At 33.0% G+C, this 72,089-nt stretch overlaps 5 protein-coding genes and 2 long non-coding RNA genes across 7 annotated transcripts in view; 2 read left to right on the top strand and 5 right to left on the bottom strand.

The window, feature by feature from the left end:
• Positions 1-2,124, bottom strand: part of LOC143051387 (heavy metal-binding protein HIP-like) — a 2,225-nt gene extending 101 nt beyond the window's left edge. The window contains exons 1-3 of the mRNA XM_076224309.1: positions 1,984-2,124; positions 1,534-1,605; positions 1-328 (exon numbers count right to left, since the gene is read on the bottom strand). The exon at positions 1-328 is cut by the window's left edge and continues 101 nt beyond it. Of these exons, the coding sequence (XP_076080424.1) occupies positions 1-328; positions 1,534-1,605; positions 1,984-2,071 (488 nt within the window). The 5' untranslated portion in view covers positions 2,072-2,124. The remainder of the gene's footprint in view (positions 329-1,533; positions 1,606-1,983) is intronic.
• An 8,166-nt stretch (positions 2,125-10,290) lies between these two features.
• On the bottom strand, positions 10,291-12,682 carry LOC143051386 (heavy metal-binding protein HIP-like). Its single transcript, XM_076224308.1, has 3 exons — positions 12,550-12,682; positions 11,947-12,015; positions 10,291-10,713 (listed from the first exon to the last, which is right to left on the bottom strand). Exons 1-3 carry the CDS (start codon positions 12,635-12,637, stop codon positions 10,313-10,315), a joined length of 558 nt encoding a protein of 185 aa, XP_076080423.1. The 5' UTR covers positions 12,638-12,682; the 3' UTR covers positions 10,291-10,312.
• A 9,072-nt stretch (positions 12,683-21,754) lies between these two features.
• Positions 21,755-23,663, bottom strand: LOC143052787 (complement C1q tumor necrosis factor-related protein 3-like). Its single transcript, XM_076225886.1, has 3 exons — positions 23,489-23,663; positions 22,610-22,678; positions 21,755-22,190 (listed from the first exon to the last, which is right to left on the bottom strand). The coding sequence occupies exons 1-3, from the start codon at positions 23,580-23,582 to the stop codon at positions 21,784-21,786; spliced, it is 570 nt and encodes a 189-aa protein (XP_076082001.1). The 5' UTR covers positions 23,583-23,663; the 3' UTR covers positions 21,755-21,783.
• Positions 23,664-29,712: 6,049 nt separating this feature from the next.
• Positions 29,713-30,919, bottom strand: LOC143051385 (complement C1q tumor necrosis factor-related protein 3-like). Its single transcript, XM_076224307.1, has 3 exons — positions 30,775-30,919; positions 30,357-30,425; positions 29,713-30,148 (listed from the first exon to the last, which is right to left on the bottom strand). Exons 1-3 carry the CDS (start codon positions 30,851-30,853, stop codon positions 29,742-29,744), a joined length of 555 nt encoding a protein of 184 aa, XP_076080422.1. The 5' UTR covers positions 30,854-30,919; the 3' UTR covers positions 29,713-29,741.
• Positions 30,920-33,917: 2,998 nt separating this feature from the next.
• LOC143051384 (uncharacterized) lies at positions 33,918-47,448 on the bottom strand. Its single transcript, XR_012970736.1, has 3 exons — positions 46,867-47,448; positions 35,365-35,458; positions 33,918-34,598 (listed from the first exon to the last, which is right to left on the bottom strand). It is a non-coding gene; the product is annotated as an uncharacterized LOC143051384 (long non-coding RNA).
• A 6,428-nt stretch (positions 47,449-53,876) lies between these two features.
• On the top strand, positions 53,877-58,682 carry LOC143052786 (uncharacterized). The gene is made up of 3 exons (XR_012971244.1): positions 53,877-54,002; positions 56,693-56,780; positions 57,885-58,682. It is a non-coding gene; the product is annotated as an uncharacterized LOC143052786 (long non-coding RNA).
• Positions 58,683-61,500: 2,818 nt separating this feature from the next.
• LOC143052785 (S-adenosylmethionine-dependent methyltransferase Rv2258c-like) lies at positions 61,501-66,055 on the top strand. Its single transcript, XM_076225885.1, has 5 exons — positions 61,501-61,601; positions 62,443-62,636; positions 63,126-63,319; positions 64,177-64,290; positions 65,766-66,055. The coding sequence occupies exons 1-5, from the start codon at positions 61,515-61,517 to the stop codon at positions 65,921-65,923; spliced, it is 747 nt and encodes a 248-aa protein (XP_076082000.1). The 5' UTR covers positions 61,501-61,514; the 3' UTR covers positions 65,924-66,055.
• Positions 66,056-72,089: the final 6,034 nt, after the last annotated feature.

Raw genomic sequence — 72,089 nt, 5'->3', positions numbered from 1 at the left:
CGCACTTTGACAACATCTCCCTTGTTCAGATATATTACTGCGCTCATCGATCCTGACGCTGCGTCACCACGTTGTGCATACCCTTTTGATATTTCGCTGCTGTTCTGAACCATTTGAAGATGTAGACGTACTCCGTACTGTAGAAATGTACAGGCAAAGAAGTATATTCCATTAGAGGGTGCTGTGAAATGACCTGTGTGTTGGTTGTATGCTTTACCAATATTGGTTATAACGTGGTCAAAAATAACAGTCTGTGTCGAACCAAGGGTTATAGAATTTGTCAATCTTGCATGAAATGCAACTTTACTGGAAGGGATCGGTGAACCTGCTATTGAAAAAAAACAATAATATAGTGTTACAATGTATCAACTGGCTGTTTCTGTATTGGCCCTGTTATACATGTAGATTCGAGGTTAGCTGTGATGGACCCGCTACTCGAAGAATCGATGATAGACAATACAGTGACAATACAGAAACAGCCTGTTCATAACACTTTTAATAAATAATTTTAATTCTTCAATTAAATGAAGCAACATACCTTGAAGTTGAAGAAAATACAGAAATTCCATTTTGAACTTGTCTTTTCGCATTTATGATAGATTTAAATTGTCAGATGTAATTTCTGATTTCTCGTTCAAGTACTTTATCTTGTTATATTACAATTAATTTTTAAAGTAACTTGGAAGAATAAATCAGACAGTTTAACTATTTTTGCTCTAGAATCGTCTGCATTCTGATGATTGATCAACGGAAAAGAAACAGTAAAAATAATCGGAAGTTGTACTCGAAAAGTTCAAAAATATGAATACCAATGTATTTTATGTATAACGATACATCCAAAGTTAACTGTTAAGTAAGCGTAGGCGTAAGCAAATTGAAACCAAAATTGAACTCGTCCCGTATTAACCAATGAGCCAATACGGGGGCAAATTCGGCTTTTTAACTTAGTATTGTACATGCTGATTTATCCGTATTAGGGCTGATTTGCTAATATCATTTAATAAGCGATTGTATTTACTTCTGATACATAACTTATTTTTTCACATCAAGTGTTAATTAGTTGTGTTATATAAGTTTTACTAGCATGAGCAACACGAATAGGGCAACGTGTAGAGCTTTCTGGTGGGGTTCTTGTTGCCCATTCTTTAACTTTGTATGTATGTTTTTTATATTGTTATTTGTCTTTGCCTGTTTTGCCATGGCATGACTTCTGGAGTTTGAATACCCCTTTGATTTCGCTCCTTTTTCTTTTAAATGATGTTCCTTTTATACAATTTCAAATCAATAACTACTTAAGGATCTCTACTCAATTATTGTAAAGTTTTCATATATTTCCGTCATTGATGTTTATCCTACATTGTCCTATATTTTCAATAACACATGCTCAATTAAAAATTGTATTCTTTTTCAGAAATAATAAATAAAAGTACCACTGAAAAAAATATCAATTCACATTTTCTATAGCGGCTAGTGACTAAAAACCGTATGCACGCCAATTGTTTCACTTACGTGTACCAAAAAATTAAAACTTACTTTCACCAAGAAATTCTTTCTTGGTATTCTGCAGAGTATGTATTGCTTCTGACAATGCCGCCTTTGCTTTACCTACAATAAGATGATTAGGAATACAATATTTAGAGTATATATGTACCATTTAAAATTGAGAGACACTGAAAAAACATCACAATGTTTCAGAGCTATAATCTACAAAGGTGAATGTTGTAGCTGTATAAAACTCCAATCGAAAAGATTGGCAAAACATAGTAAAACATCAAGATGTTCAAACAGTGATTAGATAATTAATCATTGACGAGACAACAATCTTGCAAAACATATTTTATGATATGGAAGACTGCGATTATCAGCTTTATCATTTGAGAAGACCCCCAGAAGTTATCATGCTCAGTGGCATCATATCAACATGAAAAATTAAGCACGTAACTATATTATTTTATGTAGTGTCCTGCCGCTTGAACTACTTACCAATTTTTCGGCTACAGTCCTGTCCACCGTAAACAGATGCAAAAATTATGCATGTTATGAATAACATGCTAATAAATATGTTTTTCATTTTTGCTGTTTTAGTATGTCCGTTTTTTCAAACTGGTCGTTTTAACATGAACCTTTAACTATTTTGTTCTGAGTTATTTCGGTACTTATCATATTATCATGAAGTTATTAGATACCATAATGATCCTATTGCATGCTAAAACATAAGTATAACACCTAATGCAATACAAAAGTGTTCACTTAATTTTCAGATTGCAATTGTCAACCTATATATTTGTTGAAGAGATTTTTCATGCTGTACATTTCAGATGGTAAAATGAAGGAGAAGTATTATTGAATAATTAAGAAATATTTGATAAACATCCAGCGGCCCAAATTACACTGCTTCTCATATTTTGGCTGAGGAAAACTATTGATCCATGCAGCACACCTCAGTTTGGTGAATTGTTTCACATTTTGACCCCAAAACATTTCTTAAATGAAATACAAACCCTGTGAAATGTGTATATATGTTCCATAGCTGAATAATAATATAGCTTGCAAGTGAGTTTAGATGAATATCATTAGTATGCAATATTTGTAGTATGGGCTGTTTTTGTATTACAGTTTATTTTTGTCATATACAGTATATACAAGACATAGAAGGTTGTACGGTTACCTATAGTCGTTGACTTCCATGTCATTTGGTCTCTGGTGGAGAATCGGCTCTCTGACAATCATACCACATCTTCTTAATTGCATATTGGTCCAGCAGTGATTGTTATTTTTTCCCCACCCTTTTGTTGCACGAACTTTGCGGTTCAGTTTTATGGAAGAATGAGACGAAAGGCACCCATATTGTATGTACTCATCATGTAGATGAATATAAATTATTTCAGGAAAAGTATGACGCAAAATCTTTGCCAGAGAAACATTTTCATGCCCATATATGAAACGCAGAATGTTATCATCTACACGCAAAAAAAACTAACGAAAACAGTATATTTTACCATTTTAACTGCTAAAAATGATATGTATGGTCAATAATAAGTACTTACATAAACATATGACATTGTATGATTAAACATATAGGTGACTTTATAAAATTGATAAAGAAAGAAGATGACTAAAAGTTTTAAGAGTCAATTCTATTTTTTTTTATTCAATAGTAACAATTGTATATGATAGTATAACAACAGTGATACTTTAGACAATAAATCATTAAAAAAAATTAAATATAAAACAAAAAAGACAATAGAACCACCAATAAATAAGGAGCGGTGCCACGAGCACATGATACGCCCGTCTTCTTGTGAAAATAACATAATAAATGTTTTTAAGAATAGCAAGGGGGTTGTACGGGAAGTCATGCTTAGTATATCCTGTCTCATTCATTATTCCTGCTCAATAGGAAGTTTATATAAGAGACAGACAAAAATTGCTCACAACATGTTATATATGCTTTTTTACCAAAAAGCTCGATACAAATTCAATAACTCAAAAATAATATAAAGAATCATTATGAAAAAGTATATAGATCTTCAGATTAATATAACTTACAAGTGTGTGAAATTTGATGCAACAATCATAAATAATTTTTGAGACACGGCACGACATGTGAAAAAAAACACAACCCCTGTTTAAGTTACAAAGTCCATCAATTTCAATAAATCTTCTCCCGACATATTTCGTAAGATAACACATCAATGGAATATGTTTGTTAAACAAAAATAAACATTAAAAAGTTATCAAAGGTACCAGGATTGTAATTTAGTACACCAAATTTTGCGTTTCGTCTACATAAGACTCATCAGTGACGCTCATATCAAAATAGTTATAAAGCCTAACGAGTACAAAGTTGAGGAGCATTGAGGATCCATAATTCCAAAAAGTTGTGCCAAATACGGCTAAGGTTATCTATTTTGGGATAAGAAAATCCTTAGTTTTCGAAAAATTAAACGTTTTGTAAACAGAAAACTTATAAAAATGACCATTGATTTGATATTCATGTCAACAACGAAATGCTGACTACTGGGCTGGTGATACCCTCGGGGACGAAACGTCCACCAGTAAAACATGTTAAAAAGTCTGACAAATACACGGAAATTATAAAATACATCCTGTGTATCGATTATAATAAAATCAATACACATGAACCTGTAACATCTGTTGTCATGATTATCTTTCAAAAATATTAAAATCAAATTTCCTGGTATTCTAAAAAATACATTTGACATCTTTTTCATCGATCTCAAAGTTTTCTCGTAGCATACATTTTCTAGGCGATATCGTTTTGAGCCAAAATAAACTCATTTGCGGCTCAATTTATTTGCACCAACGCTACTTCTGCGCCATTTCATTTTAAAAACTATTGGTTTTATTTGCGCCCATAAAAAAGCATATAACTGCGCCAAATTTATTAAATTATTTGTTTTTACTTATTATATATCAACTAAATGATTGACTCCTCAACTTTCCGGGTTTGGTACTGGTAGTTTACTGACTAGCGGTGTTAAAGTAATTTAAATACAAAAAGTATGCTGAATTAAAACGTTCAAACATATATAGACAATATCAGCTGTATTTGTACGAGGATAGGAAACAAGGTGTATATGTGAGCTTTAAGCGAGCTACTACACCTGTTTCGAGCCGAGCCGAGTACAAATACAGCTGATATTTAAAGACACTAAACAGTTATTGTCTTTATCCTGCTATTAATTCTCTACATTATTTGTGTTTTGAAAGACACAAAAACACATGTTTTGCATTTATTTTCGATTTGCAATCCCTTGAGACCCATGTAGTAGTACGATACAGTAATCACACATTCAGCTGAACGGACGGGTTCGCAAAAAAGAATCTCGAATGGTCAACAATAATACATCGCTCAAGGTGAATATTTATCTATTTTAACAAAACAAATAATTTCAACAGTAAATACAAATAACAAAATAGTGTCAAATTTGAAACAGGAGTGTACGAGTTGTCCTACACTTCAGAAAGAGACATTCACTACACATACATGCTGAAATAGACATGAATGTTTTTGTTACACAATCATTCACATTCAAGTTTTAAAATCGATAGTTGTCATCGTAGAAAAGACTGCTGTTCATGTGTGTATGTTATATTAATGTAAAGAAATGTTTGAAAACAAACAGAACGTATAGAAGTTATCGTTAATTCGTAATTAACACGTCCTTGCAATGCGACTACAATACACATTTTGAGGTCACGCAGGTTCATACAATTCTCAATCCGGCAGTGGTTTTTCCAGCTTACTTGTTTTTTTGTATAGACATCCTTATTTGCTTAATATCCACATCGTAATGCCCCATATAATCGTATTACATTCTCAATATATGTTGAAGACCATGTATTAAAATGCATCCACTGACGATACTGTCCTATTATTTCAACTAAAATTAACATTTATCAAATAAATATAAGATGTAGAAATGTTAAAAGTTTTATTGTTAATTTGGCGATGATATCATTCATGATCATTTTAATTTGCTGAAGAGTTGAACAGCAAGACAAATATTTCTTGACATCATCTACATGTATTCTAACCAAAATTTAAACCGTAAAAATTTGCATTTGTGTTTAATCCATCAGGTAATGAAAACATGCAAACTTCACACCAAAATTATGACCAAATAAACAATAAAACTTCATATATTTCTATATCTTATTGTGTCTTTTTTACATGTAAAAATCGTTCGTAAAGTTACTGGGTAATAATTTTTGGAAATGATTGGACATATTTTTTTAATCGGAACTCATTTTTTTCATATGCCAGGAAATACAGCAACTGAACGTCATATTTCAAACGTTGACGTCATTCGAATTATGACGTCATGCCAGGTATGCGATACGGGTTTTACCATGCGATACGGGGGTATGCCATACGGGTTTAGCCATGCGATACGGGGTATGCGATACAGGGTATGTGATACAGACTGGAAAAAAGAACCTTTATTAGATATACAAAATTGCTATATTTTGTACTAAACATATGATAAATATGTATAGTCAACACTATATTATGTCTCTGTTCAACATTAAAGCACAGGCTGGTATTGGTAACCGAAAATAGACACATATTCCCTTCTGCTCACTTCCCCTATCACTAGTTTGGGGTACTTTTCTTGAACAAAGTTTCTTTTTCGTATCAACTTCTTGCAGCTTCTGAGCCAGCACTCGGAATTTAATGTGTATGTCGTCGACTGAACCACTGTCAGAGTATCTAGATTCAAGTTCGTACTCGCAGTTACTGATAGCTAGTTTGAAGCATATAACAACTAATAAAAAACATTGTGCATCTAAGACAAAATTATCAATCAGTAAACATCCAACATCCTATGGATTTAGTGTAAAAACGTCATAAACAGGCGGAGAAAAGTAGGACCTAGTGCAATGCCAAGGTACAGGTATTGACAGATTGTAGATCCATGAAAGTGTTTATGTATATAACAATAATATATAGTTCGCTTTTAATTTATTGATAACAAAATCAATATCAATTCCAATAAAAACAATTTTCTTCGAGAACCTCTTTTAAGTGTACATAAAAACGAATGTTCGATTATGTATAAATGTTTTTTTTTCTTTATTTACAGCGTCACCACCTATCACAGGGAGATCCAAGAAATTCGAGGTCAAACATAACATGCCTAAAATAAAGAATCCAGAATGTGACAGGGACCGTGACTGTCAGCTGAAACTTAAAGCTGCTAAATGTTACCCACCGATATTTTCTATGTCTGCTGCACCCGTTGATACTATTTATAACTGTCGCATATGAAACATTCCTCCAATTCTATACCATTACAATCACAAGCAGTAACATATCAGTATATCGAATTGTTTTTCAAACTTCAAAATTTTCTAAAGATATTCTGAATTTTAACAACAAATGATATGTGCTGTTTAAGTTAACGATATAATAAGGTAACGGCTAAATAACGTAACGACTTATAATAAAAAAAAAAAAAAAGAAATATCATATTACAGTTTTGTTGTACGGTGTATTCATGCATGGAACAATAGATTTACTCTGAATGAGTTTTGTTTGACATGTTAATTTTACTGTATGTGAAGGGCTAGCTGGACTACTTATTTTCCTAACATATACAAAATCTATATCATTTATATGACTAGCAGAAAAATACTAAACATGCGTTTCCCAAATGTCATTGATACGTTTAAATGTCACATATATTTGTAATATGAGAGAAACACGAATGTTCTTGGAAACCGAGTGGTTATAACAAAAAAATGTGTTTTCGGTTTTGTTTTTACATAATGTAATATGTATGATTGTGTTAAATAAAGATGCAGAAAACTATATACATAATATGTATAACCAAGATTGGTAGAAATTCCGAACAAATATTTGTCATTGGATCACATGTTATGTCATGACGATTGAGTCTTAATGTAATATCGATTTCACAAAATAAAAGGAATCTTCTACATGTTCTATGAAACACATAATTTCATAACATGATTTCAGGGCCATTTATATAACTGACTATGCAGCAGGACTATTCTCATTGTTGAAGATCATACGGTGATCTATAATAGTTATTTTTTGTGTCACTCGGTCTATTGTGGAAAGTTGTCTCATTGGCAATCAAACTTCATCTTCTTTTTATACCAAACGATATGAGACGTAAGGAACGCGTGATTTCTCATGACCTGGAAATCATTTAAATTGGGATAAAACGAGATATGTAATATTATTGAATAATTTAACAGCAATTAATACTCAATTATGTAACATGTATAATGATGGAAAATATCAAGAAATGATTAGCGACAACTAATGGTAATGTTCTAAGTATCAATGGAGGTACTCTCGCCATTTTGGCGTCCCCCATCGTTAAGAGAGGGACAAAAAACATCAGAGGAACAGTCAAACTCATAAATCGAAAATAAGCTGACAACGCCTGGCTAAAAATGAAAGAAGACAAACAGACAAACAATAGAACACATGACACACAATTGAAAACTAAAGAATAAGCAACAAGAACACGACAGAAAACTAGGGGTGATCTCAGGTGCTCCGGAAGGGTAAGCACTGTTATCTGTTGATCGTTGACATTAACATAAGTTGTCTCCTTCGACACTACTTCATGTTAACTCTGCTAGACTATCTCATGGCTGAAAAAAAAAAGATATAAACTGAACACTGATTAGAAACGTTTTTTTTTAATTTAGACATGATTTTCACACATTAAAAAACATGAAATCGTGCAATTTCATTGTTGAAAGCACTTTCATATACACATACGATCTGTACCGATTGCAGCGGCTTTGTCAGTCAGTGAATTATAATGTAACTACACAAGACAAGCCATCACTTCAAATTGTAACAATGAGAAACTTGAAGAACTACAATTCAGAAAGATTACATTGTCTTTATATATCTTTGAGAGACTTGGTTTAAGAGAACAGATAAACAATTCGTTTTATTGTATAGAAACAACATATTTTAAACAAAAAGTAAACAACTCAAAAATGTACTTGAAATCATATTGACTAGTGGACGTAAAGCTTTAAATAAGCGACATCTTTATTTTCACAGAACAGTTTTATAGGTACGGGTTTTTGCTCATTGTTGAAAGCCGTACGGTGATATATAGTTATCAAAGGCTTTCAACAATGAGCAAAAACCCGTACCGCATAGTCGGATATAAACGACCCCGAAATGATAAGTGTAAAATTCTTTTTTTTTTAAATGCCTGATTTATGTAAAAAGCTAGGAACGAAATTTTAATTTAATAACAGCAAGAATCACAATTATAGTATAAATAAAACATTATAATTTTGTACGCCAGACGCACGTTTTGTCTACATAAGACTCATCAGTGACGCTCATATCAAAATATTTATAAAACCAAACAAGTACAAAGTTGAAGAGCATTGGGGATCCAAAATTCCCAAAAAATGTATCAAATACGGCTAAGGTAATCTGTGCCTAGGATAAGAAAATCCATAGTTGTTTAAAAAGTCTATGTGATTTGGTCTCTGGTGAGAATGTCATTCGCAAGTATACCACATCTTCTTATTTTTTCTATTAACTCATCAGACCGATGCAAAAACAACTTTTCACAAAATCACACCGGAACATGACAGGGTTCTCCTTCCTCCCTTACAACAACAGAAACACAAAGTACAGATATAATAGTACCCGCAGCTAAATCAACACCTAAATAGCTAATAAAATACCATTCATCTAAGACTAAAAAAAGCAATAAGTGTTATTTTTGTCATTTGAACTCTTAAGTGTAGTTGTCTCATCGACAATCTTATTACATCTCAGTTTTTAATACCCAGTTTACAAAATCAGGTTACATGTAGCGTCTTACAAATATTCAATACTAGAAATTTACAATGAAAAACGTAGTCTTTATAACCATATGTTATGTTATGCTGTGTTTTCTATAGCAGGGGTATCATTATTTAGGTTCTCAGATTTGATTGTACCCGTTTAATAAGATCGTTTGTACTTTTCTGTATTGTAGTGATTGATTTTATCCTTTTTTATGTATAATTCAATGTCAGAGACAAATAACTTTTTTTAACTGTTGTGTTTATTTATATTATGCATTGAAGTGACGTACATTTCTTAAACATCGATATGTTTTTGCCAGAAAACTTTTTATAAGAGGGAAATGAAATATCTAATAAGCTCTTTATTTGTCATTCTCTCAAATGTTTTCTTTATTCTGTTTTGAAAATATTTGATTAGTTGACCGTTTAAGAGGGAACACTACTATAATTATAACTATTTTGATCTAAGCGTCCATGGTGAGTCTAATTAAAATGAAACGTGCGTCTGGCGTATTAAATTATAAGCCTTGTACCTTTGATAACTATTCAAACCACTAGGTCGCCAGTGTTGGTTGACGTTTCGTCCCCGGGGGTATCACCTGCCCAGTAGTAAGCACTTCGGTGTTGACATGGAAATCAATTATATGGTCAGTATTTATAAATTTCCTGTTTACAAAATTATGAATTTTTCGAAATACTAAGGATGTTCTTTTCCCGGGTATAGATTACCTAAGCCGTAGTTTGCATCTTTTTTTTTTTGTTTGAATTTTTGATCCTCAATGCTCTTCAACTTTGTACTTGTTTGGCTTTATAACTATTTTGATCTGAGTGTCAATGATGAATCTTATGTAGACGAAAAGCGCGTCTGGCGTATTAAATTATAAGCCTGGTACCTTTGATAACTATATAAACAGATATATGTCGGTTCTCAATCTATTAAAAATGCAAAAACGATTTATGTAAAAACTTTAATAATGATATATTAGAGAATGTAACCCGTAAAATAGCTCCAATTGCCATGTATAGTTTGCGATCCATAGCCCGGGTAATGCCGCACTTTGACCACATCTCCCTTTTTCAGATATATTACAGCGTTCATCGACCCTGTCACTCCTGCACCATTTGCTCCATGCCCGCTTGATATTTCGCTGCTGTTATTAACCATTTGAAGATTGACAGATGTACCTTCTCTCTGTAGAAATGTACATGCGAACACATATATTCCGTTGAAGGGCGCTGTGAAATGACCCGTGTGTTGGTTATATGCTTTACCAATATTTGTTATCACGTGATCAAAAATAACAGTTTGTTCCGAACCAAGAGTTACATCTTGAGTCAATCTTACATGAAAGGCAACTTTATTGGAAGGAATCGCTGAACCTGCTATTTAAAAAAAAATAGTTAACGGTGTTGGCATGACACGGGTTATGTTCTTCTCATATATGTTATATTTTCTTTGGTTACATCTTCTGACATCAGACTCGGACTTCTCTTGAACTGAATTTTAATGTGCGTAATCAATTTTATGATTGTATGATACTAAACCCCTAACGGGAAGGATTGTGCCTGATGTTCATATGATGAAATCATAATCTTTCAGTCAGTTTAATTGAAGTCTGGAGCTGGCATGTCAGTTAACTGCTAGTAGTCTGTTGTTATTTATGTATTATTGTCATTTTGTTAATTTTCTTTGGATACATCTTCTGACATCAGACTCGGACTTCTCTTGGACTGAATTTTAATGTGCGTATTGTTATGCGTTTACTTTTCTACATTGGCTAGATGTATAGGGGGAGGGTTGAGATTTCACAAACATGTTTAACCCCGCCGCATTTTTGCGCCTGTCCCAAGTCAGGAGCCTCTGGCCTTTGTTAGTCTTGTATAATTTTACTTTTAGTTTCTTGTGTACAATTTGGAAATAAGTATGGCGTTCATTATAACTGAACTAGTATATATTTGTTTAGGGGCCAGCTGAAGGATGCCTCCGGGTGCGGGAATTTCTCGCTACATTGAAGACCTGTTGGTGACCTTCTGCTGTTGTTTTTTCAATTGTCGGGTTGTTGTCTCTTTGGCACATTCCCCATTTCCATTCTCAATTTTATGTATCAAATTCTGATGCATACATTTCTTATTTAGACGAAATTAAAAAAATAAAAGGTGCATAATTGTAAATGTATTACGATGTAAGTCTCCTTTTATGAATTTTAAAAAAAATATAAAAATAATGGCTTAACGATTTTATTCATTTCTGATGCATACATTTCTTATTCACATCAAGTCTAAATTTAAAAAAGGTGCATACTTGTAAATGTACTTGGATGTAAGTCTTCTTTTATGAATTACAATTATATGATGTTTACTCTACTCTTGAATTGTTTTTTTTATATATATTTCAGTTTCATTGAAACGTATCCTATATCTTAATTTATATTTGGTCATTTAAACAATAGATTATTTTGTTAAACATTATTTAACATGTTTAAAAAAACATAATTTAGAAATTTTATTGTAAAAACTTAAACTTAGTCAGTCTCTCAATAATCACATTCTCAACATGGTTTAGTGACTGAAAACCGTATGCATGTCTATTATTTTTTTTTTAAATGTATAACTTACTCTCTCCAAGCAGTCTGTTGGTTCTCTGCAGAGTATCAATTGCTTCTAATAATGCTGCCTTTGCTTTACCTACAAAATATACAATAAACTCACAATAGATACCAGGATTTATATTTTGTATTTGCGCCAGACACGCGTTTCGTCTACAAAAAACTCATCAGTGCCATTGGAATCAACAAAAGTTAGAAAGGTCAAATTAAGTACAAAGTTAAAGGGCATTAAGGACCAACAGTTCCTTCAAATTTTGCCATATTCAGCTAAGATAAGATTGGGAATATATGAAAAGAAGTCTTTATCTGTAGCATTTATAATTGAGACCTATTCGAACAAATTACAATGTTTCAGAGTTATGGCTATTGTAGCAGTATGGAATTCCAATCGAACAGGTTTGTTTAACAAAGTGAAAAATCATTATGTTCAAACAGTAAGTAAATAATTAATCTTTCACGAGACAAAAATATTGCAAAACACATAATTATATAATATGGAAAACTTTCAGATGTATAATTTATTAGTTATAAGTCATGGCCATTGTCGTCATATGTTAAACATGCTAAACCTGTATATCGCTGTATGTAGGGACCTGTCGATTGAACTACTTACCAATTTTTCGGCTACAGTTCTCTCCAGCGTAAACAGATGCAAAAAATATGCATGTTATGAATAACATACTAATAAATATGTACTTCATTTTTGCTCTCACAGTATTTCCGTATTACCAAACTGATCGTTTTAACATGAATCCTTACCTTACATATTATCATGAAATTATTAGATACCATAATGATAATATTGCATGCTAATAAATGAAAATACACATAATACAAGACAAAAGTGCACGCTAGTTTTTTTTAAATTGCAACATTTGTTGAACAGATTTTGTATGCTTTATATATCAGATGGTCAAAAGTAATATCACAAAAATACTGAACTCCGAGGAAAATTCATTAGTTATTATTACTGAGTAGTTATCCAGTGACACCACTTACAATCATATGGTGCCCTATATCTGCCATTGAGATAAATCTGAGTTGACAAAATTAATCACGATAAGTCAACAAAAATCCGACATTTTGCCGACTTATCAGGATTCTATCTCCACAAGTCATACCTTTTTTTCACAATTTATCTCGATAATTTGTAATGATAATCAGTTATCGTATACTTTGTTATGCTAAATAAAGAATAGTCATGATAGAAGTTTAATGTAATCTGCGTATTTGGCTGATTGACATCAGGTCGTATCGATTTCAAATACTTTTTCAGGTGTACATGTACAAATGATGTATCTTCATTAAAATCAGGTGTACCTCAAGGGTCAGTTTTAGGTCCTATATTATTCTTAATATTTATTAATGATGTGCCTTTATGTAAATATAAACATAATATAGATCTCTTTGTTAATGATAGCACTATCTAAGTTATTGGAAAAGCCAAAAGATATAGAAGTTGGACACTCAATGTGGTGTTAGAAAATATTTGTCATTGGGTTGATAAAAACAAAATGTTAGTTAATGTGTAAAAAACTAAGACAATATGAATATTTTCAGAACAAAAACTTTCTGTCATGTGCAATGATACATTAAATACATCCATTAATAGCCAACAAATTAATGAAAGTCACTGTGAACAGGTCTTTGTTTACTGTTGTTGATATCACTCTTTCTTGGTATGATCAAAATAATCATATAATCAAAAAAGTTAATTCTTCAAATTAAGCTTTATTAAAAAGGAATGAAGAAATACTTAAATCATAATGCACGAATTTTATTTAACAAGGCGTACATTTTTCCACATTTGGATTACTGTTGTTCAGTATGGGGGAATTGTAACAAGATAGTAGTTGACAGTTTACTAAATTTGCAAAAAGGGCAGCTAGAATGATTTCAAACGAACACGATATTCGTAAACCATTTATTGAACTACTTTAGGATTCTGCATAATTTTATTGTCCCTTATTCAAATACAGAATTATACAAATCAAGTTTTTCTTTTGGTGGTCCAAAAGTGTAGAATTCAATATCAAGTGAAATTCAACAATCAAAAAGTATGTCTGCATTCAAATACTTTTACAAGTCGTTATATTTTGAAAAGTGTGAAATGTATAAGTAAAGGTATTCCAAAGATTTTTTTTTTAATAATTTGTCAAAATATAGTTTATATCATAATTTTGTTTATTAATTATCATTATTTAATAAAATAAAAATTATTATTGGCATAAGAAAAAACCGGATAATCATCAAGACCAGTTAGGAAAAAAAACAAGAAAATTTCTGATAAGAGTTAATGAGATAAAACAATAGAAGTCGTCAAAATACCTATTTTATGTTAACCTATCGAGAAATATAATGTTAACTCAATAACATCTCGATGGCAGAAATTGACTACCATAACACTCATATTGTGACTTGGAAAAGAGTAATTTTTGTTGTTTCGCATTTTTGGCCCGACACATCTACTTATATGAAAATTCATGTTCGATACGGAATATTATATAGCCTTAATAGTGGGTTTAGGTGAACATCCTTATTTGTGCAATGTGTGTCTTGTGGCTTATTTCTGTATTACAGTCTGCCTTTTCATATTCATACAAGACATTGCAGGCCGTTCGGTAACCAACACATGTCAACTTCTATGATATTTGGTCTTTGATGGATAATTTCCAAATTGGCAATCACAACTCACCTTCTTATTCTTATATATATTGGTTCAGCAATTATTGTAATGTTTACAACTCGTTTGTCCCACCACGATTGTGATTCAGTTTTATGAAAGAATGATGCTACAGGCATCGAATTTGTATTTAATCTCAAGATACATAAATGTCAATTGCTTCAGAAAAAGTATGTCGCAAACAATTCAGTTTCGTCTTTGTAACATAATATTTTATGAACATTTGCATGCCCATATGTCCACACATGACTAACCAGTGACGCTCAGATGAAAAAAGTTCGAAAGCAAAAACAAGTACAAAGTTGAAGAGCACTGAAAACCAAAATTTCAAAAAGGTTTTGACCAATACGGTTAAGGTTTTCTGCCTGGGATCAGAACATCCTAATTATTTGGAATAATTGATACTTTTGAAAACAGTTCACTTTATAAAATGACTATATAATAGATACATATGGTAAAACCGAAGTGGTGACTAACTACAGAATAACAACGGATGCATTACATGAAACAACTTAATCACACATCAGTCTAGTTTGTCAAAGTCATCAAGGCACTTGGTGACGTCACATTTGTATTTCTAAAAAGATTTCCCCAAAATAAGATAAAATTAGGATAGAATTCAAGATTAAAGTAAGCCTTATTAAACGTTAATTAATAACTATAAAAATACTCATTAATATCAAATTGTGTTAGTAATTAGATAAATAATTATATAATCTTGCGATGTTGGTGTTTCTACTGAATCAAACTGTAAACCTAATATATTGTATAAATTTCGTTGATCCAAAAAATAAAAGAATTGGATGATTTATTATATTTACAAAAACAAACGAATACAACAGAAAAAAAGTAAGATTTAAAACTGCAAACGTTAAGACATTTGACAAAATCCGATAAGAATAACAAATATAACATCAAAACTAAATACAAGAATTTGGGATGGAAAAAACAGTGATACGTCTTTAAGCAATCCGCATTTACACTCAGTTACCAGTTACAATCGGGAATAAGTCACGTTCGGAAATTTAAAGATTAGACGACGTAATTACAAACCACAATCTAACACGTGGTGAAAATGTCTTTAGTTAGTTTGGACAAAGACACCTCGTTTGGTTTAACCGTCCGTATAGTGTGGATATGCTCAAGAATTAACGTATTAATTGAGATATGTAAACACCATACGAAGGGGAAGAGGGTATGTTACTATATAGAAATGGAAAATGGATAATTGGGAAGTTGAAATCGTCCCGTTTATCATAGATTTTCATGTGAAGTCGTCCATCCGTGTCAATATAGAGGAAAAGATCAAGGTATGCATCAGTAGTATCCTTAATTTAAAGTTCACTGAGATATATGAGATGTAAGTATAGGCTGAAATATGGGTTATTCAATGTAAGGACATCATCAATATATAGGAAAGTAAAATTAAAGAATTTCACAAGGTGCTTTTTCTTTTTGTCTTTTACAAAGTACCAAATCAGGAATATAACAGTTGTTGTCCATTCGTCTGAAGTGTTTTTTTATTTGATTTTGCCATTTGAGTTTAACCGCTTTGAATTTTCCACGGGAGTTCAGTAATTGTGTGCTTTTACTTTCTTTAAATGTATGGACTGAAACTAGTGGTAACTTCTACAAAAGAATGATTGAAACAAATAGGTTTCTATATTAGAATGCTAGAAACAGAAATGATTCAAGCTTTCAATAATCAATTCTAACTTCATTTCCTTATGTTGAAGTGCTACCTCATAGTTAATCCATTTTAAATGATAGTATAAAAACAACGGTGCTTATAAAATTAAAATATCAGCGATTAAGATATAGCAAAATAAACATGATAAATTAGAAAAAAAAACAAGAAATAAGACCAAGTACAAAAATTACAAAAAGAAAATAAAAAATAATGAAAAAGTCTTAACTTCACAATTCTCTTTGAGTGTATAATCGGTGTTTTAATCAAAGATATGTCATACCGTAGAATTACTACCTTGGATGGTAAATTATGTGTAGTTCACAAAATCATGTTAATGTCATGTGGTTAATTTTGCACATATTCATTACGACCGACTAGTAAGGTTTATAAAAGCTTGCAATGTTGAATATAGGATTTTGTATACCACTAGACAACATGGTATACTATTCTATTTATATTTTAAACGGTTTTTTTTAACACGAGCTCGCCTGACGAGACTTTTGAAGACGAAAAGCTATTTTGGCGTACTAAATTATGAGCGTGTTTAAATGAGTTGTTTTACATCAACTCACGTGATGCAATCGCTTGTTGATGAAGATCGCCAACCACCAACAAGAAGTCAGCATTACCGTTAATTATGGTACATATATTAATTAACTTTAAATTATTCCAAATAATAAGGATGTTTGCTACGAATCGTAAGTGTACACCCCCAATATTCGTTTTAATGGTAAGATATAAATAAGAAGATGCGGTATAAGTTACAATGACACAACTCGCCTTCCAATTCATAATGTATAAACATTTAAAAATCATAAGTACGGCCTGCAACACGGAGCTAAGTCTCATATCTAACTTCAAGCCAGAAAGGGATCAAAACGACTAGTGCTAAACATTTCAAACATGAAAACCTACAGTTTAATCTAAAAAAAAAAGAGAGAAACACCTATGAACCACACCAACAAACGACAAGCACTTGACATTAGGCTTCTGATTTAGCAATATAAGGTTGTTTTTTTTTCATTTTCGACATGGCTGCATAGAATGTATGCAAGCCTTGCAGCCAATTGCACCCTTCATCTCGCATTACGATTTTGACATTTAGATTCGAGTTCATATCTTCCAACATTCTAACTCTCATCATCATCAATTGCATATTTTTACTTCTTTTCTTCGTAAACCAAAAGAGTTGCCAATAAAAACTGATAAAAACAAAATGAAAATAATAGTTTAGACGTAAACGTCATCAAAAACACGTCCTTGTATTCAATACCAAGTGTGCATTTATATTTATCTGACAAGCAACTTGGCTATTTTACATAAATACATTATCTACCATTTGTTTTAAACTTCAATGACTCACATTGACACTATGAAGACAGATTTTGTACACTTTTTAAACACTAAAGTGTCTACTTCAGTCGATTCAATTAGTTTGTGTCAACTATTTGAACTGCTTTGGTCATTTCAGACGCTCCTATTCAAGCTTAAATATGAAACATCTTTCAATTATGCCATACAATGTCACTTTTCATATAGTTTTTGTCAAAAACGAAAGTGGCTGCAATTAATATGTTATGTATTATCATCAAATACAATTTAAATATTAAGAACGAATGCGGCCACTTCCATTTAAGACAAAACAAGTCTAAAATTTAACTGAAAGGCTAAAATTTTGAAGATTTCAGTAATTTAGCATGACTTAATGATGCTAGGACCCGATATATGTGCATTATATTGTCAAAACAAGACCATATTTGTGTAGCAGAAGTATTCTACTTTTCAATAAATAGGTAAAAGTTTACATTTTAACAATTTTGTAAAAATTGATATATTTTGGGGCCAAAAAGGGGTCTTATTGAACGTACTCCTTTTACCTAACACTGCAAAACCTGTAATATATTGATAACAAATGTTCAAAGCATCCATAAGCAACTGTATCATAGACATGGCTACTAATCATCTGATGATGATCACATTGCAGCAATTTTCTGTATATAAGAAGAAGACTTATTGGATAATAGAACCAGAAACGACCAAGATTAACGTTATTTATGACAAATACAAGATATTGGTATCATTAATAGTCTATCCGGTAACACGGGGAAGACATAGATATGATCATAGTCAGTACACATCAACTACACATGATGAATTCCAAAATAACCTTACATCACTATATTTAATTGTTAGCTGTTTGACACATCAACAACTTTATATGTATCAACTGAATTCGTTGTTAAAAAAGGATATTGAATAGCTTTGCCACAAATTTATATTCTAACCTCTACAAACTAATAGTTGTCATCTAAAGCATTTCCTGTTATGTCTGTTTGTTTTGTTCACACATTGTTGTATACATAATGGAATTGTTTGCGACTGTCATAAAAGAGAGGAGTTTAGCTAATTATCAACAAGATTTAATCTACCACCACTATCTACATACGGAAATGCCAAGTAAGGAATATGCCAGTTGTTTCCATTCGTTTGATGTTTTGATTTTGCCATTTGATAAGGGACATCTTGATTAGAATGTTCAGCATTTTTTTTTTTTTTTTTTTTTTTTTCATGGACTTCTCATGCAGGTTCGAAAAAGAAAGAAAAAAACGACATAAAGACGAAATGTATCTATCTCGAACGTTGCTTTGTAAACAAAGGATCTTTCTTTCATCAACTTGAAGGATATACCGTAGGTGCAAGTACATATGATAATACCCTACATGTTTTCTAGCTGCAAAAATCAGATTTGAAACCTGAGAATACTGTATAAGTGTAAGTAAAAAACAAACATATATATTCATTCTTTTATTTGAATAAGACAAGATATTTTGATTTCAATTAAAGGCCCGTGAAGAGCAAAGCAATATATTACAATGATTTTTATAATTGTATATGCTGAATATTTCAACCGATCATTCGCTTCACAGCATTCCCTTAAGTTACATATTAATTAAGGGACACATTCAAAAGTCAAATGTGTACTTTTTGTAAGGATAATTATTGCAAACAAAAGGTCTCCTTTATAGTTCAAAAAAAAACATACAATGTGTTTAAGCCTTGTGATGAAATATTTTGAAGTTCCTTAAACTGTAATTACTCATACCTTTTTCGTTTGGTCTGATTTGATAATTTTGCCATTGCCAGTTTTTTTTTCTTCTTACAAAATGTTTCAATGATTTCTAGCGGCTTTTGATAGGGTTCGTTCTCACACTTCAGTTGTTTATAAAGTGTGTCCTGTTTTAAATACTATTTGTTATTGCTTTGATTGGATTGATGGGTTTAGTTTTTCCCTTTTATATATTCCGTTTCTTTTAATATTAACGTCAGGAAATAAACAACAAAGTTAAAATTATATATATATGAAGAGTATTATCCGATGTCAGCTATGTCAAACAATGAGACAAACTTTAGAAGTCGCAAGACACATTGTATTGATTAATTGCATTCTTATACCGAACACACTGAAACTTGTTGTAAGTCATTATGAAATATTTTTTTTTGTATTTAATAGACGCTATTCTTAAATACTTACTACAGTTAAACACTCAAACAATTGATTGATGTGTTTGCCCAAAATCATCTAACAGATGTGATTACTTAAAAAACGCATAAAACAAGTATTCTGAAAATTGTTCGACCGGAATGACGTGAATGTTGATTTTGGTTGTCATTGGGAAAAGGAATGTATGTAAAACATCGGACCAAAAACAAGTCACACTTTGAATGTTTTAAACTTGCATAATACATCATTTTTTCTCCACAGGAGATACTGGATTGGGAGTTCTATTCCACCAGACAACGATGTGTATTATTGAATCCGCAGAGCTAAAGTCAAAGCAGAGACAAACGGTCTAGTAAATCGCATACCAAAGTCATTTCTTCACTTCTTCAAATAGACAATTAGAGCGAAACGTTAGTTGACGCTCAATTGAATACAAATCTCTTTAATCAAGTTCACATTGACTGAAATCGGAACATAAAAGCAAACTAAAATTGTCTATATCGTATCTATAGGGACATTAGTCATAATAAATGACCGTTCTTTTAAACTGAGTTCTACTGTGTGTATATTAATCTTTTTAAAGCCAGGAGCCTCTGGCCTTTGTTGGTCTTGTTTGGTTTTAAATTTTAGTTCATTTTAATGATTAGGAACAAAGTATGACGTTCAATTTCCTTAAACCTTGGTGGGCTACGGGTTTTTTTTTTTACTCTTTGGGCGAGTTAATGTCTTATTGACACATTCCCCATTTCAGTCTCTATTTTACACTGACTTATACACCGACAAGAAAAGCTTAGCAAATGAGGTTTGTGTAGACCATCGCACTTCAGCGTTACCACCATCGCACTTCTACGTAGCTGTCAACAAGATAGCGTCATAATGACACCATCGCACTTTGGCGTGTTCAAAAACGCACTTCAGCGTCAAACCATCGCATTTCAGCGTGACCATCGCGGTTCGGTGTACCATCGCGGTTCAGAGTCCTACATATATATATAATCAAGACTAGGAAAATTCCCGGTCATATAATAAGTTCGAATAGGCTAGCTAAAGAACTGTACATCAAAGCAATCACGGTTTATGAAGACGACGACAGACCCATATAGTACATTTACTATATTTTAGATCTTTTAAAAGATTGTCGCGAAGTATTGCTTCTGCTTCTAATATATTAAGTTGCAACTAGGACAGGTATCCTACAATATTCATGTTGTTTTCAGTAGAAGTAAACAAGAGGATGGGTTCAAATAGAACGATTTTGCGAGACGAGACAACTGTTTACTTAATGTCAACATGACTTTAACAGATACTAAAAATACAGGCTAAAAATAGGGCGTAGGTACTTTGATTTAGACACGGACCCGTGATGTCGCTGGTTTGTTATATTGTTTGACATTCAAATTGCTTTTGTAAACATTTCAAAGATATTTGTTTGGATTATTCCTAATACAGATTGACTTGAGCAGTTTTTTAGTGTGTATTTTTGTTTGATAAGGCATTTTTGGAGATCTGTTGGAATTAAAAATTGTGTTCATCTCATTAAATGATTAATCACATGCATGCACAAAGTTTGGCTACCTTGATTATGTGTCAGTCGTTGGTTTTGTATCTGTTTATACAAACATATTGACATTTTGGTGTGGTCTATTGTACTGGTCAAGATATCTGTTTTTGAAAATTTTATGACATGCTTTGTGTGCGTTCAAAACTGACAAAAACAAATTTACTTCAAAAGGGTGCACTATAAAAAAAATAAAAGATAACAAAAATAACAAATCGACCCAGATACCCAACAAACGAGTCAACCTGCTTTGTAGCAGATATCAAATCAATAAACCATAGTTATGATTACTATATAATCTATAAATTCACAAAGTGATCACAGCTGCGTCTTTGATAAAACAGCAATTGTTACACCATCATTTATATTAGATATACAATATAGATTGTGGTTTGAAGCTTTAATAGTAAAACATTAAATACGGTAACCCGTAAAAAAGCTCCAATCGCCATGTATTATTTCTGATCCTACTCCAGGGTAATGACGCACTTTCACAACATCTCCCGTGTGCATATAAACAACTGCATTCATCGACCCTTCCTGCGATCCTCCGCCTGTTGCCGCATGTCCACGTGATATTTCGGTGCTGTTTTGAACCATTTGAAGATGTAATTGAGTTGCAGTGTGTGGTCTGAGAAATGTGCAGGCAAAAAAATAAATTCCATCGTTGGGTGCTGTGAAATGACTTGTATGTGGGTTATATGCTTGACCAATATTTGTAATCACCTGATCAAAAATAACAGTCTGTGAAGAACCAAGGGTGACATACGGTTTCAATCTGGCATGAAAGGCAACTTCAGTTGACGAGATTGAAGAACAAGCTAGTAAATAAAAATCAATAGTTGTATTTATTTACCTATTGCCTCAAATGATTATTTTCACTTTGTTTTACTATATTTAGTTTGAGCTGCATTCGTATTTATATATTCTTTGTGAAATGTATTTAAAAAATTTTCTTTAGTCATTATTGATTTCCATTTACGTATGATAACTATTCTAATGGTTAACTAGTCTATATGCTTGTTATGAAATTTGTAATAAGTATAGATACGCATAATGGGTTATAATTTCATGCTACTCTTACTCTGACGAAACATCGAGTCTCTTTCCTTTTGACGATTTAATTCATAATTGCATTACTGAAAAACCAAATCGTTGGAATAATATCAAACTGATCCTTCAATCAATGTTATTTCTATTTTTCTGATATCTTTAATCTTAGCATATTGCTAAAACTTACTTTCTCCAAGCAGTCTGTTGGTCCTCTGCAGTGTGGTAATTGCATCTACTAAAGTTGACTTTGCTTGTCCTAAAACAAGGTGATTGTTAAGATACTATTGTAAGTTTGCATCAATACTTTTTTAAGTTAAAGCACAATACGCACATACATAATGGAATGACTCAAAGCGAAAGGAGTCATGTTATACATAGCAAGAGAGACTAAAGATACTTACCCAAACTCCACATAAGTCGATCACAAACTGACCAAAGAACAAAAAACAACAACAATCAACAGTAAACCACAAGAGAGAGAACAAAGGACTAGGCAACACGAATCCGAACAAAACCTGCTTTGATCTCATGTGCTTCAGAATGGGATCAGACTAGCTCCATATAAAGCATCAGTGGTGCTGCTCGTTTAAGTACAAATTGAGAGATTTCAATTCGCGTAGCAGAGGCCAGGATTGTTACAACGATGCTACAATGTTGTCAAATATAATACCTATCAATGTTAAAATGAGCATAGCGCATGGCATGATTGAATTATTTCGTTTCTAATAGAAATATTTTGTACTTTTATACTTCGATCCGGACTTATAACTACGCTCAAAATATTGCCATTTTGAATTGAAGAACCAAAAAGTTTTAGAAAATCGGTTTAACAATGAAAAAGGAACAGACAAATTTAAACTTACTTAATATTTTGATTTAATTTCCTAGCGAGCAACATAAACAATAATGTCGATTTTGATTTCCGGCGTTGTTCAAATTTCATCTGACGTTACAGTTTCAATTATAACGTTAAGCACGTGCAGCCCGTGTTTTATTGGAATTAGAAATCTGAAGGAGAACGTCAAAAAAGAAACAACAATAACAAACAGAAAAATTGTAGACATACCTATTTTGCTACAACAACTGGTTTCTTGACCAACTGTGGATGACAGAACGGAAAGTACAATAAGAATTATATGTCCCATGTCGACGTACTGCATTAAGTATTATACCTTACTGAACATATACACAAACACGTTGAATTTTTATATGATTTTATTTCCGCAGTAAAATTTTTGTTGTTTTACCAATCTCGGTTAAAGCGCAGTATTTAACTTAAAGGATGAAACATCCGAAAGGAACATAGACATTTCCGATTAAAATCATAACAATCTTTTTATCCTTGAAAGCCACGTTAAACAAATTTGTTATAGTGTATTATGTTTACTGGTGTATGTAAAAAAAAGTTTATTTGAAAAATTGGCCTGATCTATCATCAAACATTAAATGCTTACGTTTTGGTCAAATATGGTGAGACGTGTTTTTTTTTAATCTAAATAGACATAACGCGTACGTTTCACTGTGAGTCTTTGATTATCATTTTGAAAGAAGATAAAATTGAGAATGGAAATGGGGAATGTGTCAAAGAGACAACAACCCTACCATAGAGCAGACAACAGCAGAAGACCACCAACAGGTCTTCAATGCAGCAAGCAATTCCCGCAACCGAAGGCGTCATTCAGCTGGCCCCATAACAAATATATATACTAGTTTAGTAATAATGAATGCCATACTGAACTCCAAATTGTACACAAGAAACTAAAATTAAAAATAATACAAGACTTACAAAGGCCAGAGGCTCCTGACCTGGGACAGGCGCAAATATATGGCGGGGTTAAACATGTTGATGAGATCTCCACCTCCCCCTATACCTCTAGCCAATGCAGAAAAGTAAAGTATTTTAGAATATTTTTTTTGCTTACTAGTTCTGTCAAAACTAAAATCTAATACAGTTCATAAATGGTTCAATGTGTATATTGTAGACACTAGATTACCTTAACACCTTAACAGGTACTGTTCGGTTTTTAAGACACTAACTTGACGCAAATGACAGTATGACATAAGTCGTTGACCCCTGACAGTAATCTTTACGGTTACCTTTGATAAATCTTGTAATGTTTCGTGATTACATGAGGTACGCTTTTAAGTAACTATAAGGGATGGCTCAACTATATTTGGTCTAAAATTTAACAACAGTGTACAATTATGCCATGATAGTTGTAAATCTACCCTCGATCTTATATTCATATTCCACTGACTCATGTTTAGGTTTTTGTAACGTGGTTATGTTCAAAAACTGTTAGGGTAAACAAAACTCAATTCGAAATGCTATTCTTCAGGCGTACATAAATATCTGGCATCTGTCACCTGACCTTGACTCCATTTTCTACGTCCTGTGATTTATGTTGCGTTTTCGTGGTATGCTCAGCTTCTCAATAACTCTATGTGATACCTCTCTCTCTCTCTCTCTCTCTCTCTCTCTCTCTCTCTCTCTCTCTCTCTCTCTCTCTCTCTCTCTCTCTCTCTCTCTCTCTCTCTCTCTCTATATATATATATATATATATATATATATATATATATATATATATATATATATATTTATGTATTCCTCTTGAGGTGCACATAGGTGTCTGGCATATGTCAGTTGACTTTCAAAGCATGACCACAGAGTTATTATTTGTCTTGAAATTGTATTGTTTATAATTGCGTAAGCTTCTAATGAACGTTTAATTTAATCTGTATTTTTTTTCAATCACAACGTATGTAGCCTTTACAGAATGATAAAGGCAAGGAACCAAACAATTGCCTAATATAGTTCAAGTCAATAGCTGTGTCAAGAGTTGAACTGGATACAGTAAATACTATCCAATACTCATAGCATTTCTTCAAGAAGACTTCACAGATATCAAGGCGAGAATAATCATTAAACAAACAGACCCCAGATATTAAAATCAATATGTAGTGCTGGGTATATGTAAACAGTGGACGGCAATCTATTCGCCCAGCCCTACTGGGTTTACAGTACTCTCCTTCATACAGCTTAAAAGTTGATTACATAATGTATAATCGTGGTGTATAATAATTTGTTTGTGTCATTTAATAGTGTTGCTTCTTTTCTTAACCCGTCGTTGCATAATAAGACTTGTGCAGGCACACACAACTTCGGTCAAGATTCACATGAAACATAGCATGTCAGATAAGTTGTATGCTTCAAGTTCACATGATCACAGTCTTTGCGAGTTTTGTAAGACGATTTTAAAGAATTATCTACAACAAAATCACTTATTCCCAACTTACGATTCACCTTCAATATTTCAACGACAAGGAGAACTATAAAATAAATAGCTTGAAATATTCCATTTACCATTCAAAACGTGTATACGTTTTCCAACCATCTTTCATTCAAAATGTCTAACCTCAACTCAACTCCTTAAATTATGTAACCTCAGAAGCCTTTTCTTTTTGCTTTTCCTTTTTTTTCAAATCATCTAAACTTAGAAAATGTAACTTTGTTAACATTTGACACCAAATACATGTCACATGTACTATCTAGATAAGAACAATGAACAATAATACTGACTAGCGTCCTATAACTGATTTATTTACCATTGGTTTACACATGAGAGATTGCTGATGAAATCTTTAATAATATAATAATAGATACGGTAACCGAAAAAGAAGCTCCACTTGCCATGTACTATCTTCGATCCTGATCCAGGGTAAAAACATACTTTGACAACATCTCCCTTGTGTAGATATACAACTGCATTCATTGACCCTTCGTGCGATTCTCCGCAATCTGCTGCATGCATGTCCTCGTGATATCTCGCTGCTGTTTTGAACCACCAAAAACTAAGGTTATCTTAGGTCTTTTAGAAGGACATTAAAATCTTGCACCATATACATATATGGTACTTATCAAATTGCGCATGTAAGTGCAGGCATACCTGTTGATACCAACAAATATTTGACACACTCTTAGTCTTCACCTGTTTTACGAACGGCGTTTCTAGGATATTCAAAATAAGGGGCGTAGAAAACATTTTTTTTACCTTTGTTTCGCTTAAAAACATAAAATAATTGTGAAATGCACTAATGTAACGGTTCCTGACTTGGAGCATGTATAGTTTATAGTTTAAGTGTCAAGGTTTGATATTTTTATGCCGAATTCTCTCCATTTATTGTCTATGGTATATTAAAATGATTGGATGGATCTTAACAGCAGTAGCCCAATAACGAGTAATTCCAAATTCTAGGGTAATAGGTGTTACTTTACATTGCAAAAGTCCTAAGCCAGGATGTTAAGAACGGGAGGCGTAATTCTGGTTGCCCTGGTATAGCGTACATGGGGAATGTCAGAAGCTTCTGGAATCAACCATTTAGCATCAAATTATGAAGTGTTATAACAAAATCCATGATTCAAATTGGTGAAAATGGTCTGCCTTTTGATCATTCAAATTATCTTTTGATTAACATGTGGATATCAAACATTTGAAAAAAGTTGTAAATTCAGTTAAAAGGTTATATGAAATTGGAATGAAAAATGAAAAATAAATCTTTAACGATAGCTTTTTCTGAAATTTTGATATATATATATATATATATAAAAGTCTATAAAAAGGACCAACCAGCAAATTTACTACGTACCGGATCGTCTAGAATATGCGATATTATGCAGATAAGGAAAAAATTATATCAGTCTAAAAATTTGCACAACGGTACTGATATAAGATGTTATAAAACGAAAATGTTGTTATTAAATCGTGTTGACAAATATTTCTGTGTCACAAGTATATATATTTATACCTGTTTTGTTAAAATATATTTTTTACTGTTTTTTTTTTTTTGAAATGTTATTTGTGCTGTATTTTAACCCCTTTACCAAGAAATTCGTTTTGCATGCACACGTATACAAAATGCTGTCTTGTTCACGAATACCTAAGATCTCCCTGTCATCATCAATCAAATTAATTACTATATATCGTTGAATTCAAACACTCGTTTCTTTGCATAGAAACAACTCTTCGTTAATCTGAGCATGGACAGAATACTTTATATCACGAACTATAAATAAGTATACAAAAAGTGATGCATGAAAAAATGTGTTACATTTCAGTAAATAACACGTGGTCGCGATTGATTGTAAACATGAAGAAGTCCGCCATGCATTGTTACTCATTTATTGGATTGGTCAAAAACCCAGGTAAAAATAGATTGCGTCACACGAAAATAAATAATTACATGTGCGAGAACATAAGTATGCTAATTCAGTCATTTCCATATAAGGTAGTACAGTATCCCTGACCTGTTAAATGTGTTTGAACTAATTACCTACTTACCAATGTTTCCGCAACTTCGGTTCTTCAAATAACAACATTGGGTAATTCTATAATTTAAGGATCGTATTGTATGCTTAATTCAACTTCATATTACTTTAGCAGACACTAAACCCGCTGCATATATAAATGATATGTCTGTTGACACACAACAAATGAAATTATATCCGTTTTAGGACCATTTCTTTGTACTGCTGAGGAACCATCCTTAACATAGATTGTTAATTGTTCATTTAAATCATCGTAGCTAATATATATATGAAAGGAGAATGGAAACAGAAACTGGAACGTTCCAAGCAGAAAACAACCCAATTAAAGAACAGAAATCAGCACTAGGCCACAAATGTATCTTCAAAGCAGCACGAAATCCCGAATTCGGGAACTGGCTTCATCTGGACCCTGAACACAAGTGTATAATAATTCAGCAAAATGGATACTAACCATAGTTTCGAACATACAAATGAGCCAAAATTGAATAATAACACCAAAAATAACACACCAGACAAACATAGGCTAGCGGTTCCTGACTTTTTACAGGCACCGGGGTTTAAATTGTCTTGTGGGACAAAAATGTGGGATCTCCACTCTGTATTGCCATTACGTAATCAAAATTTCCAATGCATAATCCTGATGTTGCTTTTACTTATCCACCCCTTTTCTATTGATTTTGTATTTAAATTGTATCATAAATCACATTTATTCGTTCAGTGTTTGTTTAGATGTGTTTATATGGCTTTTGATTCAGTTAAGCCATTTCAATTGATAATGTGTAATTATATAGTGTGTCTTTCTATGTGGTGTTGTTACACTTTTGTTTCATATAAGGATTGTATATGGGATCAAACTCGCTGTAATTGTTTGCACCTGTCCTATATCAGAAATCTGATGTTCAGTAGATGTCGTTTGTTTATGTGGTTCACACGTGTTTCTCGTTTCTCGATTTTTTCATATAGATTAGACCGTTGGTTTTCCCGCTTGCATGGATTCACACTTATCATTTTTGAGACACATTATAGCTTGCTATTCGGTGTGAGCCAAAAGCTCCGTATTGAAGACCGTACTTTGACCAATAATGGTTTACTTTTATAAATTGTGACTTGGATGTAGAGTTTTCTCATTGGCACCTATAACACATCTTCTTATATCTATCAACACACTGAACATGCTAGATGAAAAAGTAAAATTACAAAAATACTAGAACTGAACTCCGTGGAAAATTCAAAACGGAAAGTCCCTAATCAAATGGCAAACTGAAAAGATAAAACACATCAAACAAATTGATAACAACTGTCATTTTCCTGACTTGGTACAGAAATTGAGACGGTAATACATTAAATACCAATGATGGCTAGATCAAGAATAACATTTTGGGCCAATAAAAAAGCTTTTGTCTTATTCACAATTACAAATAGTTGGTTTAAATTCTACCGAGGTCACATGTGCATAAGCCGATGAATTAATGGTTCGTGTTATTAAAACAGTCAACACTAAGGCTAAAGACCTAACAATAATGTTACACAACTTTATAACCTTAGTTGTGATTGGTTACATTAATCTCGGGATCTCAATAACTGACAAATTATAAAAATAAGCCACCAAAAAGACACGATGAAAATGTATGAAAAATATTGAAAACACAAGTCGTTATGATAAGAACGGTTTCCGATCACAGCAAGTGCTAAAACAATGACTATATGGTTTTAAAATGTAAGAAAAAATTCTTATAAATAATTATCAGATACAATTTACTCCCATGGGCTAAGATGATGCTGGTCTGATCCGATCCCTCTTATTTTTGAATATCGGTTATAAGACGTACAACGCATACACAAAAATCTATTGACTCTTATACAGCAGTACAACGACCAATTGTTTAACCACAATTAACTAGTAGCATACAGTTTAAAGGCAATCTTGCAATGACTGAACTTAAGTTTAAAAAATTGAACTCATAAAGTCATGATAATTTATTATTTGTAAATATTAATAGACTTGATATCCAGAAAAGAAACACCAATCTCCATGAATTGATTCTATTACAGATCCTGCATGATGACGTACGATTACAGTGTCTCCTCGCTTCAGGGATACTATTGCATTCATGGAGCCTGCTTCTGCATACCCCCCAGGTGCAGCATGACCTTTTGATATCATATCGTTGTTTTTCATCATTTGTAAATGTAGACTACTGCTACGATGCGTCTTAAGAAATGTAGAAGCAAAGAAATACACACCGTCATTGGGAGCTGAAAAATGACCAGTTCGGAAGTCATAAGCGCTACCAATATTTGTGATTACGTCATCAAAAATTACTGTTTCAGAAGAGCCCAGAGTGACGTCCGTCGATAGTCGTGCATGAAAAGCGACTTTTTTATCTAAAGTTTGTCCACCTGAAAGAAAAAAAAACACAGTGTGGGGTATCAGCCTTTAATCTGAAATATGAACAAACTTGCATGGTATACAAATAGATTTAAGATGTATGTTTAATGACTGATCACTAAAATAAGTTGGTTTACTAGAGATATAGCACTTATATCAACATTGATTTTGTTCTCTTCATAATTTTATATATAAATTAATCATCTTGCTAAAACTTACACTCTCCAAGCAGTCTGTTGGTTCTCTGCAGTGTATCAATTGCCCCTAATAATGCTGCCTTAGATTTACCTAAAATAAGATGATTTTTACAACATTTGTGTAAACTTTCATCCCTGGCCTCTACAATTGAAGTTAATAATACAATACATTTGTATTATCACTTTGAACTCTTAGTCAGCATCAACCCTTATTAATCAGTGAAACCAGGATATGAAATCGTTATAGAAGCCAATAGAATAAAGACATGTACAGGTCAGCAAAACCAGTTTAAAACGCACAATGTTCAATAGATAAATAAATATCTTACTTTTGACAAGATACTTTTCTATTACCAAAAGGAATGATTTACAGCTAATGGCAAAGACTCCAGATGGCAGTTCTTTGTTTTTAAATAAGATAAACAATTGAAGATACATACCAATATTTCGGCAACAGTCCTTCCCACCGTAAACAAGCACAATTGTACTGAACAGTATGTTAATATATAGGTTTCTCATTTTGGTCCTGTGCAAGTATTTTTTTTTAAATTGAATCGTTTGTAAAATATCAAAATTTGACAAACATTAACAACTGATTTCGTTTTGCATTCAGTACTTAAAATGATAGCATAAAGTCATTTGATATTATAATGATCTTATAGCGTGCTGCTAACAACTAGTTTTTCAATTTACCAATCAATATATAGATTCGTGTTACCTTTTCTAAATGCTATAGGTATGGCAAAACAGTACCTTACAAAAATAACGAGCTTCAAGGTAAAATTGTGACAGCCAAGCTACTTCAGAGATATTTGATAACCATCCAGCGACAAACATTACACTCATATTTTGACACGGGAACAAGCACATTTAACATTAATATACTAATATATTTAACCTTAATTTAACCTATGATACTCTCTTCAGCAGAAAGATTAAAGCAGCGAGGATGCCCCGAAATGTTACATTAAATAAGAAGAGAACAAAACAAAAAATACTAAATCGGGAAAAAATAATAATGATATGAAATATTTTAGTCATGCTTATAACTTTTTTTTATTATATTCTGTCTATTAATCAAGACAGTATGTCAGTAACATCTTGTTCGGCGCCTTAAACTTGGCATACTATACCTTATAGAACACTGATTAAGTGCTGCTGCTAATGGATTCTTGATTTAGAAACTTTATTTACAGCAAATTATCGTAAACTATAATAAAACATGACAAGTTTAATCTATAACTCAATACATTCATCCCCAAGGGTGACTGGAGAAACAAAATATGGTCACTTGGTCTTCTTCCGACCGGCAATAAAACGCTTGCTGAAGTGGGGCGTCCGTTTGGCTGTGCGGGATGTATCAGGTCCGCAGTCATGACTGGTCAGAATGAGGATGTTGCCTCGTGTAAAGAGAGTGCCACGCTCTTTGCACGTTGAGAACCCTTGCAACAACTCTTTGAGGTGTCCGTATGTGGCCTGTTGTAAGGCAAAATTTCTGTCCCTATCGAACAAACCCTCATTTTTTAGTGGCAGTCGAAATTTTCCTGACCATCATCCCGGGTGGCCTCTATTATGACAAGACCTACCTAATGTATTTATTGTAAACTTATTCTCGTCCTTAACATGCATGAAATATTTGCCCCTGGACGTTAAGCAACCAACAACCAATCAATCAATCATGCACCCTAACATACAGTGTATATAACACATGTGTAACTAGGGACATCTTATTTTATCTTTAATAGTAAGTAAGCTAGTGATGTTAATACTTTGGCTAGTCAAAGACATGTATCAAATAATTTCTAAACCAATTGAAAATCAACAATAGTTTTATCTGTTAAAGTTCAGTGATTTCTTAACGTAGATGTTATATATTTTAGAAATGAATGCATTACATGTATGGATTCATTACTGTTTTCCAAAAGAGTTTGGTAAGTCTACCATTCATATTAAAGATCAGCATCAGCATGTACTAGAAGTTATTCAACAATTAATGTATATATTCGGATGAAGGAAAGGTCATCATTTCCACTGGGTAGAAAAATACATGTTTGACATTGGTCAAAGAGTTTATCTTGGGACACACCAAATTCAAATTGTTCAAAGACATGCTGATTGAGTTTGTCAGCATGCAGAATACGTGGCACTGGTAGAACAAGGGATTCAGAATTGAACTAGCATTCCGACGGGAAATAGATGTATAAACTAGCCTTCAAACGGGAAATAGATATATACACTAGTATTCCACAGAGCAAATAGATAACTCGGACCCGAGGGATAAAGTATAAATAACCATAACTTTATAACCAAATAGTTTTCAAAGGTACCTGGCTTATAACCAAGTCACTGCTATATTTCAAACTTGTAAATGATATTTAGGTTAGTCAATGGTTGAAGAGCAATTTGGTAGTAATATTTTAGTTAAGGTGGTACCTAACACTACAGGGAGATAACTCTGTAAAATCAGCTAAACGTTTTTATTACGTTGCGTTGTTTAGGTAATATTAAGCTTCTCGATGATCAAATTAGTGTTTGTCAAACTGCTATTTAACCAGTGTAATTTTTCTGATAAATTGGTTGGTTTAAATTTTTTGAATTTTTTATATTTTTGTCAAAGGGTCAAAGTAAATACTTTGCCAAAATTTTATGAAAATTTAACGAGCCAAATTAATTTTAGTGAAGGTGTTGGGTATCACCTTAATTTCCATTTACATGAAGTTTAGGCAAAAAGTAAAATCACAAGCAACTCCGAGGAAAATTAAAAACGGTAAGTCCATAAGCAAACGGCAAAATCAAAAGCTCAAACACTTCAAACGAATTCATAACAACTGTCATGTGCCTGACTTGGTACAGGCATTTTCTTATGTTGAAAATGGTGGATTGAACCTGGAACAGTCTCCGGGACAAGTTTGCAATTCCGCTGAGTGCAAAAGTTGTCACCTTAATTTTTGAAGTTAAGTCAAAATGAAGTTGATAACTTGGTTGGTATTGGTTCCCTGATATTTGTCCTAAAATTTTTTGGCTTTAGCACCACTGTTGAAAAAGTTATGCCCCTTTTTTCAACAATTTCCTCAGAGGAAAAGTACTCAGAGGAAAAGTACTTTTCCTCAAGGGAAATCAAATTTCCCTACAGGAAAAAGATTTTTCCTCAAGGGAAAAAGATTTCCCTTAGGGAATTTGCTGCATAAATATTTCCTTTGAGGAAATTCTTTTTCCTTTGAGGAAATTTGCGTCTTCAAGTTTTCCTTTGAGGAAATTCTATTTCCTTTGAGGAAATTTGCGGCTTCAAATTTTCCTTTGAGGAAATACTTTTTCCTGTGAGGAAATTTGCAGCTTCAAATTTTCCTTGGAGGAAATACTTTTTCCTGTGAGGAAATTTTTGACAAACACTTTTCCTTTAGGGAAAATTCAAGACAAAAAATTTCCTCTAAGGAAATCATTGTTCTTCAAATTTCCTCCAAGGAAATTTCTGAACATCAAATTTCCCTTAAGGAAATGTTTTCCGCTATTTTTCCTCTATGGAAATTTCATAACAGTACAAACAGTATAAATATAATTTTTCCTAGACTGAATTACTGATGCAAAAGATAATTAAAACTTTAATACAAATTTTCATGGTGAGTATTAAACATACAAAAACAAAAGGCTGACTGTTTAACATGTTTAAGACAATACAATAATAAGCAAAACGCTATGAATATCATACCATTTGTGATGTTATTACTATTATGCTCATATTTGCATATTAAATAAAATAAACACTTTCCATGTTAAATTAACTTGTCTTTTGTTTCAGCTGCTGTGTACAATTAATCGACCCCCTACATAACAGTTCAGTGCATAAATAATTTCATCCACAAGACATCTTCCTTCAATTGGTTGAATAAATTTTGGCAACTTGTTCTTCAAACATCTTCTCTGTATAAGGTACATGGTATATTTGATATGATGGAGCCATGTACATGAATGGATAAAGCAGGTGTTTATTTCGACAACAAACATGACAAAGATACTATTTTTTTTCTTAATTTCTCCATAATCCATCAGTGAATATGTAGGTTGTTACATTTTACACAATTGTGTTCTTGTGCATCTTTGATAGTACTCCATTTTGTTTATAGCAATTTTGTAGAATTTTTTCTTTTTCTTTTTCCATAAAATCACATTAATTAATCCAATTATGTAGAAAAGTATTAACAATTAAGTTTCCTCTTCAGTATAGACCTGCAGGACCTGTTGATGATCATAAAAGCCAATATCTGACCTATAAATACACAAAATTAAAAAAAAATGTTATAAATGGAGAAAAAAACAGCAATATAAATAAGCTTATTTTATCATGTTTTAATAAAAAATTTTGAGACACTTTCATTTGATATTCTTACTTATGAGTTCTCTTATTTCAGTGCTTTGTGTCCAAGATTTAATATCCGTTGTTTAGCATTTTAGTGCCTTGCAGTGATATTTAAAGTTGAGCCGCTTGCAATAGTTGTTATAGAATGTTCATATGTTGTGTTATTTGAACCACTGTCCTATATTATGGTAAGGTTGATTGTTAATGACTTTGAACATGATGAACTAAATTGGATTGTTTAAATCTTTTCATGTTGGGATCTTTTTTGGCTGACCTATATATGGAAGTGTTTTCTCATTATTGAAGGCCAGCTCATCATTGGCCTTTAATTTCTTGCATCCACTTCATTGAACTCTGGTGGATATTTGGTCACTCATTTACCATACCACATCTTCTTATTTTTATATGAGTCATCATTCAAAGGCAATTACTTTTATTACTGTAATTCAGAAATAATCGAGAGGTTTTTAGTAATGCGAATAATGTGACTGGGTGAGTATCGCAAAAATAACTCATATTTTGATAACAAAAACATACATATATATATATATATATAGATCTTTATGCAGAATTTTGTTTGTAATCACAATAAGTTGTCCATTCGTGAAAAATCACAATAATAAATGCAAGCAATAATTTCTGAATTTACATGTGCAGTATATAGAAGTGGTCTTACCATTTAGGCCTTGTTGTATTCTGTTTTTCTTGTTTTGCCGCTCATTTCTATTGTAACTGTTTATATTTTTCATTATTTTTCTATATTTCTTGTCCTAAACATAAAAAGGTTAAAAACTATTATTAAACATCAGTATGTGTTTTTCTTTATATACAATAATATTTAAAAAGAATGGAATATTTGTGCTATTTCATTTCACAGACTTTTTGCCAGTCATCACTTTCAAAGACTTTCACCCTGGTCAATAGTTTAAAAACAATCATTCCCATACTTTTTCTTCGTGTTCGTACTAACTTTTCATTGGACAATAAAGACATGATTCAACTATTCTTCTATGATTTGTTCGATTGACTGCGTTAAACTCTGAAATATTGTTTACAGTATAATCTGTATGTGTCTCACTCGTCAAAATTTCAAATTACATGTAATATATATTACTTACAGAAGCAATTAAACAAGAGGCTCTCAAGAGCCTGAAGTGCTCACCAGACATTTTTTGGAATCCGGGTCCGTTCGCCCTGATTCACATTCGCCATACTACCTGTTCGCCCTGATACCTGTTCGCCCAGGGTCCATTCGCCCAGATTTTTATTTTTTTCTATTTGTTGTCCAGTCACATTATGTTAAGTATTTGAACAACATATATGTTAAAGTTTGTTAAAAAATTGACAGAATATTTATATTGCCGCAATCATTTTATCATTTTGAAAATTTCCCTTTGATTTATAGAGTAGAATACTGGTTGAAATGTATTTCTCTTTATTGATATTTGTTAACAAAATAATTGTATTCAGTCAATCATGAATGACTTTTATGTATGCAGTATAACTGAGACTAGTCTCCGAGTATAATAATAAATGAACTTGTAAATCCGTTTCATGATTTACACTTTGTACCTCATTGTGTTTATTAATTTCAAACTGAATATTTTATCAAAACAAGATGTTTGATTTTTATTAATAATCCACCAAAAGACAAGTATCACAATAATCAGTGATCCGAATTATTTGTCATTGAACAATTAACGATTCTAAACAAGCCATAAACTTTTAAATATTTTCCTGTTTCCATAAATTTCAAGAATATATACCATAGAAATATCTGAATAAGTTTATTCAACTTCAATGCCCTGAATAACAATATTTGTTTAGTAGGGCGAACGGACTTTCTGGGCGAACGAACTCAGGGCGAACGTACCCAGGGCGAACATGTTATTAGGGCGAACGGTCCCGATACCCATTTTTTGCATCAATCTTCCATTTGTGATCATTTTACCCCTATGTTCTATTTTAGCCATTTTACTATAAACATGATAAAGTGACTATGTTTCTTGACGTGAAAGGAAATAAAATACAAACTTTATACTAGTTACTCTGAAACTCATTCAGTCCAAGTTTGGCTGAAATAGATTACGCAATGTCAAAGGAGAAGATTCTTTAGAGTATTAAGCAAACTAGATGAACAAATTGTGAAAAATTGTCTTTAAAAGGTAATAACTCCTTATGGGGTCAATTGACAATTTTGGTTGTATTAATATCATATTTGTAGACCTTACTTTGCTAATTATATTTGCTGTTTACAGTATATCTTTATCAGAAATAAGATTCAAGATAATAACCAATAAAAATGCTATGCATGGCTAAGCTTGATACGACCGTACAGGTTGAACTCTGAACAGTTGGGGCAAGTATGAACACAACATTCAAGCTTGATCATGTGCGACATGTTGATACAGCTCTGAATTTTAAATTTGGATTGTGATTCAATAGTTGACACAGCATAGGTTTCTGACACAGAATGAATGTGGTCCAAGTACTTAAAAAAATTAAATTGACAATTAACCTCTAATATGGTCCAATATTCAAAATCTTAATACATGGTTAGATGCAGCATATCAACATGATCAAAGAACCCCAATAATTCATTTTTTGATGAAATCAAATAAAGTTCAATTTTGGACCCTTTAGACCTCAATGTGGAACAATTTGATAACGGGCCAAAATATCAAAAATATAAATGAATGGTTAGATTCAGACTATCAAAGAACCCCATATATTCAATTTTTGTTGACATCAAATAAAGTAAAATTTTGGACCCCGATTTGGACCAACTTGAAAACTGGGCCCATAACAAAAAATCTAAGTAAATATTCAGATTTAGTAAATTAAAGAACACCAAGAATTTAAATATTGTTAAAATCTAAATAAGTTTAGTTTTGAACCTTTTGGACCTTAAGGTAGACCAATTTAAACAGGACCAAAAAAATTAAGAATCTAAATACACTGTTAGATTTGGCATATCAAAGAACCCCAATAATTCAATTTTCTATAAAATCAAACAAAGTTTAATTTTTGACCCTTTGGCTCCTAATTCCTAAACTTGGACAAAAACTCCCAAAATAAATCCCAACCTTCCTTTTTGTGGTCACAAACCTTGTGTTTGAATTTCATAGATTTCTATTAACTTATACTAAAGTAATTATGTGAAAACGAAATGTCTTTGGACGACGACTACATGATACCAATATATGATCGCAAAAAACTTTTTGCAGTTGTATAAAAACTGCAATGTTTCCTTAAAATTACCAATCTAGTGGCAGCAACCCAACAATGGGTTGTTACATTTGTCTGAAAATTTATTGTTGATAGAACTTCACCTATAATGAACAATTAACTCCGTGTCAGATTTGCTCTAAATGCTTTAATTTGGGTTTTGAGATAAAAGCCCAAACTACCTTTACTCCTATGTTTTTATTTAGCCATGATCACAATGTTTTTTGACGAAACAGAAAGCAAAACAAAAACTTGGTTCAGTAGTTTTAGAGGAGAACACCAGATAGACGACGACGAACAATGACAGACACCAAGTGATGGCAAAATCTTACTGTTCCACTAGAACAGTGAGGTAAAATTGCACTGGCTCTATAAAAAAATCAAAGCGCTGTAAGCGCTGAAGGCAGTTAACCAAAAACCAAGGCAACCGTAATTATGAAAACTGTGGCAATGTTGCCTCAACATTAAACATTCATATATAGTACATTCATGTTTATCGAATGATTTATTTATTAAGGCAAATAATTTATATGTTATCAAGGTTTCAAAAGCAATGCATATATCAATGTATATTTTTTATGGTGAGTCTGCAGTGGTACAAGTTCTCAATGATTGCAGTTGTTCTACTTGGTAGTTAACCTTGGTTTTATTTGACTGCTAGAAGTTCAATTTGACGTAGTATGAACATGTAATAGTATAAATGGACTGGTTTCCCTGGAAAGAAAACTGAGTTTGTGTTCTATAGTACAAAAGTTATGAGACACGAATCAGACAAATGTTCACTACAACAGGGATCAAAGATGAGGTCTGACTGACTTGCCCATAGTAAACGTAAATGATTTGTTATTTTGTCCCATACATATAAATATATATAATTTAGGGGTGGGAATCTCAACGGTTTTCAAGTTCTCAAACAGGTAGGGGTAGGCAGAGGATTTAGGGGGCAGGGAGCCAGGCCCCCCTTTTTGGGAAAAAATTTGGTTGCTTATATAGGGAATCACCAAAGCGTGACTGGAGCGGGCCCCTCTTAGGTCAGTCAGTGGGCCCCACTTATGAAAATTTCTGGATCCGCCACTGGGGGTAGGGTGACCCTAGGGACTTCCCCTACATTTCATTTTATTTGTTATATTTTCCCATACATGAATATATATGGTTTAGGGGTGGGGATCTCATTGGTTTCCAAGTTCTCAAACAGGAAGGGTAGGGTGACCCAAGGGACTCCCCCTATATTTCATTTAATTAGTTATATTGATCCATACATGAATATATATTGTTTTGGTGTGGGGATCTCGACCATTTCCAAGTTCTTAAACAGGAGGGTTTGGATGACCACAGGGACTTCCCTTATATTTCATTTGATTTGTTATATTGTCCCATACATGAGTATATATGGTTTAGGGGTAAGGATCTTGACCATTTCCAAGTTCTCAAACAGGAGGGTGAACAGTGAACTCAGGGACTCCCCCTATCTTTCATTTAATTTGTTATATTGTCCCATACATGAATATATATGGTTTAGGGATGGGGATCTCGACCATTTTTAAATTCTAAAACAGGAGGTGTGGGGTGACCCCTAGCGACTCTTCCTATATTTCATTTGATTTTTCATATTGTCACAAACATGAATATATATGGTTAAGGGGTGTGGATCTCGACCTTTTGCAAGTTCTCAAACAGGAGGGGGTTGGGTAACTCCAGGGACTCCCCCTATATTTCATTTTTTATTTATTATATTGTCCTATACTTGAATATATGCAGGGGCGGATTCAGACGGGGAGGGTTGCGGGCTTGCACCCCCCCTCCTTAAATTTGCAAAGCATGGGTTGTTCTCAGCTTAATAAAGAAAATTCCGATAATTTTACCTCATTTTTTTTAAGACTCGCTCTGCTCGGTGAAAATTTAAGTTTGCGCCCCTCCTAACCTAAAATCCTGGATCTGCCCCTCATATGGTTTAGGGGTGGGGAGCTCGACCGTTTCCAAGTTATCAAACAGGAGGGGTAGAGTGGCCCAAAGAATGCCACCTATATATCATATTATTTACTTACATTAAGGTATATATAATATAGTTGCATTATTTGTGAAAATAAAGAATGAAACTTTCAGCTACTTTAATTGACCCTTCAAAATTGAGAAAAAACAAATAACCCCTCGAAATCGCAGTAATATGTTTACACTTTAAAAGCATCTCACATGCATTATCATCATTTATCATTCATAAAGAAAATTAAGACTGTGACCATGAACATGTATATTGTTAGATATACTGTTCCCAGCTGTCACGTTGTATTGGATTTTCAAATTAAAATTTATCAAAACGTAATTTTTAGTTTCTGCATAAAATATTTTTCTGCTTTTTCTTTCTTTTACATATATCTTTTGGTTTACAATACTAGTGTTTATATTCATTTACCATGCATAGATGTATTTTTTCACCTGCTTGGATTTATTTTGTAAATGATCGTCAAACCCGGAATTACCCTTATCCGCTTCCGGAATCGGATCCGATTTTGTAAAATTTTGTCTTCACGGTCGCCATTGTTATGTGTTTACAATGTTGTTTTTGTCAATCAGATACGATTTTAATCGAATTTATACAATATTTGTCGGCGATTTTCTGTATAAAGCTAGCGGTTGAACAAAATGAACATCGCCGTCATGAATAATAATGATAAAGATAAGTTTTTAGCTCGTTTAATTGGAGACTTTGGTGAACATGGTGAAAAGGTTTGCAAAGTAATTTCTTATTTTCTTTCAAATGTAAGGCGACTACGTCGGGCGTAGCTAGAAACCAACTATCCTAGTCGAAATTCCGCTTGCAAAAGTGGAAGGTCTCGGACCACCGCTAATTTGCACACCTGCCTCCAAATTGAAAAGCTACGAAAATTTCTTTTTCTAATTTGAAATTGCCGCCAACAGCATGAACAGTTGAATTATATAATAGACTACTGACGCAGTTGTACTACGTATTGATGACAAACAATATTCCTACGACTTTTGTCATTTAGGAAATCTAAACTGCTTGTCTTAAGAGATTTTCGGCGATTAAATATTTCATACAATTGTTCTTTGACATCTAAGCTAAAAGCACAAGTCATAATGAACTACACAAGGATTTTTAATAAGCACTACTTCCTATGTGTAACTTTAAAACTTTTGGATAAATCGACGATCATTTAAGGTTTTTCTGGTCATTTTTTTTGTAATCCAGAATAAAAAGTATTAAAAAAGTGTTCAATTAGTTATATATAACATAGTAACAAGCTAGATAATAACAATGGCAAGTATTTCAGGATTTATTGGGTAGAACACAAATCTAGGGTGCTCGCATAATGCAGCTTAACTGCATAAAAAAAAAGACTTTTACAGTGCAGTGTACTACTTTTGGGACAGAACCATATCAACATTGTCAGATCCAAGGGGGGTCCAGAGGTTGGAACCACCCTTTTCTTTTGCCGAGCAATGCATTTGAATGGGAGCATACAGTTGGAACCCCCCTCCCCCCTTTACTCTGGGTTGGGACCCCACCCTGTTAAAATGGCTGGATCTGCCCCTGATCAACATTATAGAAAATCTATAAGCTATAACTCAAAATAAGGATACTTTTATTTTTAAAGGGTCTATTCAGAGCTCCAGATAAGCTGCGTATTTGCGTGATCACGCAATACAAATAATAAAAAAACCCATGCAATTGCCCATTGCAGGGTTCAATAACCCAATTAATTCAAAGGAAAACCCAATAATATGCCAAAACCATGAGTTCTCAACCCTTTTATTGGCTACCATTTGCGTTATTTACCCTTATCTGTTTACAGTCGTCGCGTAAACTATTTTTATAATATTTATAATTGGAAATTTCCTTTCGTTCTAAAAATAGATCCCTGCATCAAGTAGCTGAAATGGGTCCCTGTTAGAGTTTTCTGTTGCTCAAAGGGTACACGTGTTTTTGAAAAAATTTCGATCTTCTCTGCGTTTATCCAATTAGCGTGTCATATTTTTTTCGCATTGCTCGGGATTTATCAAAACATACATTGAATTAAAACGAAAGTGAATGTCCGGTAAAAATATTGAATAGAAGCATGTTTTCTGCTTCTTTTGAAAAGCTGAGGGAAAGTTATGATGATAACAAGACTCAGCCAGTGTTTTTAGGAAGCGTCCATCGAACACACAGGCGTGTGTGCGTACCTTAACGAGAACATTGCTAATAAAAACAGGGTTTCCTCAAAAACGAAATCAGTTGGAAAAAGTGAAAGGCCAAATCAATTATTATAGTATTAATAAATGGGTAATTTTATAATGGACTGGTTATATATCCAAGGTCTGTAATAACGGCCCAAGGATTGCTGTAATGGCCCGAGGCAACGCCTCGGGCCATTACAGTAATCCGCGGGCCGTTATTACGGACCGAGGATATATAACCAGTCCATTATTAAATTACCCATTTCTTAATACTTTTATTAACCAGTTCTGAGGCAATAAAAATGGAATTGTATATTTTCTTAATTATTTACTGATAACAAAATTTTTCAACAAGGACAACAAATACAGATTGAATTAGGAACTTGTCCGATAATTATTAAGACTCTTGAGAGCTGGAAAAGTCATCCCGTTTCCTCTTCCCAGAAAATATGTTTAGATTTATGACTCCACCATTAATAACAGCGCCAGTTAGAATACTGAATGGATTACTGCAGTCTTTTCTATTGGCAATCATGTTACTTTTACTATTGTTAACAATGCTAGAAGCCTGAGATGGTTTTTCAAACATAGATAGCTCTGAATCATTTTCCTTGTCATAATGAATATCAAGAGTTTTTTCTTTTATTCCCTTTTCCCTCTTGTTTCAATTGCTTTCTTTTGGCCTCGAGCACCTTTCTTGAATGGCTGAAATCGTCATTTCTTTTCAAATCCACTACAACTTTATTGTTTTTCAGGTGTCTCTCAATACTATTCTGGAATCCTGTAAGCGTGTCTGGTTCATACTCCTGTCCCTCTTTGTTCCTTACACCTTTAAATAGAAACATAAAAAAAGTGAACATTAACCCCATTCAGCATGTATCCTCACTCTGTATGTACAAAATTTACATGAAATACAAAAAATATACATGTATCATACAAAAATCAATTGATATCAACAAGAAAACACAGATGTCTCACACGGTAAATTGTGCTATGAAATTGTTAACTTGTATTGAATTTTCATTTTAATTTTCTTATTTTGAATGAGTGTACAAAATTCAATGAAGATCTGACTAGCTGTTTGCAAGGATTCAGCCTACATACAAGCGTAACTTCAGCTGAAATTCAAAAGTTAGTATAGGACGGACAGACTGATATTACAAAATATAAACAAGATGTCCTGAATGATATTGGACAGACTAAAAAATTCAGTATACATGTTCCTATCCGTAAGCCGTCACGAAGCTGGCTAAAGCATGTACAAATCTATTTTATCAAAAATCATTACCATAATAACATATTTTTAGGAGTCTTTAAGTTGAAGTAAAAAACTTTTAAACTAACCTAAGTAAAACCGGGCTAAAATAGCATCTAGTTCCTTAAACGGAATCATCTGCAGCTCTCTAAACTCTCCTACTTGCTGTGCCCAGGTGTAGAAAGTTTTAACATCTGATCTTGTTTTGTAGTCCGTGTTTTTATTTACATTTTTCCTGAGAAATTCGTCTGTGTCCTCATTGGAAACTGATCTAAATCTACTGCTTCCTGTGTCACGCTGCTCGTGTGTTTCCGTCGGATCACCTTCGTCATTGTTGTTGTTGTCATTGTTCAAGCGGTTTACTTCGATTTCATGTAGCTCGACATTGTCATGGGATTGTTCCCCTTGCAGGACGGAGGTAAGAGCGTCGAACGTCTCCTTCTCTGCAAGCATTTCGTACCTCATTATGTCATGAGACAAAACATCAAGCATGTCTTCGCCATTCTTGGCGTATCTGTCCGATATTTTTGCAGGAACAAGGCCTGCCATACTGTACTGTCGTCTGCGTCTATAGAGTTCCGGTTCTAAATATAGCACGCAAAATGTTGCTAAAAGAAGTTACGCAGTCCTGGACTTGTAGGTAATTCCACAGAAAAGTTGCACAGATCTTTTCAAAACATAAAATTGAAATCGAAGCGGACACTGATGTCAGCCATTTTTTTTTTGGTTTTTCAACATTATTGCACGTGCTCATAAAGGACTGGCAACAAATCAATAATGGACCGGATATGAGTCATAATGGACCGGGTAAAAGTCATAATGGACCGGGGTGACTATTTTGGGTAAAATAATGTATTGACACCTATTATAATGATAGGACAGTTAAGCTTATAATTATACTAACTGGTTAATAAGACATGATAAAGCATCAGAAACCAAAAGTTGTAATAAAAGACAACTAAACCCAGATTTATGAAAATTGGAATAAAACAAAACCATTCAAGTATAATTAGAGTTTATATACTATTTTTTTTTTTTCATTTTACTGTTAATTAATGAATACACACAGGCACTGGTCTCAGAATTTATTATATAAAGGTATTATATAAGACGAGTGCCTGTGAATACACATATCCGTTTTTTTACAGTTTATATGAGAAAATACAAAACTGGCAGAAGGTTTGAAACGGAACACAAATTAAACCTACAATTGCTCCTCAGTAAATAAACCAAATAAAACAGCTAGCAAATAACCCTAACCCTAAACCAAATAAAACAGCTAAACAAAGAAAGAAACATATTTAAGATGGAAAAAATCTGGGGTTGCTATTGCCTAAATATTCAATATTGTGTTGATGAAAAACCCAATACAATAAGGAGCTTGGTGGTGAAAAACCCAATTTGATATTAACATGAGGGGTGAATTGGAATTGATCATGCAATTAAAAAACTTTATCACTCAATTATATTTGAAAATGGTGGGTTAAAAACCCAATTTGTGAATTCTTATCTGGAGCTCTGAGTCTATAATTAAGTTTGACAACTTCAGACATACTAATATCTTACCTTTTTAAACTTTACCAAATTACTACTTTACCTTAAAAAAATTGCCACATTTCATCCAATTTAATTTCATCCCTTAATTACTTGCTATTTCATCCATAATATTTAAAGAAATAAATTTGGAAGGAGTATGATTTAAATTTGCAAGTTATACACTATCCAAACTAGAGACCTAATAGTGTACATACATGGTATATAATACTCGACTAATTTTAATCAAACTTGGCGTGAACTAAGATTTAAGGGAATAGATGAAAGTTTACCTACAATGACCTTGTTTCATGGCAATAGCATATACATTAAAGACTATATGGTCATTCTTATATGTAACTTTAAACTAAAGGGTGTTCATTTTTTAATGTTTAAAGCTAACAATTTCAACTACATGTATCAAGATTTGATCCTACATTATTTAAGTATTGCAAAAAATAGCTTTTTCAAATGGCTCTATATATAATTGCAGAGGTGTTTACTTGTACGGATTGTCCGTATTTTACACGGATTTTTTTTATAAAATTACTCAATACGGATTTGTCATGCAAAAGTACGGATTTTCTTCCAACCCGGAAAAAAATCATAATTGCTTCCGTTTACGGCGATCGGTATCTAAAAGGCGCTTTTCTGACTGGGAATCGCCGCTCTTTTAAGCGCAAAATGATAGCGATCAAGTTTATTTCATGGTCGGCATGGATCAGCCTCAGGATGCCGTCGTTTCTCAAAAAACGCAAAAAAGTCAATGAAAGTTTTCAACACCAAGCGCGTGACAAAAGGAAATGCCTTCAAAAGTACAAAGACTTGTACACTATTGAACTGAACCGGCAACGTTCCACCACTAAAGTAGAGGTTATGATGTGCGAGTTGATAGCAGAACTAAACCTACCCCTGTCATCTGCCGATACATTCAACAAAGCATTTAAACTAATGTTTCCCTATTCTAAAATTGCAGGAGGTCAGTTTTTATTCTATTTTCTATGTGTAGGCAGGAGATGTGAATGATCCATATCTTATAAATGGATCTGTCCCACATGTCTCTTATTTTCTTTCTTACGAAACCCAACTTTATTGGCCTGGGCATATAGGGAGGGGTAATGAAATGTTAAAATCCTAGGAGGGGTACTGCCGAAATTTTTTTTAGGTTTGGACTTAGTTTTTGTGGGGGAGGGAGGTAGAAGGAGGTTCCGAACTGTAGTGTTTTGAAATGAAATATTCCAGACCTGCAAACTTAAGCTCAACTTTTTTTCAAATCATGCAAATTTTAGGTTATAATCTTTGTTGCAAAAAATATCTGAATAAGACTGCAGATACTGTCAGAATGCAGGAAATTGCATCTAATTTTTCAAAATTTTTAGGGGGGGGGCATGCCCCAAAACCCCCCTAGATGGTTCGTGCCCCTTCGCGGCACTCAGCGAGAGTATTACTGACAACATTGCAAAACTACTGACAATTCTACTGAGAGACATCATGGTGGGTAAACAGGTCTGTAATTGTGTATGTCACATGTATGTACATGATGTATTTTAATGTAAAGCAGCTGCAAACTCATTAGCCGTATCATATTTAATTCAGTTCTTCAAAAGGCAAATTTATATGAGCCTATGCCTGAAAATATAGATTTCTAATTTAATAAGGGGAAAGCCCCCCCCCCCCCCCCCCCCCTGTCGTGTGAAAAATTTTGTTGATTATATAGGAAATCACTGAAACATGACTGGAGCAAGCATACCCCCCCCCCACCCCCACCCCCACCCCCACCCCAAAAAAAATGAAAAGTTCTGGATCCACCCCTGTCAATCTTACACTCAGAGTTGTCACACAAAATGAATGATACCAAATGTTCATATGAATATGTTTTATGTAGTGTAGGTGTAAGGAGGCAACCATTTGATTTGTAGGGTGAAAAAGGTGAATAATCTTGCTTTATAAACTTCACGGTAAACTTGTGCTGTAAATAAAAATTACCAATCCATTAAAAAATCCGTCAGCCCAATCTCCTCCAGTATAATAAATTATTGTCTGTTTTCGAAGTTATACATATAATGTTATATGGAAGTAGTTAGTAGTCCAGATAATTATGACGCATTGCAAGGCATTTTTTCTAAGGAGAAGTGTTGACTTATAATTTGGGGGAATGGAACTAATAAATTGATCGGATCCGATATGATCTTCCCAGTAACGGAGCACCGTTGAACTTTGAGGTAAATTTTATTAGTGTCGGTGGTCTCACAAGTAAATCAGAGTGAATATTGCATGCACATTAATTAGCAGAGAAGAGACAATTATCAACTTGTGTATTATTCATTTTCTCGCAGTTATTTACGTTAAATTAGCTTAATTTTTATGTATATATATATATCCCGAAACAGGTGCTCGGATCGAGTACTAGTATGTGACTTTTAAATAACAGTTATATTTATATTCTGTGGCGGGTCGAAGGGGATGGAATCTGAGGGTTGGGTTCCCCTTTTTGTGAGCAATCATTGCATTTAATGATAATCTCGGGAATCCTCTCAAGTTCCTATACAAGCTCAGATACAAGGTGATAGGACGGGTCTCTAAAAACACCGCAAAGGACCTCCTTTGTGCACAAAGGAGCACAAAGGAGCACTAAGGACCTTAATTTCCCTTTAAAGCATTAAAATATTATCAGAATATTTTTATGCTTTAAAGGGAATTTCAGGTCCTTTGTGCTTTTATCAAACTTTTTTAGGGTCCTTAGTGCTCCTTTGTGCTCCTTTGTGCACAAAGGAGGTCCTTTGCGGTGTTTTTAGAGACCCGTGATAGGACGTGTCGTTGGAATAGGTCACCTTTTCAGGCTTAAAAATATGTGAATAGGTCGGGGGAAACTCTCTTTTGACACTTAGGTATTGCACTGTTACATCGAGTTACACACCAAACAAAACGCAAACAATATGGGAAAAGATAATATTTTAGCCTACACAATATATGAGAAGGTATACACTTTTGAAATCTAAATTATATGAAAAGGGTGGGGTAACATAAACCCAGCGATAACGACACCCCTTATTAAATGGAGACATGTAGTTGGAACCCCCTTTATCGTGGCTGGGTCATGCCGCCCCTGATTTTACATGAACATCAAGTCCCGGTTTTTCTGTTGGCATAACGGTAATCACGAAGAGGGGTAATTAAAAGCACGAGGAATTATAAATATACAATTGAACAGGGGTCGAGTGCATGGAGGAATGGGAATTAAAATTGTCACTTCACGATGATCAAAAAAGTATCTTGCACGATATTCTCATCTTCATGTCTAAAACACTCTGTATAATGGTCTTCACGGCGAAAACAAGTACTATTAAGATCTAATAACATACACGTTGTATGGACAAACCCTTAAATCCCTCAACAAGAATTGTTTAATTCATGTCATATCAATTAAATTATTGCGGAAAGGTGAACTTTAATTTAATATCAAAACTAAATATTTGTTATATTTTTTAATAAATTTATTAATCTTAATTAGGAATGCGTGAGTCAGTGGCGGATCCAGAAATTTTTATAAGTGGTGGCCCACTGACTGACCTAAGAGGGGGCCCGCTCCAGTCACGCGTCAATGATTCCATATATATAAGTAACCTTTTTTTCCCCAAAAAGGGGGGCCCGGGCCCCCTTACTCCCCCTAAATCCGCCTCTGTGAGCTCCATATCATGAGACCTACAAGGATTTCTATAAAATTTAAATTATAAATACAGTTTTCAATTTTTTCCCGGTATATAGATAAAACATATGTATATAATCTTTTTGGGAAATAATACGATTTGGTTGAATTATTTCACTTCATAATAATGATAAATCCTTTAGTTCTTAAATTTTTAATTAAAATGAATATTTCGATCTCACGATAAACTTTTTAAAGTGTAGTGACATGGTCAATCACCTGATTAGTTGCATGACTGATTACCATCTTACAGGTGACCCAGTAATTTTCATATGACAGTAGCGTGTATTCTCGGGGTGTGTATAACTTATTTTCCCGGGGAACATCCTGTCCACGTGTAATACTTATTATATATTGCAACAGATGACATTAAACAAATTTTCTTTGTAGCATCGGTGTCAATTTCATGTCCAACCACACAAAAAAAATCACAAAAAAGATATTACGATTTGGTTGAATTATTTCACTTCATAATAATGATAAATCCTTTAGTTCTTAAATTTTTAATTAAAATGAATATTTCGATCTCACGATAAACTTTTTAAAGTGTAGTGACATGGTCAATCACCTGATTAGTTGCATGGCTGATTACCATCTTACAGGTGATGTCGACCCAGTAATTTTCATATGACAGTAGCGTGTATTTTCGGGTTGTGTATAACTTATTTTCCCGGGGAACATCCTGTCCACGTGTAATACTTATTATATATTGCAACAGATGACATTAAACAAATTTTCTTTGTAGCATCGGTGTCAATTTCCGGCGTTTTGCATTTGCGCCGATCTGCATTTCATTTGCGCCGATTTTTTCTTTCATTTGCGCCGATTTTTTTTTCATTTGCGCCGATTTTTTTACAGGTAAATAACAGGTAGATTACAGGTGAAATGATATAAGAAGATGTGGTATGAGTGCCAATGAGACAACTCTCCATCCCAGTAATGTTATTTTCATTTATCATTAAAGACCTCTTCCGTTAGCCAGTTGCACATATGTTTTGAATTGTCAATCATAACATTTATATAACTGTTGTCTCCTGCATAAAATCAAGAAGTAAAAACCTAAGATAAAAGCACTTTGTTTATACTAAAATGACGAATTAAAAATATATGTACAGCATTCAAATCCATAAAATCGGAATACATTCAAATCATAAATCTGTTCTTCCCGAGTATGTATAGGCAACACATCTAATATATTCCTTTCTTATGATTTCGTCTCTTCTGTATTTGGCGTAATTGTCGATAACGAAGGCCATCTTTTCTTTGTCTGGCATACGTACTGGTGGGGGCATTTCTAGAGTTCGCATTTTCTCACAAGAAAGCTATTAAACTGGTGAAGTTGAAATCATCCCTTCGTTAATTTTATGGACGCCATCACGAATTGGTTGACCGTTATGGCATGTGTACTTGTACGTTGTCTAAGAATGTATGCCATTTGTCATCAGAAGGAGCGTCAGACAATGTCAAATGTGAAGCAGTCATCGATTTCATTTAGGGAAAGGAATGGTAACCCGAAACATTGGAATAGCCATTTACCAATTCCAATGTCACTTGAGTTGTCTTTATACTCTGTGCTCAGTCAATGTAAAAGTATGAATTTACCTGTAACTTACCTGTAAATCCAATTAGCAAAAATATAAAATCGGCGCAAATGAAAAAATGAAATCGGCGCAAATGAAAGAATGAAAATTTTCAAAATCGGCGCAAATGTCATACGCCCGTCAATTTCATGTCCAACCACACAAAAAAAATCACAAAAAAGATATTATGATAAAATCATAAGAAAAAGATTAAAAAATACTAACAAATAAATTTGGCATTGAGTAAACGAGGATTCGTGTTTTAAAGAGCTTATTTCCAGTGGACAACAACAAATGGAAGTTTTTAACGACCTTGACTGGCTATACAGTACTTGCACGGTCGGTCCAGTGGACATATTATTTTGACCATTATTTCATACTAGATAACTTATAGTAATTCTTTTTATATATACGACAATTAAAAAAAATGTCCGATCTGATACACGTACCTATATTAATATACATAATTTTGAACAGCTTCAAATATATGGCCTTATTATTGGTAATATACTATATTAGTGTGACTGATTGCTTAACGTGTTACCAAATTAAAATGAAGAAATAGGCTCAAAACCGCATTTTTTAAAGATATTTTTTTTTCAATCCCAAAATAGAGAAGGGGACCGGTATATACAGATTAAAGTCCAGATGAGAAGATTAACTTGCTTTTCTATATTAGTAAGGATTTATAATTACATTCATCAATTTATTTTAACATGGGAACCAAATAACGAAACAAATAAACCGGAAATTGGCCATACCTTTTTAGTAAGTTGACAAATATATATAGGCAAGGATAATGTTTTTATAATTGTTCAAATATTTAAGAAAAAGTTCTTAACAAATTCACATTGATTACCTTTTTATCAGTTTAGGTAATTCTTTATTAGCCTAGCGATGAAGCCATATATGTACCTAACCAATTTAACTAATTGTTTTATTTATATTTGAAGAAAAAACGAAATATATTGTAGATAACTATTTCCTTTATATTCAATGGAACAAGAAGCCAATTTGTCAGCAAGCTAGAGTAACTATATTTAGAAATAGCGTCGTTACGGGTCTTCTTCTGGCCGGCAATAAAACCTTAGTAGAAGGATAGTGGAACGTCCATTGGGCTGTGCTCAGCCACCTCCGAATGGGGATCCTTGCATGAACCCTTCGAGTGCTCAGTGGACTGTATTAGCGATGTGTATAAATACCGCAAAGGACTTCTTTGTGCAATAGGAAGTAAGTTTTTGCACTAAGGACATAAAAACGATGTTATAAGACCCCAAATAACATGGATGTAAGAGGATATGAGTAAATACGGTTTACCTCACATTTATAAAGTTTGGTGTCAATAGATGTTGTAATTTTGAAGTTATGCTTTTATTCTGCTTTTAGTGCTTCATTTGTGTGCTGTGAAATTTATTGCATGTTTATATGTCTCTGATTATATTATGTGTTGTATTGTTATAAATGTTGTATTGTTAAAAATGTCTCATATGTCGGTTAAAAGCTCATTAGAGCTTATGTTTGCCTATGTTTTCATGCCTTGCCGACTCTAAATAAAGCTTATTTATTTATTTTATATTTAGTTAAATGACTTTTTAATCAGCGCGTGTAACTCGGCACGTGACCAACGGCTTATTGCAAATTCGGAATTTCCCAATCATCATGTTCAATCAACCTTATCCAAAAAACAATTGTCTCTTGATCGTAACTAATTGATTAATTAATGGTTTTTGCTGAATAAACTAACGGTTTAGCGTGGTATAATTTCAAGTTGGTGAAAAAGAGAATATAAATAATAACTGTCTTCTATGAAAGATAACTTTATTACTGATGTCTAGCAAGGACGTATGTTAGTTATAGGTCCTTGTGTCAAGGTCCTTAGTGCACTTGTTTTGTTCTTAGTGCACTAAGGAGGTCCTTTGTGGTATTTCTACGGACCCCTGTATTAGTAGCCTGGTATAAGGCCAATTTTCTGTCCCTCCTTTTTTCAGTGGCAGTCGAAAATATTACGACCGTATTACGGGCGGTCTCAATTACAAGACCTACCTATCGTATTTATTGTTAATTTTGTTAATTTGTTTTCTTCCTGAACATACATGTACATTAATTGTTTTACCACTGTTTAGGCGCACCCGACATTAATCAGTATTTTACAATAGGGAATGAATATCTCCAACATTCTCTTGTCTCTTGAAGGATAAATATTGAATTTCTTCCATCCGCACCAAACATGTATATTTACGATGTCATTTGTTAAATGTTGGAGTTTGGCAATATACAATGAATCAAAGTAAGTAATATACGACAGGCAGAAGATCTGAATTTGTAAATTGGTATTTTGATACCGCCTGATTAGGACGTGTCTCTCTGTTATTTTCTGATAAATTTACACACACATAATCTGCCTTTTAATCGTAAGGTTATGAGATCTATAGGAATATAGAGCTATATGCCTAATTGCATGCAAGTCTTTACAAATTATATATTTTGGTATGCTATAGTTGATTTTTTTTTATAGACTACTAGTCATTTGATGGTGTTTTTTTTGGGTTTTTTTTACATGCGGATTGACTTGAGTGTGATATATATATTATGTATCTTTTGTGCTGTATTTAACAATTATTTACAACCATGCTACATGTTTACACATTCATCACTATACCGCATATAAATAAAGCTTTCTTGTTAAAAAAAAATAAGGAGATGTAAATAATTAGATGATTCGTAATGAGACAACTATCGACCAGAATTTAAAATACCGGATATAAGAATTGTGACTTTCTTACTTTCTTTATACAAAGTGCATGATCGTAAATTAATCAGATAAGCTGGAGGAGGGGTGGGGCTTCATATTAAAAGAAAAGAAAATAGCACTATCTTTTTGTGATAAATATATAATAGATCATAATACATTCACAGTAACAGACATAGATCATACGAGAAAATAAGCTCTTCAAAGCTCTACAGATCGGCGGCACTTTTAACAGTTTCTCGACGCGTGCCAAAAAAAAAAAAAAAAAATGCAGTACCGGGTTTATACAGGTGCTCATTGACAAATAATCATCTTTCGATTAAATGATCTTAATTCTATATGGTCGTAAATTTTAAAGTTATAAAATCTAAATGTTAAGTGATCTAAAATGTTCATAAATATAAATGAGTATTTTCGAGTTTTCTGTGAAATGAGTCAGGCTAAGGTCGTCTAAAAGTATATATACATGTGTATTTGGCTACTGACTGCATAGTAAACTATTTATGTACCTATTAGGGGGGTTTGAGCGGGACGCGGGATTGTCGAGGCGGATTTTTTGTTTCAAGTTTTTATTAAATCAGGAAAATCAATACAAGTATAATGTTGTCTTCCCCCGTATATTACATCACATAAATAAATATATATTATGTATGACAAAATATCAAATCAAGGTTAAATGAATAAAATTACAAAGATTCAAAGCATAATTGTACGTAATGGCATATATTTTTTGTATCATCAATTGTAAGCGTGACACATGAAAGTAAAATGATTGTGCCGTGAGAACGGGAAATGAAGTTTAGCGGGACACGGGAAATTACAAAAATATCAGAATTGCTTACTTACATAGTGTAAGCGGGAGGCGGGAATCTAAAAAAAATAGTAACTAAGGACTAAGCGGTGATCCGTGAACAGAACCCCCAATGAGACCCCCATTAGTTGTGGCTTATTTTGGTCTTTTAAGTTAGTTTCTTTCCCCTACATTACTTGATCGTTTTTGTAAAACAACAGCACTCCAGGTCTGGCAGTATTTTACCAAGAAATGGACAAAATATTCAAAAACAAGGCTTAGAAAATTTAAATATTGGTATGCACACATACTAACCTGTCAGCACAGACAATTATATTTTTGTTAACGCGCAAAACTTGTTTCTTCCATAGTGCGACAATCTTTACAATGTTGATGCAGAGACATATATATATATATATGTATGTATATATGTCTGGTTGATAGTGGTGAAAACCTAGTCCAAATAATTATGACGCCTTGCAAGGCTATTTTCTGGGACGCTTTCCTCCGACGAAGCCGAAATGTGAAACCAAATCAACAAGAAGTCTAACATTTATTATAGAACTGAAAATAAAATTGAAAATGGAAATGGGAACGAGAAAATCCCACAACCTGAGGCTGGGGTGGATCCAGCCATTTAAAGGAGGGGTTCCTTACCCAGGACAAATGGGGGGGGGGATCCAACTACATGTCCCCATTCAAATGCATTGATCGTCCAAAAAAAAAAAGGGTTCCAACCCTCGGACCCTCCTGGATCTGTGCCTGTGAGGCATGCTTTAGCTTGCCATTAAACAAAAATGTATACTAGTTGAGTGATAATGGACGTCATACTAAACTCCTCAATATAAAAAAAAAGAAACTAAAACAAAAATCATACAAAGGTCACAAAGGCCATAACTTCTGGCTCCTGACTTGGGGAAAAGTGCAAAATGCAGTGGGGTTAAAAGCCTTTACTGTAAATTCCTGAAATTACAATTATATAAATCATCTCACATCTTTTTGCATTTCTTAAAATTGGTCATATTAATAAATGCATGCAATATTTTCAGAAAGTTTCAATATATAGGCTTTTAAAAGTCAATCATGATTATCATGATTATACTCGCACAATTAACACATGTGGTTCTCAAAACTAAGAGGTGTCTATGACAACATTTTAATCAAGTATATATTTAGTACTCTATGATTTTTAGGTTTTTAAGCATAAATATAGTGGGTCAGGATCTGCCAACTCTCACTGACTGACTGAGTACATGAATTCAACACTAGTTTTTTGGTGATGTTGGTGTTACTTAGTGTTTTGTTTTGTTTTTCTTTTATGCATCTTATGTTTTGACTTGGCATTGTCAGTTTCTCTTTGTTTTTTTTGGTTATTGTTAGATAACAAGAGAGAAAAGAGAAAACAAAATGTGAAAAAATTTGCTTAGTTCAGTAGATATTAAGGACAGATAACAAATAGCTAAATAAGAAAAAGAAAATTCCTTTTCTACAGTCAATTGTCTGATAATCTAGAAGATAGCCTGATTTGCTCTAATTCTCCTGATTTCTAGTAGGTACTTAATTCCAACTTTTTAAATTCAAACAAACCATGTCTTAGATAGTCTTGGAATTAGAATACATTATCCATAAAATTTTCATAATACTTTGGTGAATTATCTATTGATATAATTAAGTCCCTTTTTTATTTTTAAAGATTTTGAATTACCCGGTATGCAATTTAAAGTTAGGGATTTTATTCATAAAAGGGGGAGATTTTTACAGTATACTATTAATAATGCTTTGAGCAATCTTCATGAAACTTGGTGAATTATTTTTGTATAACATAATCATGATAATTTTCCTTTCAATTTTAAAAGATTCTGATTTATGTCATTGTACTATTGGGATTTGGATAGTCTCAAGAATGCTTTCACCAATTTTTATGAAACTTTGGTGAATTGTTTTTATATCTTGACATAAACTCCCTTTTCATTTTCATGACCCGTAGTGGAGGGGGCATTAAGTTTAACACTTGATTGTCTGTCTGTCTGTCCCAAAGTTGTTTTTGTTCTCTTACAGTACTTTAGTTTGCCTCAACCAAATTTAATTAAAATTTTACAAAAGCTTGTTATCACAATACTCAAGATCAAGTTTGAATTTTTGGTGATGTCAGTGTTACTGTACTAGAGTTATGCCCCTTTACAAATGGGGAAAAAATGCTGATTTTTTTGTTTCCCGTTCTTTAAACTTTAGTTTGTCTCAACCAAATGTTATGAAACTTATACTCAATGCTTATCCCCACAAAATACAGATTAAGTTTGAATTTTGGTAGTGTCTCTTTTACTATTCTAGAGTTATGTTCTTTAAAAATGGAAAAATGATAAATTTTTCGTTTCCAGCCTCTAACCTAAGTTTACCTCAATCAAATTTTATTAAACTTTAAAACAATACTTTTTACCACAAAATCAGATCAATTTCAAATTTTGATAGTAAAACTTTTACCGTTCTTCAGTTATGTTCCTTTAAAACTTTGAAGAATATGCAAGATGGAGTATCATCCACTATTTTTCATGTATATCTTTGTATAAGATGCAGAGTTAAGGAACTTTAGTTGTTGGAAAGTTATTTAAAATCTGTCCGTTTTCAAACTTTGGAAGGTTTTAGAAATGTATTTGTTAAAAAATCACAGCCTTAAACTTATAGTCACTTGAGATATCTCTAAATGGAGCCAAATTATCTTCATGTTTTATGTCTGAATACCACTGTGTGTGCATGTCCTTTTTTTTTGGAGGGGGGGTCTTATTTGTGCAGTGCTCATAGTTTTTCTAGTTGATCATTAAAATTCATTTAAAGCATAAAGACCAACTAAAAGGGCAACAAGCTGATCAAGCACTCATGGTACAGATTTTTATTAAACACACATTAATATACATCATGTACATTAAACAGCAAAAAAAATATTGATGCAAGATGTCATTCAATAATGACTTTTACTTTTTTATGTATAGGACAAGAACTATAGAAGATACAGAGAAATTATAAACAGCAGAAATGATAGGCAATTTAAAATTTGCAGAAGCCAAGTAAACCTAAATGGTAAGGCCACTTTTATTTTTAAAAAAGTTATTGAACTTGAAAGATGATTATCATGATTACTATAAAAATTAAAAAGATGTGGTTTATTAAATATGAAAACTATTGATCATGGCTTTGAGAAAGCAATTGTAGGCCTGTGACGACCTTCAATAATGAGAAAATCCGTACCCTATAGTCAAAGTAGGCAGCTATAAAAGACCCTCAGATGAAAAATTGAAACAATCAAAACTGTAAAACTAATCGCCTATTTTATAACAAAATAAATTACAAAAAATAAATATGACCAGTATGAAACAACAACAACAACCACTAAATTTTAGTGTCAGACTAAACTGACAAAAACTACAGGCTCTGAACTTTGGACAGGCACAATAGGAATACGGCAAGGTTATATAAAAATAAGATGTGGCATGATTGCCAATAAGACAACTCTCCACCAGACAACCAATGATGTAAATTTCCTGCAAACACAGACTGGACTACTGTAAACCAACTAATTTTTCGCGAATACTTTGTTTTGCGTTTTATACGTTCTAGTCTACATCACAGCTATTTATTTTTTTGTGATTTTCAAGCTTACTTAATGTGTTTTAATAAATGAATAAGGAAAGATATATATGAAAAACAGTCCCAACAATTTATATGCACATTATATTTCTAAATGCGAAAATAAATTGCTTGTGAAAATAAATTGCCCGCGAAAATTAGTTGGTTTACAGTAAGCAAGAAATTTATACATTTCTCTTAATTGAAAAGACACAAAGTTAAGTACTCACAGTAACTGACAGCTTAAGTTAAAAATCCATAAAAACTAATGCATGTAATAAAAAACAGGTTTATGAACACTCAACGCTACCCTGAATTTAGACAGTGGTTTAACAGCTCAACATATATATATTATATAAAGAACAAACTGCCTTTACTTGAAAGCTAGCTAGATTGATAAATGCACAAAATCAACTAATATAAGAACTATAGACAAAAGCATTCACAAGTAGGAAAGGAAATATATTTAAAATGTTAATAAACATGACAAAATAAACTTTTGTTGCTGTTTCTCTCTCCATTTATAACATTTTATTTGTTTATTTTGTGTATTTATAGGTGATCAGACATCTTGGTTTTCATGATCGATAGGTCATTACTGAAGAGGAAACTTAAAGTGGAAATTTATCTAAATAGTGCGCAATTGGATTAATTTGAATTGGAATGTGTGCTTTCCTGCAAAAAAGAAATAGGAAATTTCATTATAATCACATGATAATGGCCATAAACAAAATGGAGTTCTATCATAGATACACAAAAACACTATTGTATAAAAGCAACAACATATTATATATATTAGTCGAAAGAAAGGAGAAATGCAGAAAAAATACTATTTTGTTGTTGAAAAAAGGAACACCAGTTTTATCCACTCATTTACATCGCTCCCTCATATCAAGTATATGGAAGAAGATCATTGAAGAACAATTTGCAAAAATGTTTTCTCTTAGAATTGAAGGAAAATGTTTAGTGAATGGAATAATGTATTCACTGAATTCTTACGTAGTGGATTGAATAACTGTACACAAGCTGAAACAGAAGAAAATTTTAATTTAGAATAACAGGAAAAGACTTTAAAGTGTTTTTAATTATTATTATTTAATCTGCAATTATAAACAAATTCTTTAGAACACCACAAATGGTATGACATTCAAATTGGTTGCTTATTTATGTATTGGATTGAAACAATTACAAAGAAAACAAAATCCTTTGCTACAAATTTTTTTTATAAATCAAAGTTAAAGTTATATAAAAAGTAAGAACAATACCAGTCATACCTAGACCTAAACAAACAGGCTGTATTAATTTTCAATGTCATTAAAATGTTGAGTCAAACATTTATTAAAGTTTTAAATATCATTTGTATCAATTATTCAGTCTTGTAAAATTATATTCATACTGTTTGTATACGTGGTATAGTGAAGAAATGTTTAACTAGTAAAAATAAGGGAAATTTGGTGTTCAGAAATTTCCTTAAAGTAAATTTGAAGAACAATGATTTCCTTAGAGGAAATTTGTTGTCTTGAATTTTCCCTCAAGGAAAAGTGTTTGTCAAAAATTTCCTCACAGGAAAAAGTATTTCCTGCAAGGAAAATTTGAAGCTACAAATTTCCTCACAGGAAAAAGTATTTCCTCAAAGGAAAATTTGAAGCCGCAAATTTGCTGAAAGGAAATAGAATTTCCTCAAAGGAAAATTTGAAGCCGCAAATTTCCTCAAAGGAAAAAGAATTTCCTCAAAGGAAATAGAATTTTCTCAAAGGAAATATTTATGCAGCAAATTCCCTAAAGGAAATCTTTTTCCCTAGAGGAAAAAACAATTTCCCTTGAGGAAAAATCTTTTTCCTTTAGGGAAATTTGATTTTCCTTGAGGAAAACTACTTTTCCTCTGAGGAAATTGTTGAAAAAAGGGGCATAACTTTTTCAACAGTGGTGCTAGAGCCAAAAAATTTTAGGACAAATATCAGGTAACCAATACCAACCAAGTTATCAACTTCATTTTGACTTAACTCCAAAAATTAAGGTGACAACTTTTGCACTCAGCGGAATTGCAAACTTGTCCCGGAGACTGTTCTGGTTTTATAGCTTTCTTAACCTCTCAATTGTATGACAGTTGCTTTATATTCCATTATATTGACATCGATGTGTCAACAAAACAAACAGACATAATGGTTAAAAAGTAAAAGAATACAGCAGTCATCATTGTTATCTTGGATCCTGGATCCTGGATCCGCCCCTACTTAATCACTAAAAAATAACATACAAATATGTAACAAAGAGACACAAACAGTCATATAGACCAAGCATATTTTAGCAAAAATTAAAGACAAGAATACCCAAATTTGGCATAGTACAATAACACAATGACGGGATATATACGTACATATAAACCGCCGCGTCATATAACTAAAAACGAATAACGAAACAAAAACGGCATATAGACAAAGCACATAGCAAAGATGAAAAACAAAAATACGAGAATATGAGAATGTCATAAACAATAATTAGTACTACAATTACAATAAAGAAAAAGTACAAAGAAGCACAAAAAGTGCACTTCCAACTTTCTATCCTTCCCATTTCATCCTCTTTTACCTGTGGAAGTTTAAATTTACCCGACCCCCTCCCCTGATGTCCTGTACGAAAGGACCTATTGCATTTATTGTTAGTTTAATTTCGTCCTGAACATGCATGAAATATTTGCCATCGGACATTAAGGAACCAACAATAAATCAATCAATATACTATAAATACTGTTTTTCTTAAATTCTGAGTTGATAAGTACAAATGCAAAAATACGTGAAATAAAATAATTTCATCACAATGCATAGACATATACCTGTTACTCTAAATGTAAATAAGTATACTACACAATGTATGTAATATATGAACTCAGTTCAATTTACATGTTTCTATTAGAGCTTTCTTACAAATTGACGAAAGGTACGTATGCTTGACGAATCGTACGTAAGACTCGTTTTAGGGATCCTTTATTTTGACATATTTAAATAATAGTCGTGGAACTTCGGACAATTATCGTGTATGCAACGACACTTATAAAATTGGATTTTTCTTAAGATATATTTATGATTTCGGGACGTACGATAGGTTAGAATATGATAATTGATACCACCAGGTCGGAGGAGATAACACTACAAATTATTCTAAATAAAGAGTAGTCAGACGAAAAAAATGCCCCTAGAAGACTAAAAACCGGCCCCTCCAACTCTTCAATATTACAATGTTGCACTGTTTAACCTAAGAAAATGTCAAAGAAAATACATTGTCTTCTTCCCCAACAAAAACACAAATACTTCCTTGATTCAAACCTTGCAATGTTCAAAATAATAAAATGAAAATGAAGAAAAAAAAGATGATCTTCATACTATATGCCATATGCTGTTGCTCGTTTCATAACGTTTGAATCATCGCCTCTCCCCTGGTAATATTCATTGCCCCCCTAAATGTGTATATATGATACACCGGAGCAATGGACGGTTATTTTAGCGTATAACTGCGTTTTGCCTATAGTCCTGAACATTCATAAAATATTAGCCACTGGACGAAAAGTGACACCTTCGCGTCTATCTTCCAAACATGTGTACTGTTAAATCGTCATTATAAAATCCACAATATATATGGTGCAAAATTGTAGATTTCTTTTCTTGATATACAAAGTCTTAAGACTTTTTTCTAGATTTGTTCAACTTTACTTTTTAAAAACATAGTAGCGTTTTTTTAGCAAATCTCAATTTTTTTTTAGCAAATCTTGATATTCCACTTTGTCAATTTGCTGAAAGTGTACTGTAACAAATACAAATAAAAGTGAATCTTGTCGTTAAATCTAGACTTACGTACTTCAATAATGTCATTGAAATGTTAATCGTGAAACTCGTGCTTAAAAAATCCCCGCGGAAATGTGTGTACTCGTGGTTTACTTTAGTAACGTATCGGACGTAAGTGTATTTGACATTATATGTCTCTGTTTGATTATATTGAAATCGTGTATTATTTGCGATATTATTTTTTTTTTAAAATAAACTTGATTAAGAAAAGAATGCTGTTTTACTGAATAAAACAAAAACTCTTTTAACTGTTATTGTAGAAATAAAATACGTGCTCCCTTTGCGTTCGTTCGTACCTTTCGTCAATTTGTAAGAAAGCTCTAATATAACTTTAAATGTGCACACATGTATGACCCCAATTATTTACTTTATCTTTGACACAAATGATAAAAGTTCAGATATATTTAGTAGATGTCTATTCTACAGAAAACTAATGGTAAGCTTACTTATTACCATGATATTATAACATTGCACCATATTGTAACATATTAGTAAGTTTAAACATTATCATGTTTATTATTACAGCGCTAGACTAAAGTTTTTTTTCTCCCAAATTTAAGACGTTTACTGTCTTATATATCAAAGTAAGTGGCCATCCTTTTGGTAATTACACAGTATGCTTGTAGTTATACAAAATAAAACAACAGCGGAAGGGCGCTCATGTTAAACTGGTTTAAATTTTTCCTAGTAGTATAACAGTCCAAAGTCGTGCTTTCTGAACCATGCGTGTTTCCTTATGTTTGCTGTGATTTTTGGTAATATGTATCAGAGAAATTGAGTTTCCACATGCAGTATATTATTTGTACTTAATCAAAATGTGTATACTGCATTATAATTACAAAATGTGTGAGCTTCTGTAAATTATTAACGGTTAATTGCATTCTAAATAAAATGGATTTCAAGGGTATATTTCTCTAACACATGTTGGAAAAACAACGTATTGTTTGGGTTCCTGCTTCAGGATATATATAAACACTAGACACAACAATTTCCACACCTCCATACTGAAGTGCTAACCTTGGTCAAGAATTACAAAGTTGGTATGGTGTGACATTAAGCTACCGGTAGATGGCGCAGTATTGAAATCACAAATGTTGGCCTTATCTGCCAAGGTTAGAGGGGATGGGACTTGGTCGTTAACATTGCCCTTATTAACTTTTATGGTAGATTTATTTTGTTGGGTTGCTGTCTCATTGACCTTAACCTCAAATTTTCTGTTACCTGTATGTATATCTGTTTATGCTTTGAATACAAAATGGACTAAATATTTACTTCAGGAAATGGCTTGTGTTTCTCCTGACGATACGAAGCCAGACGTGTACGAAGAAAGATTCAATAACATTGTGTATAGTGGAGTTATCGCCCTTGGCGTAGGACTTGGTCATAGAGTCGGACTTTTTAAAGCCCTTACGGACTTGTCGGAACCAGAAACATCTCAATCAATAGCAGATCATGCAGGACTGAATGAGAGGTACATATCATACCATTAATTATATCGGAGTTATCTCCCTTGGTATAAGACTCGGACACATTGTATGTAGAGTCGGACTTTTTCGAGCTCTTACTGCCTTTCATCCAAATCAATAGCAGATAATGCGGGATTGAATGAAAGGTACATTACACCCAGAGGCAATTGTTTCTATCCATTTGAAGGTCGACTTTCCATATATTTTGTGAATGTGACAAAAATTTCGTTTTCAAAGCGATCGGTTGGGATATGTGACAAAGGTTGTGTTTTCTAAGCGATCAGTTGTGATATGTGACAAAGGTTGCGTTTTTCAAAGCGATCGGTTGTTATATGTGACAAAGATTGCGTTTTCAAAGCGTTTAATATTGAAATTGGTATGTTTTGTTTAAGGGATAAACCGCAAGGTGCTGTTTTAAAAACCTTCTGTTTGGTATGTAAAAAGGGTTCCATCTTCATTTTTGTATTTTTTATTCATACATTCTTATTTCATAGATATGTGAGGGAGTGGTTGTTTTCAATGGCTGCCGCTAAGATTGTCTTTGTAACAGACGACAACAAATACTACATACCAGCTGACTGTCAGACAAAAACATCCAAGAGCTTATTTGCAACAATGATTCTCGCCACTGCTCCACTGACAAAGGATGTAGAAGCATGTTTCCGGTCAAAGGATCAATCATCTGCTGGTGAGATATTAATGGAACTGTTTTTTTTAAGTCAATTCAAAGTTAATGGACTATATAGGTTAGACCGTTGGTTTTCCCGTTTGAATTGTTTTACATTACTAAATGTTGGGGCCTTTTATAGCTTGCTGTTCGGTGTTAGCCAAGGCTCCGTGTTGAAGGCCGTAACTTGACCTATAATGGTTTACTGTTATTGTTATTTGGATGGAGAGTTGTCTCATTGACACTCATACCACTTCTTCCTATATCTATGTCAGATGTTACTAAAAATGTATAGGAAATGGGCTATGTCAGTTGTTCATATAAATGTCTAGTAAATGAGCTATGTCAACTGTTAGTAAAGCTGTTACTTTAGATCAATTCACAGTTTGTTGGCTATATATATGTCATTTGTTACTACAAAATGTCTAGTAAATGGGCTATGTCAGCTGTTATTAAAATGCATAGTGAATGGGCTATGTAAGCTGTTGTTAGAAATGTTATTTAATTTCAATTAACAGTTAATGAGCTCTGTAAGCTGTTAATAAACATGTATAGTAAACGGGCTATGAGAAAATCTTGCTTGAAAATTTTGAATCATTGAACTGAAACTGGAAAAAGAAAACAAATAATGCATTTATCTGTTTTTAACCGTTAACACATACAGAGGTCTGTATAAACTATGTAATATAGATTGGTACTTTGGCAACATTGACATTGGTTATCGCCCCAACAGTCGTCTAAATATTTAAGCTGCAATTTTGATAATCAGACTAAAACTCGTTTCACAATTTAATGATAAAATACTTATGGTTTAAATAACCAAAATGGCATGATGAGAAATATATTATGTATAAATAATTTGTAATTTATGTTTGAAGGATATGACTTTTCGAAGCTTGAACAAGTATTCCATTATATGAATCAAGATGGGGCAAGTTGTGATGGAACCTGGATAGAAGAGAACATTTTCCCTTCTAAATATAAAAGCAGAGGTAAGGTTGTTCAGTTTTTTATATACGACTGTGTTCACCCTCATTACATAAAATTGAGAAATGAAATGGGGAATATGTCAAGGAGACAACAAACCGACCAAAGAGCAGATAACAAGCGAATGTCACCAATTATGGATCTTCAACGCAGTGAGAAAATATACCACCCGGAGGTCGGTCTCCTGTGTGATGGTCGAGCGTTCACATACACTTGCATAACTCCGCAACAGTCGTTGTCTTACCTGCCATACACTTTTAAGCATGTTATTGGTTAAAAGCGAACAGGTGGAAACCGTGTACATTTAATATTAGGTCCGTATGTGCCTGTCCAGTACATGAAGCCTGTATTTGCTTTCTTTACGAAACTAGCCACCTCACTACATGGTTTTTGTATGTCCCTGATATTTAAACTACATGCCACGTATACCAAATTGGCAATCCGTAAAAAAGGAAAAATTTATAATGTCGAATTATATGAGGTTTTGCATATACATGTATAACGACCGTAAAGAGGTGGGTTTGTGTATTAATGGTTAGGGAAAAAAGGTATCAGTCCCGGGTCTGATTCTGACTCGGGGGGCGCTGTAAATGTCACTACATGTATAAAAAAAAAGGTGATTTTCACCTTACCACTCGCATATCTCGTAGCAAGACTTGAGTTTAAAATCAAATGAGTACTTGGGCAGGGGCATCGTTTGGCCAAAGCTGATATCTCTTCTGTTTGTATGTTCCAACCGAGCAGCCTGGAGTTTCTCCCCAAGTACGTCGGATTCCTCTTTATAATAAAAGACTTTTCCCGATGGCATTGCACACCCTTGTTAATATTATTGTAAATATGTAAGTGACACATCTCTCTATTATTTTCGATAGGGAGTGTACACGGATTCCGCTGTGCCATCGCAGCTCTCGAGGGGTGCTCCTACAAGAGTGATACATGTTTTATTTGTGTGTCCTTTATGTCCCAATTTATTTAATTCTGTTCTTATCTTAAAATTTAAATGTTCCTGAATAGAAGGAAACTGCAATAAAATTTGTGATTTTTTTTTTAATCTCAAATTGAAATATTATTAATCGAAAATAAATTCTCGCCAAAGATTGCTGTAAACTAAATGTCAGGTGGCAAATATTTCATGACTATTTTTAAATGCAGTGTTTCTGTCTACTGATCTTAAAAAGGAGGGGCAAAAGATACCAAAGGGATAGTCAAACTCATAGATCGAAAACAAACCAATAACGGCATGGCTAAAAAAGAATAAGACAAACAGAAAAACAATATCACACAAGACACAACATAAAAAACTAAAGATTAAGCAACACGAACCCCACCAAAATCTATATCAACCTAAACATATATTTGTATTAACCAATCAAAGTTCCATTTGAAAGGTAACTTTGGACAACACTAGGCATTATAGTAATAATTGTATAGTAAATTTGTTTTTTCATAATGGAATAAACTGAAAATTCATGATTTACAGACAAAATCAGGACAATATTGGACATTGGATGCGGCACTGGCAAGATTACTGCAAACATAGCTAACTACCTCCCTAATGCCAAAGTTGTTGGAATAGATGTAGATCAGTATGCGATTGATACTCAAAAGAAAACTCAAAGAAGACGAAGAGTTGACTAACGTCGAATTCTATCTTCTCGGTGGAGACAATTTGAAAGAGGAATGGACAGGAAGATTTGATTGGATAACAATGCTAAAAGTGTTCCACGATCTACCAAATCCAGGTCCTTGTCTTAAGGGAGCTATGCGTTCATTGAAAGACGATGGCGTGATGACCTTGCATGACCCTCTCTGTCATTCAGATCCCAAGCTAAATGTTGGGAGTAAAATACATGCGTCAACACTGACACTAAGCTGTTACATTTGCCTCCCCTGTAGTTTGTCGGCACCGCCGGCTGTGGGTAATGGGATTGGATGGGGACTGGAAAATAGGGCAAAATACCTCAGAGATAATGGTTTAACAATACATGGGAATGAGTCTGTCGAAGTAATCCACTGTTCTAAGACATTAAAATGACTGTATTAGCTTCACCATTTATGATAGTGCTGACATATAATAACCAATATGGCTATTACTAAATATGGTTATTAATAATTTCCAAGAAGTCCTTATAAGATAACCTTACATGAGATATTATTATTAGCCATCGCCGTCAAATGTAAAATCTGACATATTGTTTTGATAATGACATTTTTCCCAAAGTGAACATAATTGCATTGTGTTGGTTAAATTTCAAGGGTTTAAGAATCCTCCTCTAACTCAAATTGGTGAATAGGGCACCTTATACGTTTCATTGTGTTTTAACAAAGTTTAATATAATTCAATTTTAAACATACTTATTTATAATAAATTATAGTGGATTGGGAAACAAGAAATTAGAACTTATATTAATCCTTTTCCACTTTGCTGGTACGAGTGCTGCCTTGAAGCGGCATTTGCTTGCTCTTTTTCGAAATCTACAAGGGTGTATTTTACAAAAATGTACGTGCAAGAGATATTGCTCTCTTTCTTAAGACGGAATAGCCATTTATCGTCCCCTTCCAACGGACTATCATCGTTTCTCAAAACCATACTCACTAAAATTAATGATATGTACGATTTATAGTATTTTACTAACGCATATACATGTATTTTCGTACTTAAGCAAGCACTTACCTCAGAAAAATATACCTACTAGTATATCTACTAATAAAACAAAGAGGTCCTATTTGCTAGCCAGCATGACGTAAAAACGACGATTTAAATTTCACTTTAGGACTCAGTGGCGGATCCAGGGAAAAGGGGGGGGTCCGGGGGTTAGAACCCCTCGTTTTTTTTTGGACGATCAATGCATTTTGAATTGGGACCAATAGTTGGAATCCTCCCCCCCCCCCCCCCCCCCACATACACTTTGTCCTGGGTTTGGAACTCCATCTTTTCAAATTTGCTGGATCCACTCCTGTACCTAAATATATCTAATATATATTGGATTATAGTGTTCAATAAAAACTTAACCATTCCAGGCCTTTTTGTTTTTCACATAATTTTTGTTTAATATTATTACCAATAATTATCAATTTTTTGGTCAAATTCGTTCCCATACCAACAATATGTATGTTCCGCAGCTGTGATCAAGGCGCAAAACTAAACGGTGTGTTTGGAATTTGCTATATAAACCGATAATCCTACTTAAACTTCATTGACATTTTTTTTCAATGTTGACTGCTGTACCCCATGTATTTTTGACATTTTACATATTTCGTATGTTTGTTTTGTTTACACATCATTGTCAATATAATGGAATGTAATGCAACTGTCATACAAGTTAGAGATTTAGCTAGCTATAAAACCAGGTTTAATCCACCATTTTCAAGAAAATGCCTGTACCAAGTCAGGAATATGACAGTTGTTATCCATTCCATGGTTCTGTTTAAGCTTTTAATTTTGTCATTTGATAATTACGGACTTTCCTTTTTGATTTTTCCTCGCAGTTCGTGCACCTTAGGCCCGAGAACACAGTTATTTCGTAGTGCATTTCTTTTAGACTATAAATTCAAATTAAAAAAATCGCACTTGCTCTTTCTCAAAAAGATTTTTACAGTGTAGTGTACTACCAGTGAGACAAATAATATCAAAATTATAGAAACTTCTACCAGCTCTAACTCAAAATATTGACAATTCTGTGTTAAGGGGGTGTAAAATTCAGTTTGACAGCTTCAGACGTGATAAAATTTGACCTTTTAGAACTGGACCAAATCACTACTTAACATAAAGATTCAGCACCCAATTTTTTTTGACGTGTAATAACATCCCCCTACTTAATATTTCATGCATTTAATATCAATAAATAAATTGGGAAAGTGTATCAAATAAAACATGCAAGTTATACACTGTTTACACTAGGAACTATATTCGTAGACAACGAAAACCAAAAGACAACGAAAACCAAAGGACGATAACTGTGTCCTTGGACCTTATAATCAGCATGACTTCATCAAATGACATTACGAATAATAAAAACCTACTAGTAAGTACTTTACTTCAGTCATGGACCCGGACCCGCAACGCAGATCCGATTCCTATTGCGACATTTGCATTTTGAAACGCTTGAAACAATTTATTTTAAATTACAGCGTACACGTGTAAAATGAGGTTTTTAGGGAATCATTACAATCAGTATATATATGGTCTGAATTTGCGATTTAGTTATCTTCAGTCATGATAGATTATGACTTGTGGCAAAGATAATAAGATATATTTAGTACTTTCTGTATTGAATCAAAGATAGTAAATTTTAAGTAAATTTAGTTCAAATGAAAACTAATGGATATACGTCAATAAGACAGCAACACAACGACCCATTTAAAATATATGTAGTACACTTTTTTTACTCTTTTGTAGGGTTGTTGTGTCTTTGACATATTCCCCATTTCCAATCTATATTTTATCTTATACATGTAAATACGTTAACGAAGGGGCATAGGAGATTTACAATAACTCTCTATCTCCGACCCGAGTCCGACTACGAGTAACAGTAAGACCCTTTAAATGACGGGAACTATCTCAAAACAATAAAAATATTGTAAACATTGTGATTTTATAATTGTATACTAATTGAAAAGTTGTTTTTGGCGATTCACAAAACTCCCACAGACTTCTCTTTGTGACGAGGATGTCTGCGAAGGGTTCCGATGACCTACTAGCATTTCTTCCGGCCAATAACATGTTCAACAAAAACTTGGTATTGTGTTATTTGAATAAGTCTACTTAACTTTCTTCACTTACGTTTTAAATGTTCCGGCTTTCTGGTTATCTTCTGTCTGGTGTAAGGCGTCAAGACAGGATAGCGGTTATAATAGTATATATATACTTATTTAATAGGCCGGAACGGAAGGTTTTCGTCTGTCCTGATTTGACGCATTATATGAAAAACTTTGCCTTTGGGCAATTTCTTGATTTCCAATAAAACTTTACTCCAATAAACTATTTTAAATTGATTGTAGAGAATGTGTTTTGGCCAGAACAATAGTGCTCTTATGGGTCTGTCTGAGGACGACATATTTCTTTTGATGTTCCGTCGATTGCACCGGCCAGTGCTGATGGTAACATAGAACTTAACCAGATATGAAATTATAAGATGATGTAGTATAGTATTTCCAATGAGACAACTTTCCATCAGATGATACAAAATGGCTTAGAAGTTGACAACTATAAGTCTGCGTATAGACATCAACAATGAGCAAACACCCTATCGTAAATGTTTATCTAACACACTACTCAGTCCAATCGTTTTAAAAAAAAATCCCTTTTCTATTTCATTTTGATCTACTTAACGGGGGGAGTTGGTTATCATTTTGCGTCAGTCACCGTTTTATCGTTTGTTCTCAATTTTATGCTTTTATTTTTTCTAATAGTTTGAAGAAATGCTAACATAGAAAACGCTTTCAATTAGTTTATAAAAAAAACCTGCCCAACTGTAAAGCTGAACGGTTAAAAATCTTTTGAATTTATCTATTTTGCTTTGATATTTAATTGTGTTTTAACGCCACTTTTAAGCACCGCATTTAGGCTATTTCGTGGCAGTCAGTTTTTATTTGTCTATTTGGGAAAAAAGCGTTGTTTGGTTCCTTGTCAGACTTATTTTTGTACATCTATAAATTTAAATTAAATACAAAAAAAAAGCCGTATAGAAGGTTAATGCTGGTTGGATATTCCTAATCATTCAAATAACTAAATGATATATAATAGTGTGCATTACAAGTTTATTGATAAAAAAAAAACAATTGGAAACGATTTGCAATCATTCAATCGAAAATAATTATCCTATCTTCCAAAACTATATACAATTGGGGAGAAAAGATGCTTTAAAATAAAAAAATACCAAAAAAAAAAAAATGAACAAATATATAGTAGATTTAATTCCCATTAAATTATTCATTCTTTACTAACGGAGCATTTACATGTAACTTGAAAACGTATTTTTTTCAATAGAATATAAAAAAAAAAACGGAAGTGATCAGATTTTTTATAATAGACACGAGCAAAAGGTTGTTGTGAAAGTAATAGATTCTGGAATAAATATCTGTTATCAAGAGAAAATGAAAAAGCTGATTTCTTCCACTCTTTAGTAAAGAAAATCAATTTCATTTGAAGATTATTTTTTTCCTATCACATCATGACATTGCAACGCAGAAATTTAACACAGTAAAATTAATTAGTGTACAAATTATTTTGAGATCACCCCTTTAGTTTACCTGTATGATCTGCAGTCGTAGTCGTACTCGGACTCGGAGGCAGTCTTCATTAATATACTTTTTTATAAAACCAAACAAACATGTCTTGAATCGTCAAAATGAGGGTAAAACGAACAGACTGAAGTTACTAAGAGCACATTTTAAAATCAAAAGTCTACCAGATCTGACAACTGTATGCAATAAAAACCTAAAAACAAGGCCAAAATATGTCATGCAACAATTTCATAAAAAAGTTTATTTATAATCCAATTGCTGAATATAAAACTAAATAATAAACATGTATTCTACAGAACTGATCAATTCACAGCCTTTCTGCTTAGATCTTTAACTATTATACTAGTCCAAGCTTGTAAGCCTCCAGGAAATAAATTAACAAAATAATTTTGCCCAAATTTGTTTGAGGTAATGGCTAGTTTGACATCAGCTGCTGATGTTATTCCAGATGTTTATGAGGAGAGATTCAACACCATTGTTTATAATGGAGTTGTGGCCCTTGGTATAGGCCTAGGACAGAGAAGTGGATTATTTAAAGCTCTTACTGACTTGTCTGGACCACAGACATGGCGAAGAATTGCAGACTATGCAGGATTACACGAAAGGTACTATACTAAACTATAAATATCCACACTTACACACACATTGTGTCAAATATATCCTGACGAGAAAAAAGAACACCAAACTAGTTTACAAATAACAAATACAGAAGGACTTAAAAAATATAAAGAATTAAAACAAAACGTGTTTTAATGCAAATACTACAAACATTATAGAGTTCAATAGTACTGTAAAAGTTCGGTCGTTGTTGAAACTTATTCGTCGCTTGTCTTTTCTTTAGTAAACGTTATAACTATGAACGTTCTAGAATCAGAATGATATCGGTGTATCTCAATTGTATACAAATTTTGTGCTGTGTTGCTTTGACGGCCATAACAAACAAAACAAATAGATAATGTTGTCTGTCAATATGGAAATGTATTGAAAAATAGATATATAGATAAATAGAACAGTGAAAAAAGGGTATGAGGCTTTACATTATTATCTTTAAAAATGTGAGACGTCGTTTGTCAATCAAAATGTGTAGCATTTACAAGTATAGATTAGTACACATACCATTTACAAGCTATTAGACCAGATGTACGTGCATGCATCATTAACAAGAGGAGGTGAATGTGCATGTACATGTATCATTTACAAGTAAATATAATATATGTAGATGCATGATCATAAACAAGAAAACGTTTACAGAAAACGATGTACATTGAAATCTGCAAGGTATGTTTTGTCTGGCTTTCAAATGTTTGTTGTTTTCGTTAATCAAGAAAAACCCTTCTGTTACACCAAATTCTGACAGATTTGACTATATTTATTTCCCATCATTGCAATATGCAATTGAACATCAGTTATTATATCAGTTAAAGATTCATGTTTCACTTTTTTTTATCGTTAACATCATCTTTGTACGTGTTTTTTTTTTGTATTTAGAAATAGGCGGCATTAAATGACAATAATTTGGTTTTTTTTATTGTTAAATCTTTACGAATGGAATGAAGGT

This window comes from Mytilus galloprovincialis, chromosome 11, assembly GCF_965363235.1.
Source record: "Mytilus galloprovincialis chromosome 11, xbMytGall1.hap1.1, whole genome shotgun sequence".
NCBI classification, from domain to species: Eukaryota; Metazoa; Mollusca; class Bivalvia; order Mytilida; family Mytilidae; genus Mytilus; species Mytilus galloprovincialis.
Note: the sequence above shows the minus strand (reverse complement) of the source record. Positions and strands in the feature narration are given on the sequence as shown.

What these genes read in the sequence shown, in the direction of transcription:
- LOC143051386 (XM_076224308.1), bottom strand. Translation starts at nt 12,637, where the DNA reads ATGAAGTACATATTTATTAGTATGTTATTCATAACATGCATATTTTTT. An exon ending in GAACTGTAGCCGAAAAATTG is followed by an intron (nt 12,016 to 12,549) that starts GTAAGTAGTTCA and finishes TATATTTTGTAG; the next exon opens with GTAAAGCAAAGGCAGCATTA. An exon ending in CAACAGACTGCTTGGAGAGA is followed by an intron (nt 10,714 to 11,946) that starts GTAAGTTATACA and finishes TTTTTTAAATAG; the next exon opens with CAGGTTCAGCGATTCCTTCC.
- LOC143051385 (XM_076224307.1), bottom strand. Translation starts at nt 30,853, where the DNA reads ATGAGAAACCTATATATTAACATACTGTTCAGTACAATTGTGCTTGTT. An exon ending in GGACTGTTGCCGAAATATTG is followed by an intron (nt 30,426 to 30,774) that starts GTATGTATCTTC and finishes ATCTTATTTTAG; the next exon opens with GTAAATCTAAGGCAGCATTA. An exon ending in CAACAGACTGCTTGGAGAGT is followed by an intron (nt 30,149 to 30,356) that starts GTAAGTTTTAGC and finishes TTTTTCTTTCAG; the next exon opens with GTGGACAAACTTTAGATAAA.
- LOC143052787 (XM_076225886.1), bottom strand. Translation starts at nt 23,582, where the DNA reads ATGCAGTACGTCGACATGGGACATATAATTCTTATTGTACTTTCCGTT. An exon ending in CAGTTGTTGTAGCAAAATAG is followed by an intron (nt 22,679 to 23,488) that starts GTATGTCTACAA and finishes ACCTTGTTTTAG; the next exon opens with GACAAGCAAAGTCAACTTTA. An exon ending in CAACAGACTGCTTGGAGAAA is followed by an intron (nt 22,191 to 22,609) that starts GTAAGTTTTAGC and finishes TTTATTTACTAG; the next exon opens with CTTGTTCTTCAATCTCGTCA.
- LOC143052785 (XM_076225885.1), top strand. Translation starts at nt 61,515, where the DNA reads ATGACCCCAATTATTTACTTTATCTTTGACACAAATGATAAAAGTTCA. An exon ending in TATTCTACAGAAAACTAATG is followed by an intron (nt 61,602 to 62,442) that starts GTAAGCTTACTT and finishes TATTTACTTCAG; the next exon opens with GAAATGGCTTGTGTTTCTCC. An exon ending in CATGCAGGACTGAATGAGAG is followed by an intron (nt 62,637 to 63,125) that starts GTACATATCATA and finishes CTTATTTCATAG; the next exon opens with ATATGTGAGGGAGTGGTTGT.